The 72,089-nt window shown below is 34.7% G+C and overlaps 4 protein-coding genes and 1 non-coding gene across 13 annotated transcripts; 2 read left to right on the top strand and 3 right to left on the bottom strand.

Annotated features, from left to right (window-relative positions):
• Positions 1-19,855: 19,855 nt before the first annotated feature.
• LOC100817449 (serine/threonine-protein phosphatase PP2A-4 catalytic subunit) lies at positions 19,856-28,023 on the top strand. 2 transcript variants are annotated; one of them, XM_003533856.5, is made up of 11 exons: positions 19,856-20,107; positions 21,278-21,334; positions 21,700-21,783; positions 22,104-22,175; positions 22,929-23,000; positions 23,271-23,311; positions 24,764-24,830; positions 26,851-27,042; positions 27,162-27,251; positions 27,345-27,452; positions 27,558-28,023. In XM_003533856.5, exons 1-11 carry the CDS (start codon positions 20,012-20,014, stop codon positions 27,621-27,623), a joined length of 945 nt encoding a protein of 314 aa, XP_003533904.1. In that variant the 5' UTR covers positions 19,856-20,011; the 3' UTR covers positions 27,624-28,023. The 2 variants fall into 2 exon arrangements, with proteins under 2 accessions (XP_003533904.1, XP_006587189.1); XM_006587126.3 differs by lacking the exon at positions 19,856-20,107 and adding an exon at positions 21,879-22,025 and having other exon boundaries at positions 21,297-21,334.
• A 4,404-nt stretch (positions 28,024-32,427) lies between these two features.
• LOC100801815 (fatty acyl-CoA reductase 2, chloroplastic) lies at positions 32,428-42,345 on the bottom strand. Its single transcript, XM_003535054.5, has 10 exons — positions 41,946-42,345; positions 41,723-41,826; positions 41,208-41,407; positions 41,021-41,121; positions 40,706-40,916; positions 40,187-40,348; positions 39,395-39,461; positions 33,799-33,813; positions 33,253-33,650; positions 32,428-32,648 (listed from the first exon to the last, which is right to left on the bottom strand). The coding sequence occupies exons 1-10, from the start codon at positions 42,343-42,345 to the stop codon at positions 32,480-32,482; spliced, it is 1,827 nt and encodes a 608-aa protein (XP_003535102.2). The 3' UTR covers positions 32,428-32,479.
• LOC102669033 (beta-glucuronosyltransferase GlcAT14B) lies at positions 36,986-39,139 on the bottom strand. The gene is made up of 4 exons (XM_014762075.3): positions 38,599-39,139; positions 38,392-38,467; positions 38,168-38,283; positions 36,986-37,197 (listed from the first exon to the last, which is right to left on the bottom strand). Exons 1-4 carry the CDS (start codon positions 39,122-39,124, stop codon positions 37,052-37,054), a joined length of 864 nt encoding a protein of 287 aa, XP_014617561.1. The 5' UTR covers positions 39,125-39,139; the 3' UTR covers positions 36,986-37,051.
• Positions 42,346-48,790: 6,445 nt separating the features above from the next.
• TRNAG-UCC (transfer RNA glycine (anticodon UCC)) lies at positions 48,791-48,862 on the top strand. The gene has a single exon. It is a non-coding gene; the product is annotated as a tRNA-Gly (tRNA).
• A 2,261-nt stretch (positions 48,863-51,123) lies between these two features.
• LOC100801270 (histone-lysine N-methyltransferase ATXR4) lies at positions 51,124-67,810 on the bottom strand. 8 transcript variants are annotated; one of them, XM_014762074.3, is made up of 8 exons: positions 67,279-67,807; positions 66,309-66,364; positions 65,629-65,755; positions 65,070-65,139; positions 64,794-64,973; positions 52,836-52,946; positions 52,494-52,680; positions 51,201-51,416 (listed from the first exon to the last, which is right to left on the bottom strand). In XM_014762074.3, the coding sequence occupies exons 1-7, from the start codon at positions 67,594-67,596 to the stop codon at positions 52,631-52,633; spliced, it is 912 nt and encodes a 303-aa protein (XP_014617560.1). In that variant the 5' UTR covers positions 67,597-67,807; the 3' UTR covers positions 51,201-51,416; positions 52,494-52,630. The 8 variants fall into 8 exon arrangements, with proteins under 8 accessions (XP_006587184.1, XP_003535101.1, XP_006587186.1 ...); XM_006587121.4 differs by lacking the exons at positions 52,494-52,680; positions 52,836-52,946 and adding an exon at positions 62,917-62,961 and having other exon boundaries at positions 51,124-51,416; positions 67,279-67,804; XM_003535053.5 differs by lacking the exons at positions 52,494-52,680; positions 52,836-52,946 and adding an exon at positions 62,917-62,988 and having other exon boundaries at positions 51,124-51,416; positions 67,279-67,802.
• Between the last annotated feature and the right edge of the window lie 4,279 nt (positions 67,811-72,089).

Below are 72,089 nucleotides of genomic sequence, written 5' to 3'. Positions count from 1 at the left end.
TACTTGGGACTGCAAGGACAAAGAGGTAACATGTTTTGATGGTGGAAAATATGGGCACATTGGAAGGGATTGTCCTAGTCCCAAGAGGGAGTGAAGGATAGAGTTCCCAAGCCAACCGACCGAAAGCCACTGGAAGAGCTTTTTCTCTTAGTGGTGTTGAAGCCTCAAATTCCAATGATCTAATCCAAGGTACATGTCTCATAGGTGAAACTCCTTTAGTTGTACTTTTTGATTTTGATGCAACTCGTTCTTTTGTGTCACATACATGAGGTAAAAAGTTAAGCTTGCATGTGTCTTCCTTAAAGTTTGATTTGGTTGTTGACACGACAACTAGTGGTCTCGATACTACTTTTGATGTTTGTTTAAATTGTCCTGTGATGATTTATGATAGTCATTTTGTAGTTGACTCGATATGTTTTTCTCTTAGTCAACTAGATGTGATTCTTGGGATGTACTAGTTATCTCCTAACCATGTCTTGTTGAACTAATTTGAAAATTCTATTGTGTGTTGGAGAGTTGTGTGAGGGTAAGGATTTGAGATTCATCACTACCAACCAAATAAAGGCGTCTTTGAAAGAGAACACCCAAGTATACATGATGATAGCTAGCTTGAAACTTAAGAGTGAGGTATCAATGAGTGATGTGTCTATAGTGAGAGATGTTTCCAGTAGATGTTACTAGTCTACCACTCGAGCGTGAAATAAATTTTTCCATAGAATTGGTACCTGGAACGACCCATATCCATAGCACCTTATAGGATGCCTCCCTTAGAGTTAGTTGAGCTTAAGAAACAACTAAAGGACATGTTAGGGAAACAATTTGTGAGACCTAGTGTGTCACCTTAGGGAGCGTCAATTTTTCTAGTGAAAAAGAAAGATGAGAGCATGAGGTTGTGTGTAGATTATCATCAGTTGGATAAGGTGATGATTAAGAACAAGTTTCCTTTGCCTAGGATAAATGACCTCATGGACCAGTTAGTGGGGTGTGTGTGTTTAGTAAGATAGGCCTTTGGTTAGGTTACCATCATATTTGAGTAAAGTATGAGGATATTCCAAAGACTATTTTTAGGATCCGTTATGGTCAATATGAGTGCTTAGTTATACCTTTTGGTGTGACCAATTTGCCTAGTGTGTTCATTGACTACATGAACAAGATCTTCCATCCCTACCTAGATGGATTTGTATTTGTCTTCATAGATGACACCTTGGTGTACTCTAAGACTAGAGAGCAACATGTTGAGCATCTGAGGGTTGTGTTGCAAACCCTTAAGGACAAAAAAATCTATGGTAAGTTGTCCAAGTGTGCATTCTGGTTAGAGGAAGTTGGCTTTTTATGACGTGTTATATCCAAGGGAGGGAAAGCAATAGACCCATCTAAGGTAGAATTTGTGCTTAAGTGGGAAGTCCATAAGTCATTTTATTAGATTAGGGGCTTCCTAGGTTTAACATATTACTATAGGAGGTTCATAGAGGGTTTTTCTAAGTTAGTCATGCCTTTGACCAAGCTGACTCATAAGGGTCAAGCCTTTGGGTAGGATATTCAGTGTGAGAGTAGCTTCTAAGACCTTGAGAATAGGTTAACATTTGCATATGTACTAATGTTGCCTAACCTGAATGAGCCTTTTGTAGTGTTTTGTGAAATGTCTAAGATGGGTTTAGGTGGAGTGCTTATGCAGAAAAGTCAAGTAGTAGCATATGCTTCTAGATAGTTGAAGACTCATGAGAGGAATTACCTTATGAGGACACAACTAAGGGCAAGGACCATGAAGCACTTGAAGGGCCCATGACCAGAGACATACTTAAAAAGGCCCAGCATAGTGATGAGGACACAACTAAGGGCAAGGACCATGAAGCACTTGAAGGGACCATGACCAGAGGCAGACTTAAACAGGCCCAACACGTCATAGAGATAAGACTGGTCATTTGTATAGCTGCCATTGATGATGATTGAAGTCTCATGTTTCCATAATTTTTAATTTTATTTTATTATTATTCAATTATTGCAATTAAATAAATAAATTGGTGGTTGTGACTGAAACCTATGCCTTTTTAGTTGCACCAGTTTATTTCATTTTAGGGTTTGGTGAACTATATATATTTTCGTCAAAATGAATCAAGGCACTTTTGGCATTTTTTTCAAATACGTGAGAAAGCTTCTCTTAGGGTTCCTGTTGAACCAAATTCTGACTTATCAAGGTTGATTCCTTGTGGCGTCACTGTGACTTATCTTCCATCTCTAGAAGTGGTGTCCCTCTCCATCAACAATCTTGTATCAAACGTTCTGTCCCGTAAGATTCACGTCATTACCCCACTCATGATTTGGAGTTGGCAGTTGTGGTATTTGCCCTCAAACTTTGAAGGCATTACTTATATGGCTCTAGATTTGATGTTTTCAATGACCATAAGAGTCCTCAGTACTTGTTTGACCAGAAAGAGTTAAACATGAGACAAAGAAGATTGTTAGAGTTCCTTAAGGACTATGACTTTCGACTTAGCTACCACCCAGGTAAAGCCTATGTAGTGGTTTATGTCTTGAGTAGGAAATATTTGCATATGTCTCCATTGATGGTTAAAGAGTTGGATCTCTTAGAGCAGTTAGAGATATGAGCCTAGTTTGTGAGGCTACTTCTAGAAGTGAGAGGTTGGGTATGTTAAAAGTAACTAGTGGGTTGGTCGAGGAGATTAAAAATGGTCAAAAGATTGAACCTTTCCTATTAGCACAGTTAGAGTCCATGGCTTAAGGTAAACATAGTAGTTTAACTTTGGGAACTGATGGATTTTTTAGACTCCAAGATAGGATTTGCATGCCTAGCATTCCCCAGCATAGAAAGATGATCCTAAAGGAAGGCCATAAGAGTAGCTTGAGTACTCACCTTAATGCCACCAAGATGTATCAAGACCTTAAGGAGAAGTTTTGGTGGTCTGGTATGAAAAAGAGGTAGATAAGTTTGTGTATGCTTGCCTATTGTATTAAAAAGCTAAGATAAAACATCAAAAGCCTTCAGGTTTATTGCAACCTTTAAGTGTTCCTATGTGGAAGTGAGATAGTATATCCATGGATTTTGTGACAAGTTTGCCTGGACCCCCTAAAGGGTTAGATTCAATTTGGGTTATAGTGGACAAGTTAACTATATATGCTCACTTTATCCCAGTCAACATGGGGTACCTCTTAGAGAGGTTTACCAACCTATATGTTAGTGAGATTGTTAGGTTGCACGATGTGCCGTCTAGCATAGTTTCTGATAGAGACCCTAGGTTCACCTCTAGATTTTTAGGAAGTTTGCATAAAGCTTTGGGAACCAAGCTTAGGTTAAGTACAACCAATCATCCTCAAACTAATGGCCAAATTAAGAGAACTATTCAATCCTTAAAGGATCTTCTTAGAGCTTGTGGGTTAGAACCAATGGGTAGTTGGGATAGTTTCTTGCCTTTGAGAGAGTTTACCTATAATAATAGCTTTCATTGTAGCATTGGGATGACACCTTTTGAAGCCTTGTATTAGAGAAGATAAGGACACCCTAATGTTGGATAGAACATGGTGAGAGCCTTATCTTGGGACCTAAAGCAGTGCGATAAACTATTGAAAAGGTCAAGTTGATCCAAGAAATTATGAGAGCATCTTAGAGTAGGCAGAAAAGTTATCATGATAAGAGAAGAAAAGACCTTAAGTTTTAGGAAGGTGATCATGTATTCTAGAAAGTCACTCCTTGGACTCGGTTTGGTCAGGCATTGAAGTCCAAAAAGCTTACTCCTTGTTTCATTGGTCTTTACCAAATCCTTGATAGAATCGACGAAGTTGCCTATAGAATTGTCTTACATCCATCTCTTTCAAATCTCCATAGTGTCTTTCATGTTTCTTAACCCAAAAAATATGTTCATGATCCTTCGCATGTGATTGAGTCGGATAACATCCAAGTAAAAGAGAACTTAACCTTTAAGACTTTACCATTGAGGATTGAGGACCAAAGAGTTAAGCAACTAAAAGGAAAGGAAATTCCTTGGTCAAAGTCGTATGGGGAGGAGCTGCTAAGGATTGTGCTACATGAAAGTTGGAAAGTCATATAAAAGAGTCTTATCTAGACTTGTTCACTTTATCAACGCATTTATTCCCCTCTCTAAAGATATATGATACATGAAAGTTCATATGGGAAGTAAGATTTATGCACCGTTTCCACCTACTTCTAATAGTCCAAGGCACCACCTCTAAGTGAGTGAAAGCATGCAAAACATGTCTGGAATCACACTCAAGCCACATCTTGGACCAACTGACTGAGTGGGTGTGCTCAATGGCCATCATGGCTGCCATAAGCTCAGCATAAAATTTTGTGTGGATGCCTATGTAATGAGAAAAACCTCCCCGAAAGCAGCCAAAGTTATCTCTGAAAATGCCTTCACCCCTAACAGGACCAAGGGAGCCCCTAGCTAAATCGTTAGTGTTACACTTCATAAAATTGCAAATAGGCTACTTAGTGCACATACTCTTGGGAGGATTAATGGGCACAAGCTAGCGCTTAAATAAAATAAATTTTGACATAGAGCTAGAGGCACGAGACAAGGTTAGAAATCTGATTAAGGAGATCACAAAGAGCACCATAGACTGAGCCTGTTGCAAAGTGATAGAGGAATTATGAAATCTTAACCTGTTGCAATGCATCCAAATCACCCATATAATATGAGTTACAAATGAGAGCAAGACCTCCTTCAACTGGGGATTGTATGAGGAAACAACCATAGAGGTCAATAAGGATAAGAATATAGTGCAGTCAACTGCTCCTTGAATAATATCCTACAACCATAACCACAAAGAGAGAGCAAAAGGACAAGATAAAAAAGACGTCTCCTCCTGCAAACAACCATTGCTGCATATGGATACTACACACAACCATGGTCCTTCAATCTCTCATCAGTAGGCATCTTATCATGGACGAGCCTCCAAAGTAGGAAACTACATAAGGGAGGGATATAACGATTCCAAATGCTTCGTGCCCAAACACAACCTTGGCCCTCTACTGAAACAAAATTATAGGCAGCAATGGCAGTTAAGACACCATTTGTCGCTGACCTCCAAATAGTTGTATCTTGCTTTAAGCAATTTGGAATAGGCACTACCATTTTGCTGAGCACCTATGACATGCCTGAGACTAGAGAAAGGATCTCCCCAGGAACATTCCACACATTGTGAACCATATAGAAACTCACACGTGAAGTTAATAGCTTGTGCATATCAGCAGGAACATGCAAAATGTTTGCCAAAGATGACTTCATGCACAAAATATTTGTCCAGAAGCTGACAGTACAACCATTATTAATGATCCAAAAGGTATTGTCCCTTATCTCCTACCATAATCCTTTTAGAGAATTCCAAATAGAGGAGGAGACACGATTCACTATCGGATTGCCATCTTTGATTACTCTTTGTTAACCGATTGACAAGTGTAACAATTTTATCACAAGTAGTAAAGATTAAAATTGAAGTCCAAGTGTCGAATCCACAGGGATTTTGGTTGTACTTAAGTGATGCAAACCCAATTATTAAGCAATGAAAAGAAAGAGAAGAAGACAAAGACAACAAATTGTAAATGTGAAATTTGAAGTAAAAAGGGCAAAAGGAAAAAATAACAAGAAAATTAAACAATAGCTTAAATGCAGAAGATGAGTTCATAATATGATAATGTTGGAACCTAGCACGCCTAACTACCCTTGATGCAATATTAATGGTTTTCTCTATTAAATGTCTTCCCAATTTCCACCCACATCTACTAATATGCTCAACCCGGATCCCTCACGTTGAAGAGTCTAATTTATGTATTCTCTCTCCAAAATTCCTTTGCAAAGATGGAATAATAAAAAACATTAAGTATAAAGATGTATGCAGAGGCACAACAAAGTAACTTTATCCCTAGAAATGTAATGTTGAGATGTCCTTTCTCAGTTCTTTAGATATTACCATTTCCCAATGAATAACCCTTAAAAAAATGCATAGATGGCCAAACCACATAATAATAATGAAAAGCAGGAGAGAACAATAGAAATTGAAATTGCATTAATAGATAAGAAAAGAAGTTACATTACAGGGGGCTTTGGCTGCTAGGCTCCAACTGAGGGGGTTTAGCTTCTCATAGTCACGAGAGACTTTTACACTTTAGGGGGTTGATGTGGATGAAAGAAAAAGATGATGGATGACTAATAACAAGAAAAAAGGAAATGACTAAAAAAGAGAATTTCCCCTAAGGGATAGATCCAGGCTTTGGATAGTGCTGAGACTTTCTATGTATATTTTCTTTTGCTTCCTCCTCCTTATATAGGCACTAGGTAGCTTAATTTTCACATTGACTTCGGGCTTTCGCGCTAAGCGCGCCTTTGGGCTTCTTCGTGGGCCTTTTTTGTGCTAAGCGTGTGTTGCACATTGAGCGAGAGTGCATGCTGGGCTTGTCTTGCACGCTAAGCAGGTTTTCTAATTCTTCCAATTTTTCTTCAAGATTTTTTTCTTCCAGTTTTTACATTAATTTTTCCTCTGAAGCACTTGAAATCTTCTTCTTTTGAATTTTGCTAATAAAAAATAACAAACGTGTTAATTTCTTCATTATTTCACTAAAACAATAATAAAGTAAAGAAATTACACTCACTTATTAATCAAAATTGACTATCAAATTAGCTTATATTTTGTAGTTATCACTCTTGCTCGCAACAAGCATGCCCATTCCAAGTCTGAGTTAGTCAACTCCCACGCTAGCTTCAACAAAAAAGCCTTATTAAGAGCACGTAGAGATTTCAGGCCAAGACCTCCCTAAAAAATCGGTTTACTAACCTTAGCCCAAGACATTGTTACCAGTTTCCTCACATTTATATCACTAGACCACAAAAAATTTCTCCTCCATCCCTCCACCATCTTCAACAAAGAAACATGCCAAGAATAAACCTGAATGTTATACATAAACATCCTTGTAATTATTGAGTTAAGAAGCTACACCTTACCCATAATGGACAAAAGCTTTCCTTGTCAAGAAGCCAATCTAACCTTGATCTTATCTGTTAGAGGCATAAGGTACCTTGATGAAGGCTTGCCTAAAAAGATGGGCACTCCTAAATAGTTGAAGGGGAGGTTACTAGCACCAAAACCCAAACACTCCCTAATGTTGTTCATCCTGGTCACATAGAGAGGGATCCATGATAGAACTTGCATTTTTCCACACTATTCTTTTGATCCGAAGCATCACCATGGAACTGAAAAAGTTGTTTCAGAGCTCTAATACTTTTTAGTGTTCCTCTACAGAAAATCATAATATCATCTACATAAAAACATGAGAGGGAGTAGAAACCACCTTTGGCCTAGCCATAGGAAGAAGGTGATGATTATCTACTAAGTAAGAAATACCTCTACTGAGAGCATTTTTTGCCAAATAGAACAACAAAGGAGACAAAGGATCCCCCTAAAGAACTCCGGTCTTGCAACTCACATAGCCCACAGATTTACCATTTACATTAAAGGATAACCTTGCAGACTTTAAGATGATAGATCCAATGGTAGAAGACTGGATGGAACCCGAAAAGATGCAACACCTCTAAAAGAAAGTTCCAATCCAAGGTATCAAAGGCCTTCTTCAATCTTCAAGGCTAAATTCCCACCAAAGGTCCTCTTATTAAGCAAATTAATTGCCTTAGATGTGGTGCATATACATTTAGAAATGTTCCTGCCTTTCATAAAGCCTCTCTACTGTGAAGAAATAACTTGAGAGCAATATTTGTGAGTCTGTTTGCAAACACTTTGGTAATGATCTTAAATTGAAAGTTGGCAAGAGATATGGGCCTGAAATTCTCACTCAATTTTGTATGCACCAGGGACTTAGTATTAGAGTAACTAGGTTTGAATTCATACCTAGCAGAAACCAACCCTACAAGAAAAACTGCAAAAACTGAGCCATCAACATCAAAACCAATAATATCACAGAAAGCTTGATAAAAGCTTCCCCCAAAGCCATCGGGTCTTGGAGCACTGTCTCCATCCATCACAAAGACAACTACCTCCACTTCTTCTTTTGTGGGAATGTTGGTTAGCATAATAACAGGAATAACAGTCTTGGCCAGATCACTGGGGAGGCAAACATATCAGAAGCATAAAGAGTAGTGAAAAAATTAACATGGTACTGTATGTCATCCTGAGTGGATAAAAGGCGGTCCCCATCTTTAAGCAGAAAAATACCTTTTGTAGCTCTTTTAAAATTAGCCATTTTATGAAAAAATGTTTTATTGTTGCCTCCCTACTCAAACCATTTAATGTGAGCCTTTTACTTCCAAAAAGTCTCTTCAAAAGCCAATGCTTTCGGGAACTCAGCTTGAGCTTTTGCTTCTAAATCCACATCATTTGTGCTCATTTGTTGGATTCTTTTCACCTCTTCCTTAGCTTTTCTATCATTTTCATCACATTCCCAAAGGTCTCTTTATTCCAAACCTTCAACACCGCCTTGAGTGATTTTAATTTTTGCTTAAGAACTATGGGGCAACCCAACATAGGCTGTTTCCAATGATTCCTCACCACCGTTACTCAATCAGGGTGATCAAGCCACATCTTCATGAATATAAAGGATGAAGAGAAATTACTAACCTGATGCTACATAGAAACAAGAATGGGATAGTGATCTGACTAACTCGAACAAGTGTGGAGCAAGAGACCGAAGAATAGAAACCTAGCAACTCTAAATTACAAATTGCTCTATCTAGGAGCTGCAAAATTTTGTGTCTTCCTTGCCTTCCATTGGTCCATGTGAGTTCATTCCCAATGGTAGGCAAATGAACAAAATCACCATCATTTGTCCATGTCATAAAGTCATTACAAGAAGCAAGTAAAGGAGGGTTGCCTCCTATCTTTTCATGGGAGCCCAACACTGCATTAAAATCTCCAAGAATGAGCCACGGGTGGGGATTTTCACCTTTCACAATTCCTCCCACAAGGACCTACGTTTGAAGTGGGAGGTAGCACCATATAGTGCAGCAACGCAAATAGTCTGACCTTGCTCCTCAAAAGAAAAAAGCCATCAACTGTTCAGAAACTCTCAAAACAGTAGGTGAAATATGAGTAGCACACAAACACCAGAGGCTCCGTCTTAATTATTTACTGTAATCAATTTGAAACCCATGCGATCCCGGGACGGCGTCAACCAAAATCCAAGGCACAGAAAGTAAAATAAAATCAGGAGTATTCATCTTACAAATATTACTCAAAACCAGCCTAGTCTCCTGATTAGCTAGGCCACGAGCATTCCAGAATAAGACCTTCATTAAGCAACTTGGTGAGGACCATAGTTGTCAAGACCGGCGTAGCGGAGCGGAGCGGCCGACCCCAAAATTGGGATAGCGGATAGCGGGATGACCGCTATTGTAATGTCTTTTTATATATGTTAAATAATTAATAATATGTATGTATATAAGTTCAAAAACAGAAAAATAACTTAATACATAGTTACTTAAACAAAAGTTAGTAGAAAGTCAAGCAAATAAAGGAAGCCTTAGTCCTTCTAACATAAAGCCTAAAGTAATTATAATAATAGACAAGTAGACATTAAAATTCAAATAGACAAATGCAAGTTTCTTAATACTAAATTACTAATCAGAATCTTCATCCTCTTCAAGATCCAAATCATTGTGTTGTTGAAATCCATCACTCTCACTAGCATTAGAATTGTACTCTTCTTCCCCCTCATCTTCATCCTCTTCTTCCACTTCCACCACCTTTTTTCCTTTTTCATTTGTAGGTGCAAGTACAGCTGCTGCCTTGTTTATATGTGTTTGACTCCTTATATTTTGTAAAGGTTCACCAGCCCCAGTTGCCTCAGCAACATCTAACCAATTCAAATCATCATCATCAAAAACCAAATCATTACCAGCTTCTTCTCCTTCCAATTCTCCCAATAACCACTCATTGCTATCATCAATATCATTTAAAGCAATATGATCAATCACATCATGACACTCAAAGCGATCTAGAAAAGCTTGATTATACTTAACATAAACCAAATCTTGAAGCTTTTGGTGCTCAAGCCTACTTCTCTTCTTTGAGTGAATCTATAATAATTTAAAAAACATGAATGTTAGTTACTTAGTTTCAATTTCAGCTTCTAAAGTTTCATAATTAAAAAAAAAACATGAATGTTAGTTACTTACATGCTCAAAGGTACTCCAATTACGCTCACATCCTGATGAGCTACAAGTCAAACTTAGAACTTTAATGGCAATGGTTTGCAAGTGTGGTGTTTTTCCTCCATACAATTTCCACCACTCAGTTGTAAAATGCAATTCATATGCATTAGCATTTACACATATTATTAATTAATCATTCAAATTTATAAGTGAATTTTTCCACTTACCAGGAGATATTTCAGTCCTTGCTTTCATTGCTGCAGTCATACCAAACCTCTCCCCATCCCTTTTATACACTAGCAATTGTTTGTGAACTTCAACTACAAAATCATCATCTTCACTAAGCTTATCAATACATTTGTAGAGGCCATCCACCACTTCATTATCACTGTCAATGTTTGGATTGGTGTAAAAGAACTTTGGATTTAGATAATAACCCGCTGCATGCAAAGGGTGATGAAGTTGGCAATCCCATCTTTTATCAATGATTGCAAGGATATCCTTATACTTCCCTTCATTGTTATTGAAAGCTCTTTGAATTGCTTCTTTGGCCCTATCCATTGCTTCATAAATGAAACCCATTGCAAGTTTTTTTTCATTATCCACCAACCTCAACACACTTACAAGAGGCCCCATAGCCTTTAAAGCATAAACAACATCATTCCAAAATGATGGCATAAGAACAACATCTGTTGCTTGCTTCCCCTTGGGCTCTTTAGCTGCCTTAGACTTCAACCATTCATCTGAAGTAAACATCCTTCTAAGATTGGCCTTTTGCTTATGCAATCTTTGCAAAGTTAAGAAAGTGGTAGCAAATCTTGTAACTCCATGTCTCACTAATTCAGTTTTTTGTGTGAATTTCCTCATGGTGTTCAAAGCCAATGTATGGTTGTAAATGTAGCCTACAAGCTTGATGCCTCTCTGTATAACCCTTTTTACTTTTGGGATCTTTCCAATATCTTCTAGCATCAAGTCAAGACAATGTGCAGCACATGGAGTCCAAAATATTTTTGGTCTCGTGACTTGTAAAATTTTACCTAAAAAGACCAAAATCAATAAACTTGTATGAGTAGTGTAACAATTAAAAGTTATAACTACAAAAAAAAAAACTTCATTAAGTATGATTGAATTCTCACCCGCCAACATATAATTACTTCCATCGTCCGTCACCACTTGAATAACATTCTTTTCTCCAATCTCCTCAACAAAGCTATCCAAAAGCTCAAAGATCTTCTGACCAGTCTTCATGTATTCAGAAGCATCCACACTCCTCACAAATTGTGTTCCCAACGAACAATTTACCAAAAAGTTAATCAAAGTTCTATTCTTCCTATCCGTCCAACCATCTGACATAATTGAACACCCATATTTGATTCGCTCCTCCTCATGACCCCTCAATAAGCCCTTCGTGTATTCCAACTCTTTTTTAAGGAGTGGAACTCTCAATTCTGATAGCTTGGAGGCTTTAAATGAGGATCATAGGTTCCAATCGCCTCAATCATCAACTTGAAACTTTTTTATTTAGCAACATTGAATGGTATTCCATTCCTAAAAAAGAAACGAGCAATGTACTGAACTGCCCTGTCTCTTGCAGCCTTGTTATAAGTTTCATTTACACTTGATTGTCTCATGATTTTCCCTAATTTGATACTTTCTTTAGGTGCTTTGGAGAACAAAAAATCAATAGGGCCTTTTTTAGTTGTGATCCTCTTATTGGAAGTAGTTGAGGAGGCTTCATTTGATGTTGTTGGACGCTTTTTTCCACTTTTAAGTCTTGCAATCTCTAGGATCCCATCTTCCTCTTCCTCGTCTTCTTCTTGCATTGTCTCCATGTATGCTGCAGTTTCAGCTATTTTCTTCTCATAAGCAGCAATCATTTCTAATTTAACATCCTCCGATACTTTTTTACAAGAACCCACATCTCCTTTTATTTGAAGTTGATGTCTTTTTGCTCTAGAAATTCCTCCCGTAGTCGTTTTGTGACAAAAATCACAGGTTACACTCTTCCTGTTATCTTTATCCTTTAAACTGTTCCATTTCCAAAAGGCATCTACCCTATCACCGGTAGGCTTGAACAACGAAGACCCCTCTGAATTCAACATTCTAGTAGACTAAAGTCTAATGCACAGTAAGGAGACTAAAGCACTGCAACCAAATAAAAAATTACATAAAATTCTGCACTCTATTATGTAAATAAATAGTGTCACTCCCTAATGCTAGAGTTCTTACTTGAACAACAAAAAATTGTGAACTAATTGACACAAATCATTCACAGTTACAGCCAAAGCCAAAAATTAGTAAGTAACAAGGTAAAAATTAATTATCAAAAAATTAATTAGTAAGTAACAAGGTAAAAATTAATCATCAAAAAATTAATTAGTAAGTAACAAGGTAAAAATTAATTGACACAAACTATTCACAGCTACAGTCAACTCTTTTTAAATTCTTTGGCTTTCATTTTCTGCACACATGCATCAACAGGTGGATAACAACTATGGCTGAGACTGTTCCTCAATTTTTTATTGTTGATTCAACACTTCTAGTTGCTAGACAATTCTAGAATCTAGCATATGTGGCAGTCACATGACAGGTGGTGGATAATAAGTTAATAACTACTTCATGTTTCACAAAAAAATGAATTCAATTCATATAAAATAAAAATCACAGCGCAGACCCGCAGACACCCAAGAGGCCAAGACCCAACAGCAAGGTAAGACCAAAAAAATCCTCTTCGTTGTCTTCCTCACCTCAAGCAAGGGGGTGGCGGCGCGGCGCAGTCGCAGGTTGCAGCTTCGCCGAGTGCAGAGTCGTCGCCGGACGGGGTCGTCGGAGTCGCCGGACGAAGTCGTCGGAGTCGCAGGTCGAGGTTGCAGCGCAGCTTCAATGGAGAAAGGGTTTCTCGAGCCGTTTGGATAACAAATCGGGGAGGGAGCTTCAATGGCCAGGTAATACAAAAAAAAAAGCCAAAAATACCCTCACTTTCTCGCATTAAGTGAGGGCATTTTCGGCTGTCAGTGTAGCGCGCGAAATTTTGCGTCGAGATCCCGCCCCACGCCGCCGCTTTAGTGGCCGCGACGGCCGCTACTCTGAACCGCCCCGCTTCTCCTGCCTTCGTCGCGGTAGGGTGCCGCGCCGCCGCGATAGCGGCCGTGACGGCCGCTATTAACAACATAGGTGAGGACCACCACGAAGGTTGTATGGTCTTTCAACACTGATGATATTCTTCTACTTCTGTCCCAGTCTTTTCTTCTGCGACTTAAAGAGTACCACCTCAAACTCCGTTTCTTCTCATTGCTAGCGAGATTTTGTTCTTCCTCAAGCAGGTCACTCCACTACCTTGAAAAGACGTTAAGGTCTTGCTGCACTACTTCTTGATTGTTATCAACAAGCTGCTGTGTCTCTAGCACAAAATCAATTTGAGTATCATCATCTGAGAAGTCCTCTACCATACCATCTCGCTGGTGTAGCAACAGGCACATCATTCTCGCTAGCAACCAGACAAGTCACGCATTCTCGTGGTCTCGGCCCTTCTCAATCTGGACTGCGTGATTCTCAATCTGAATTCAAGAAAACGAAAACTCATAGAAGCCCTTACCATCTCGCTGGTGCCGGCTGCCATAGCGCCGCCAATTTACGTCGCAACTCCACCCAAGAGGGAGGAGAATTGCCTTTGGATATTGTTCCTGCAGCCAGCAAGCCCGAGCAAGTATTCTTCCTCTGGTATCTTCACCGCTACGACATCGCCCGTCATGCACGGAGTGGGCAATTGGCTCAGTACGTGATACGTCAAGGAAGCTCCACGGAATAATAGGAGCTGCCATCATCACCAAACCCTAGCACCCTAATTTATGACCACATGGTTTCTGATCACAATTAATCGTTGTTGTGTTTCTTTTGATCTTGAATTGTGATTTGATTACATAAGCGTATGGTTGTGATTACGTGTTTCCTCTTTTTTTCATTTTAGGGTTTTTGATAAAAGAATTTGAGATTACTAAATTAAGATTGAATTATGTTTAATCCTTGATGCATACTTAATGTAATTCCAAAGGCTTAATTATTTCATTTATGTATATAAATTGTTGTTGTTAGATCGTTGCTTGGAGCTCTCCGTAAAAGCCTATGACACACTAATTCTATGCACAAAAGAAATAGGCCGAAAGTGAGAAGTTCCGAACTAGGCCTTGCTTTTGTTTATTTCGCTATATAGCTAGGAATTATAAAAGAATATATGCGTAATGTATTTGACCAAGAAGTGTTTCGATTATAGAAACGCATTGAATCTATACGAGATGCATGATACAGAATTCATAATGTGCTTTTGTTACTTTATGTATATATCTCATATTTATATATTTAGGTGATATATGAATCTATATATGATATTTCATATATTAATGTTTTTGTACAAAAGCTTTCAGGTAATATTTTGTCAAACCAATATGTTGTGTGTTAATTAGCATTTGATTTTTTTTATCTAGTTTATAAGTTATGATTCTACCTAGTATAAATTATGTTTAAGTACTTGGCTCATGTGTATGCACATATAGTAGTATATTATTATTTTACATTATGATTTGAAATTGGTTAATAGAAAGTGTTTTCTGCATGTTATTATTTTACTATTCATATTTTCAATTAATTATTACGATATTAATTTAGTGTTGCTATGGCTTGATATCGGAAATTATTATTGGGTTGGAGAGGTTTGATTTTATGTATGTGTTTGTTGTGCCGTAAATATCGCTATGAATGTTATGATATACTTGGTATGAGTGATGTATATATGTAGATAAAATATGGGATCAGTATGTTATGATAAGTATGAAAATTATTAAGGGTGTTTCGTTTGATTGTTTTCTGTTTTCATTTTCACTGAAAATAGAAAACGGTGATGAAAATGTGTTTGGTTGGATTTCTGAAAACATTTTCAGTGAAAATGAAAATAGGAAACAATCAGAAAATGAAAATAATAAAATTTCGTTTTCAGTGTTTTGAGTTGAGAACAGAAACCTCATTTCGGATAAAATGAAATTGCGGTGGCAATGAATGTAATTTTAAGCAAATCTAAAAATACAAAAAGACAAGAAGTCAATCTATCATAAATTTTCAGTATTTTTATTTCATGAAAACAAAAAACAAGAAGTCAAACCAAACATGTTTTCAGAATTCTAATATTTTGAAAATGAAAACAATTTTCAGAAAATGAAAACAGGAAATGAAAACAGAAAATGAAAATGCAAACTAAACACACCCTAAATGTCTTCTATGCATCATGTATCATATCATGTTATGTTTTTTCAAGAGGTGTTGTTGAGCTAACGGGGAAGAACATGAATAGTTGAAGTATGACTTTGTCTTTGGGATGTTATCGAGTTTGGAATCTTCGTGTTGCTCATGTTGATCCTATGAGTTGGAGTATCCTTGCAAGATTAGATAACTCTCATACACCACCGACAGTCTCATCCCATTGAGAGTGTGTTATCAGTATGTTATCGGGTTTTTTCATGGTGTAAAAATCTGACAATTGCATGTCCTCGCAGGTTTCTTTCACAATTGTTTTATTGTTATCTCATACATATAGAGTCTTAAGTGAAATTTGCATCATAATACATGTGTCTCTTTCATAATAGATATGATTGTATGAGTATGATACATTGTTTTAATTGTTTAAAATCCTTACTCTATTATGTGTGGTGAGATGTATCTCGCTCCTCTATCTTTCTATGTTGGTTGTGTTAGGGATTCCTATTTGCAAGTGAGACTCATTATCATGTTGAGGATGATTCTTGAAGATAAACTTAAACTTTAATTTAAAATCTATTTATTTTATGTTTTCTTATGGTTTGTAATACTCTTATAGGTTGTGACATCGGAACTAGACTCATGTTTATTTTCTCTATAGATTTATGTTTTTAAATTGTAATAATTTTAGCTATGAATTTTAAATGGCCTTTGAAGAGCCAATATGTTTTAAATTATTATTATCTATCTATCTATGTGTTGACTACGAAAAATTTAAAACTATGTGATATCTTTTATTTTATAAGAAAGTTCTTTTTTAAATCTTAAATATTATATTCCACTTACTCTATTTTTATAAATCGATTTGTGTGAGGTAAAGGGTGCCACATAATGCATAGGTGCAATTGCTAGTTTTTGGAAAGTGGAAAAAAAGACAACTTATAATTATTAAACTCTTCACATTAAATATAACATTTTTAGAAAAAAAATAAGGTTAAATTACTTATTTGGTTCCTATAATTTGATGATTCATACCTTTTTAGTCCCTATAGTTTGAAAGTAATTTTTTAGTCCTTATAGTTTACATATTAATTTACTTTTAATCTTTGTATTTTAATTCTCTTTTAGTCTCTATAATTTAAAAGTAATCTTTTTAGTTTATATAATTTGTATTTTAATTACCTTTTAGTCCTTATTACAAAAAAATATATAAAAATAATTAGTTATAAATTATCAACTATTTTTTTATATAAAACTATATAAAAATAATTAGTTATGAATTACTTGTTAATATTTTTGTAGTTAATTGTAATTGATAATATTATTCATATTTTGATGGTAAGAACTAAAAAAAAATTAAAATACAAATTATAAGGATTAAACAAATTACTTTCAAGTTATATTGACTAAAATTAAAATGTAAACGAGAATTAAAATAAACTATAGAGATTAAAAAGATTACTTTATATTAAAAAGATATAAAAATTGAAACGATAGGATGAAATTTGTAATTAAACAAAAATAATTAAAGAATGAGTGAAACAATAAAAGATGAAAGAAGGAAAGAAAAAAAAGAGTGTTTTACTAAGCGCATAATATTATAAAAACCATCCAACTGTCATTTCGAACAATTTTTTAAGTTTTTTTTTTAAATTTTATTTTACTTGATTTTTTACTCTATCTTTCTCTTTGTTTTTACACATTTTTCTTAAAAATCGTGTAGTGCATAGGACCATAGGTGCAGCAGCGAGTATTTGGAAAGTGGACAAATGACAAAGTAGAATTATTAAACTCTTTATATTAAATATATTTTTCAAAAAAAAAATTAATGAATGAGACTCCTTGTGCAAAATTGCGAATTCGAGAAAACAGAAAGGGAAACAAATAAAAAATCAAAACAAAAAAGAAAGAAACAAATGTTTTATAGAGCACATAAGATTATAAAAATTGTCCAACTGTTATCGATCACATGCAAAATTGCAAATTTGAAAAGGAAAAAGAAAAAAACAAACAAAGAAAAAACAAAAAGCTTTTTACTAACCGAATAGTATTTTAAAAACTGTTCATCTGCCATAATGTAATTTTCAAGTTTTTTTCCTCATTTTATTTGTTTTTTACTCTATCTTTCTCTTCTTCTTTTTGGTGTGAAAATCGTGTAATGCACATGTCCAACAATTAGTTTTTCGAAAGTGGACAAAAGACAACGTTGAATTATTAAACTCTTAACGATAAATATATATATTTAAAATAATTAATGAATGAGACTCATTGTACAAAATTGCAAATTCGAGAAAGCAGAAAGAAAAAAAAAACCAAAAAAGAAAGAAACAAAAAGTGTGCTTTATTGAACCAGAGAAGTATAAAAAATGTCCAACTGTCATCAATTGTTGGCAGAATAATTTTTCAAGTTTTTTTTTTTAATTTTACTTGTTTTTTACTCTATCTTTCTCTTTGTTTTTACTTTTATTTTTGTTACAAAACATGCAGTGCACAACATCGGCTAGTTTTTGGAAAGTCGACAAAAGACAACTTAGAATTGTTAAACATTTTATATTAAATATATATTTTTTTCAAAAAATTAATTAACAAATGAAGCTCCTTGTGCAAAATTGCAAATTCAAGAAAGCAGTAAGGAGAAAGAAAAAACAGAGAGAAAGAAATTGCAAATTCAAGAAAGTCAGGAAGGAGAAAGAAAAAACAAAGAGAGAAAGAAAGAAAAAGAGTGATTAGCGAGTGCATAGAATTATTAAAACTGTCTAACCATCACATGTTGGTTGAATAATTTTTCATTTTTTTTACTTGATTTTACTCTATTTTTCTCTTTGTTTTTTATTTTTTATTTTGTTAAAAATCATGTAATACACTTATCTAACCACTAGTTTTTAGAAAGTGAGCAAAATATAACAGAATTATTAAATTTTTTTCATTAATTTTTTTTTTCAAAAAATAATTAATGAATGATACTCCTTATGCAAAATTGCAAATTTATGAAAGCAGAAAGGAGAAAAAAAATTAAAAAATCAAAGAAAGAAAGAAACAAAAAAGTGTTTTACCGAGTTCACAGAATTATAAAAATTGTCCAACTATCATCACACGTTGGTTGAATAATTTTGCAAGTTTTTTTTTTATTTTACTTGTTTTTTACTCTTTCTCTTTGTTTTTACTTTTTTTTTTTTTAAATCGTGTAATGCATAGGTCCAGCTGGTACTTTTTGGAAAGTGGACAAAAGACAACTTAGAATTATTAAATTTTTTGTATTAAATATATGTTTTTTCAAAAAAATAATCAATGAATGAGATTCTTTGTGTAAAATTTCAAATTCGAGAAAATAAGAAGGAAAAGAAAATAAAAAACAAAGAGAGAAAAAAGAAACAAAAAGAGTGTGTTACATCGCGTACAATGCTATAAAAACTGTTCCATTGTCATCATGTGCTAGTTGAACATTTTTTCATTTTTTTTTCTTATTTTACTTATTTTTTACTCTACCTTTATCTTTTTTGTTTGTTAAAAATCGTGTAATACAAATATCCTGTTGCTAGTTTTTGGAAAGCGGATAAAAGATAATGTAAAATGATTAAACTCTTTACATTAACTATATTTTTCTTTTCAAAAAAATAATTAATGAATGAGACTCATTGTGCAAAATTCCAAATTTAAGAAAGCAGAAAGGAAAAAAAATAAAAATAAAAATAAAAATAAAAAACAAAAAAAAAGAAAGAAAAAAACTCTAAGAGTGTTTTACTAAGTACATAATATTATAAAAACTATCCAAATGTTATCAGGTGTTGGTACGTTGAACAATTTTGAAGTTTTTTTACTTATTTGTTACTTTATGTTTCTCTTCCTTTATATTTTCATTTTATTAAAAACCATGTAATGCACAAGTGCAAGTGTGCAACCCATTGTTTTTTAAATATGGACAAAAGAAAACATAGAATCATGCCTAAAAAGTTAAATTTGTTTATCAAAATATAATGTGCTGATAAATTGATGTTAAAAAATGAAAAATATAAATTTAATTTATAAATGTATAATAGTGCAATAATTAGTCATATCATTAAATTTATGAAATTATTCAATTTTAGTGGTTTTAATATTTAAGGAATAATTTAACTGAAATTATATTATTTGAGAACTAATTTAATATTAAGTTATAAAATTTAAAAATTAATTTATTATTATTAAAATATTAAAAAGATTAATTCATCACAATTTTTATCCATTCAAAGATTAAAGTTGAATTTTTTATTTTTTAAAGATGAATTTTGAAGTGACTTACACTTTCATTGAATTTAGCTATTTATCCATAATTATTAAATTCCTTACATTAAATATATATTTTTTAGAAAAAAAATAGTGAATGGGTGAAGCTCCTCTTGCAAAATTGTAAATTGAAAAAATCTGAAAGGAAAATAATAATTAAAAAACCAAAAAAGAAACAAACAAAAAGAGCATTTTACTAAAGGCATCGTCCAAATCAACCGCCATTACATAAAACAATCAATTTTTTTTTTCACTAACTCCGCTCTCTGCTCTTCTTCTTCCCCCACACCGGAGGAGAGAAAACCAAAATCACTCTTCACTGTTAGGGTTAGGGTTTCGATTTTCCCCTTATCCAATCTCGCAGCAGCGAGATGGGCGCCAATTCGTTGCCATCGGCGGAATCAAACTTCGATCTCGACGAGCAGATCTCGCAGCTCATGCAATGCAAGCCACTTTCCGAGCACCAGGTTTCCATTCCCCTCGTTCTTCACGATCTGCTCCGTTTTGATTTGGACTTTACCTTGACTTGAATTTGTTCATTGCTTAATTTTTTCATTTTTTTTGTCTCACTCTCTTTTCCGTTTTTGAATCGATGAGAATAGGAGTGTTGGAAATCGCTCGTACTTGATGTGGAGAAATTATGACGATGATTTTTTTTTTTTTTTATATAGAAATGGAAATTGGTCGGAAAAAGAAACAATATAGATTTTATTTTCGACAATTTTAAAAGCCGTTTCCTGTAATCCTGATTGCATTTGTATGTAGTTGAATAGCCGTTTAGAGTAATATGGATTAATCAATTTCATGCTTTTTGAAGGAAATCTTATTTATGGATGGTTGATTATGGTATGTGGATCTTACGAATTGCTTCCTTAGGCTCGATATTTAGAAAATCTAGTCTAGGATTTTGTATATTTGAAACACTGGGAGGGCTTGCTTGCCTAGAAGTTACTTTTCATGTGATTTTTTCCGCATTAAAAGCTTGAGACATGCATAAAAACCCGTGAAAATCAGAAGCTATATGGAATAGCTTCTACTTTGGATGTGGGTATTGTTTAAAGTGATGCTAAACCAAACAGCCTATTGAAGGCATCCGACACTAAGAATCAGAATTTTCACGGACTGCTGCTAATAAAGTTTCACACGGCTTTGTTGGCATCTTAGTGGAGCAGTGTTTACGAACATCTGTGGGTTTTCTCTCTAACTTGTACATAGAACCACAATGCAGAAGGAGTTCTATTGTTCTAAATACGTTGTGTTGGTGCTACTTCTGTGGTCTCATCCACTTTTCGTAATAAATTCATGCTGTCACTCTTGTATCAGCAGTATAGTTTATTTGTCTGTCCTTGCAAAAGATCTTGTCTGTCAAAGTTTGTATGCTTGAAAATTGACTTAGATGGGAAAATGAATAGATTCCATTGCTTCCTTTGTGACCTATTTGCTCTTTGATAGTCATTTTGCCTTAAAAATTTCATATATGTTCATTTTTCTCTCTCTATTTTTGGATTGTTTTAACAAAGCACGATGACTTTTTTTTTGGAAGTTGTCTCCAATATCATTTCCTCCTGACTATTATGATCTCTGGGAAAATAAATATTAAAGTAAACTAACACTCTTGTTTTCTATTCTGCCTGTAGGTTAGAGTTTTATGTGAGAAGGCTAAGGAGATTTTGATGGAAGAAAGTAATGTCCAGGTGCAACCCTCTCTTCTTTTTTATTTCTTGTGTTATGTTTCAATATTTCTCTAGACATTGATTTCACTTTTCATTGCTATTTCATCTTCTGCTTGCTTTGTGTGAAAAGTAATCCTTTGTAGTAGAAATAAGTTGTTGCTTATTGAACATCATATTTTTAGGTTTTCCCCCTTATTATTAGGGTTCATTTGTCTGATATTATTACTTCTATTCCATGTTTTGTAGCAGGAAGAAGTAATTCTTTCTATATTCTTTTTTGTAAATTCTTCTGCAATACATCTCACTATTTCAATGCAACTTTTAATTGCCCGTTTTTTTTTTCTCTTGGAGAGAAAGCATTAATTTTTATCTCTCCTGTATCACAGCCTGTGAAAAGCCCTGTGACAATTTGTGGTGATATTCATGGGCAGTTTCATGACCTTGCTGAACTATTTCGAATTGGAGGGAAGGTATCAGTTCTGACTATCACTTTCCTTTTGTATTCAACTCCCTGTTTCAGCTGGGGAATGTCTTAACTAACTAACTGAGACCTGCCATAGAAAAGGCTTTTGAAGATTGAAGTGCTTCAGAGGTATCGCAGAGTAGATTGTATAACCAGGGAACTACTACTTGAATTCACTACAACCCTAATATTACCACGTTAAAGTTTACTAACATGTCACTGGTGCAAAATGAACCTTTTTGTGATAAGGTTTCTGTTTTTGTTTTTTATATTATACTTTGCTGATTATTTAGCTATGGAATCTAAGAATATTTGTTTTGTTTGCAGTGTCCAGATACTAATTACTTGTTTATGGGTGATTATGTGGACCGGGGTTATTATTCAGTTGAAACTGTAACAGTAAGTACATTAAAGATAAACTTGTGGAATTTTCTGCACCTATTAATAGTTGTTGCTATGTGGTTTAGTAGCTTGTTCCCCTCTCCGGGAGCTTGTATTTTATGTTATTCATGCTTTTTGGCATGTGAATCTATGAACGTATGGATATGCATTCAAGTTGCTTCTTGCTATTAGGGTGGAACAGAATACTGGGCTGCCCCCAATTGGCAAGTAGCTCCTTTCAAGTTTCAAATTTATAATATAACAAGGAAATATAATAATTAGAATTTGCACTGTGCAGCATTATTAGCGGCTTTTTCAACATAGTCAGATTTAGAAGGCTCCCCTGTTGATAAAAATTATAAATAAGTCTGCATTGTATTATTATTATAATTCAAATTTTGAAGATAAGTTTGTCTGCGTCAATTGCTCAACTTGTGAATATCAAGCAGAGGCATATGGTTGAATTTTAATGTTTGATAGCTGTTTCTGAATTGGCATTTTTATTTCTGAGATCATTAAAGGTTATCTAAGCATACTAGATCTCAATCATCAGTTATAGTAAATTCTTTTCCATTAGTGTCATAATGTTTATGTACATGACTACATCTAAAAGATTGCAATTTTTTTTGCTGGATATTAGTTGTGCTGTTATTGTCTCTTAGATTACTGAATGAAGTTAGATGTATATTTATTTATTTGAACATATCTTTATATATTGGCTGGATATTGTTGTATTGTATGTTAGAGGTACTAATTAGTTATTCTCTCCAGCTTCTTGTGTCACTGAAAGTGCGATATCCTCAGCGAATTACTATTCTTAGAGGAAACCATGAAAGCCGTCAGGTATGCTTAATCTTCTTTCATTCAAAATTATGTATTATGTTCCTGAGGTTCTTTTATCAGACTTTTTTATGGAGTTATTAACTTGTATTCTTTAATGCCGCCAAAATTAACTTGTCTTGGAGGCTTTCTAGTTGTATAATGTGCTGTTTGTTACTGTTCAGTGTTCAGGCTTTGATTTTAAGACTCATGTGTTAGTTGTTGAACTAATTGTTCCTTTCTTTATTCTTTATATATATATATATATATATATATATATATATATTTGCACAGATCACTCAAGTATACGGATTTTACGATGAATGCCTCAGAAAGTGAGTTTTCAAAACCTTCATTTAGAGGTCAATGGGGAGGGAAGGGGATACTTCCTTTTAAGGGCAATCTATGTACTTATGATTGTATTTGTTCAAGTTAGAGTTTATTGTTGTTGATTGTGAATGTACACTATGTTGGTTTCATAAGCTTGTGTTAAGAACTTAAGATATGTACTGGATACTGTATAAGCTGTTTGGGAAATCCTTTTTCTTTGTTTCCTGCAATTGTCGTTGTACTTGTAACATTAGATTTTGATTTTCTAGTATCTTTACATGCACTGAACTGGAGTGATCATCCAAACTTTTACAGTGATTTGACACTGTCTGCAACCATTTGATTCCAGATTCTCTATTTTGAGATGTTCAGTTTTTTTTTTATTGATATGTGGCAAGTGGCAACATCTGAGTAGTGTTGTGGAAGTTGTATGGGTACACACTCTATTTTTGGTGTACAATGTCCTTTTCTTGTTAACATGGGTAAAGAACAAATAGTTCTATTCAACATATTGGTCTAAATTGAAATTAAGAAAAATATAATAAGCAATGATAATTTGTTGGATCCGATTTTGCAGACTAGATGACTTAGACAAACTTTTAACATCAGTATGGCTGTCTAGTTGGCATTTGGTAAATGACAAGAAAATGCTGCTTTTTGAGGGAGGGTTGAGGATGCATCTGATGTGATCTATGCCAATCTTTCTTTCATGACCCTTGCTTTCATTATGTGTTTCTGTTATTAGTATTATCAAATAGATAAATGGCTACAACCATTCAGAAACTTTTTGTTTTGAAGATATATGATTTGTAAAGTTACTTCCTTTGTATCTAAAGCAGATTTCATGATTCTGGTTGCCTTATTTTGGTTACATCCAGTTGTCTATTTTTTTTTAAACAGTAATATTCCATATGTTCAATGAAGGCTTTAATATTTAGATTTGAGATTGAAATTGAGATTGGACTTTTGTTTGGATGAGGGGAAAGAAAAATTTGAAATTTGAATTGGAGAGAAAATGAGGAGAAAATTTTGACATTTTTGTTTGTTAAAGTCATCTTTCTCTTTATTTTCTCTTAACCAAATAAAAGTTTGTAAAAAATTTCTTTCTTCCCTATTTTCTTTTCCTCCATCCAAACATAGGGTAAAGGTTACACAAGCATCTGTGAATGTGAATTGTAACAAGCTAATAAGATGTGGTATGATAAATATTGATAGAAATATAGGACTAGTAGTCTTAATGTTGGCAGGCTTGAGCTACATTATGACTAATACACCTAATAAGTTCGAACAAATATTATATGCAATTGGATTTAGATTGAGATGCAGCTTGACTAGATCTGGATTTAATTCTTTTTAGGTTCAATTTTATGAGACTATGGAATATGGATCAGTATATCATAAATGGTTTTTTTTAAGAGTATTATAAAGGTTCAATCTTGTGCTTGTTTCTTTTGCAGATATGGTAATGCTAGTGTTTGGAAGATCTTTACAGACCTTTTCGATTTCTTTCCATTGACTGCATTGGTTAGTACACTTTTTCCCCCTAATTTGTGAACTGTGATTTTAACTGGTGTAAAAGGCAATAAATATTGAGAATAAACTGCATATCAGTTATTATGTAAATTTGTTAGTAAATTACTTTTTTTCCCTAGATTAAGCAGATTTATCAGCATTTTCCTCTTTTTTTGTCAGAGGGTTGGAGGAACCCTTTACCCTAGAGCAGTACCTAATGAATTTTAAATTAACTTAAATTTACATGTTCTATTGGTAGTAAAATGTTGGAGGGGTGACTGGGACAATGGACTTAGACATGATATGGTAATTTTTAACAAACTCACATTGTTTGTTTAAGCATAGATAGGGTTGCATACTGGTATTATGTTTCCAAATTTTTTTTTTTGATCAGCAAAGATAATATAATTTTATATATGAAACTGAGTACCAGAGGTACCGATACAGATAGACCAGTAAGATGGTTCCCAAGAGCAGACTAAGGCAGTCTCGAAGGGAACCATACTGGAGAAGAAGAATACATATATGAAGACCCTAAAACTCTATCCTTATCTACCAGCAAAAGCCTCTGTAATGTTAGATGACCACTGATTATAATTGGTTACAAAATCCTTCTCATATCTTCTTAGCCATGTCCAAAGCAGAAATGTAGCATCCTCCATCAGTTTGTTTCCATTGAAGATCCCATTTGAGAATATAATGTTATTTCTCATCTGTCACACAGACCATGTAAGCGCCACCCACCAGACCCTCCACTTGCTAACGCAAATTCCTTTGACCCCGTCACTCATATGTTGGGCAAAATGTTGCATTTGAAGCAGTGGAAAAACAGTGGAGATGTTCACCCAGGACATGGTTTCCCACCAAAGAGGTATGATTTTGCTGCACTGGAAAAATAGATGTGGTGTATCCTCCACTGTGCTTCTGCAGAATGGGCAAGTTTGGTCCTGTATTTCCACCTGCCGCCTATTTAGGTTTGCCTTAGCTGGCAATCTGTCTCGAAGTAACCTCCAAACAAAAACTGCAGCTTTGGATGGAATCCTCAGTTTCCATAATTGAACAAAATCTGCAACATCTTCCCCCTGCACTGCATCCCCCCTCAGCAAGTCATAATCAGATTTTGCTGAGTATTTACCAGATGGTTCTAGTTTCCAGACCCAATCATCCCTACAGTTCAGCTGGACCCTCACTCCTGCCACCTCATTTATGAAGCTGTCAGCCATAGATACCTCACTATCGAATAAATGTCTCCTCCATTGGAAGTCCCATTCCCAACCTGTGCCTTTGTGATCTCCCATTTGCTGAATAAGGTGATTTTGTTGACAAGAAATAAGATATAATCTTGGGTATTTGGCTGCCAGTGCTGTCCCACCACACGTCCACTTGTCCTCCCAAAATTTAATTCGATCACCGCATCCCAACTTCCACACCATGCTATTGTGAAAAGCAGACTCTTGTTGCAGATGGTGGATTGCCAATTTCAGATCCCTCCACCAAAAAGAATCATTAGAACCTCGAGATGCTTCATCTAAACTCCTCCAACCTCCATACTTTGAATCCAACACTTTAGCCCATAGCTCATTATGGTTTTGGAATAAACTCCATTTCCATTTGCCCAGCAATGCCAGATTGAAACTGTTGATATCCTTGATTCCCAGCCCCCCTCTATCTTTTGGGAGACACATTGTCTCCCATTTGACCCATGCAATCTTAGATTGATCATGGCCGCCACCCCAAAGGAATCTTCTCTGGATACCCTTGTAGTTCTTTGAAATTTCTTCCATTTTAAAGGTGATCTATGTAGTCTTTTAATTAAAAAAATGATGGTCTGTAACTACACTGAATTTCTGTGTTAGTGAATTTAAAATGCTCACATTTGTTCTGTTAGTTTGTAGTTTGCAACTAGATCAATTGCCATTCATTTTCATTATAATTATTGTCTTCTTGCCATAATGAAAAAGCATTGGCAGTTAAGGATCATAGTTTTGGGTTTTTGATCATTCACCTTCTAATTTAATATGGTCCCTTCCAGGTTGAGTCTGAAATATTTTGTTTGCATGGTGGGCTTTCACCTTCAATTGAGACTCTTGATAACATAAGGAACTTCGATCGTGTTCAAGAGGTTCCTCATGAAGGGCCCATGTGCGATCTGTTGTGGTCTGATCCAGATGATAGGTGCGGCTGGGGAATTTCTCCTCGTGGTGCTGGATATACATTTGGCCAGGTAACTAAAGATATAATTTCTCAATTCTATATGTTGGTGAACATATTATTTTTGAAGCATTCAGAGAGATTGACTACTGTATTTTATATTCTTATTCAAATTCACATTCTTTCTTTCAGGATATATCCGAACAATTTAATCACTCAAACAAGCTCAAGTTAATTGCTAGAGCTCATCAGCTGGTTATGGATGGATTTAACTGGGCTCATGTAATTGACCTTCTCATGGAATAATCTTTTTTGTATTGTTTGCTTTGGAATTATGGGAGTGAAGTTTAGATGTCCATTGTTTTGTTGAAACAGGAACAAAAGGTGGTTACCATTTTTAGTGCACCTAACTACTGTTATCGATGTGGGAACATGGCTTCCATTTTGGAGGTTGATGATTCCAAGGGCCATACGTTTATACAGGTCTCTCTTCCTATCTTGTTTTAATGTAATTTGCTCCTATACTGCTTGGTAAAATATTTTTATGTGCACTGGATCGCTGGACATAAATTTGGAATGTTCTTGCAGTTTGATCCTGCTCCCAGGAGAGGAGAACCTGATGTCACCCGTAGAACGCCTGATTACTTCCTATGATGTTGCTGCCGCATATCATACTCCTGGCACAGTTACATCTCATTCTGCACAAATTTCTAGTACTTTGTGCATCCTCATCCTCGTTGATGAGATTGCTGTAAGCACTTAAAATCTTTGGGTATGCACTCCAAACTTTTTTGGTCATTGCCCAAATACCGCATTAATGTAAATTAGGTAGGTAACATTCCAGTTTTTTGTGACGCTCAAGAACTTGCTGGAGGTCCAATTGGAGAAGTCTCCTAGATGATGGCCAGGTCCGAATATGTATTGTTCCAGCGCAATGTGGATATTTTTTTGTTTGTGTTTCCCCATCTCTAGAAGTAATGACTGGGATTTTATATTTCTGTTGATGATTTGCTTTGCTATGTTCTATCAATTTTCAGTAAAAGTTGCATGATAATAGTGATTCAGTTTTGTTCTTTACTAATTATGTTCAATTTCATTCTTAGAGCTTATTGGTGGTCATCACTTGGCTTCAGATTGCCAGTGAAAAGAGTATATATAAACTCGTCAAACTTTTTGTTTAGTAGTCAAATTAATTAGTTGTGAACGAAAGGAAATAGGATTTTTTTTCTCCCTTACCTGTTGGCTTCAATACAGTTGTATATTTCTATAAAAAAAAATAATTTAGTAACTGAATATCACTATCTGCTAAGTTCAATCTTTGGTTGACATCAACCAAGCTGCTTTAGTTGTCCAGGTCAGTCCTGATCTCCGGTGTGGATTTCATTTCTAACCCTTGTTAAACAAATGTGGGATTTTCAAAATAAATAAATAATTGTTAATATTTACCAATTTATTTTACTGAAGAAAACAATTCTTTTTTAACTTATTTGACTTTTATACCTAAAGAAGTTAGAAATTTCCTCTTGGAAGGACAAATAATGTAAATAGCAAGAAACACGCACGAGGCCTATTACAGAAAAATTAGATTTGAATTAGAAGGTAAATAATTAGCTCATCACATTTTTGTTTTCTTTGGCACAGATTCAGAGAATTTTTCTTCTGTGTTCACAGTTTATGGAACTAAATGAGAAAGCAATTATCGTCTAAACACGTTTTTTGCCACGGAATTATTTTAACTAAGAAATTACTATTAAACGTAGGAATTTCTGTTTTTCAACTTGTCTCCCAGAGTTATAGTTGAGTAAAATTTATCCTACAATGTGATTTGACCAGCGATACAACCTCTTCATATTTATACCCAACCTTTGAAAATAGTCGTTATACAACGGATGTCTTAGCATCACAAAATCATGAATGAAACAAAGGATTGCACAAGATCGACAACAGAGCAAGGCCATTATACTGAAGAAATCTTAATACAGTATCAACATCAAAAGCTTCGCGCCGCAACACTATTTGTGCAAATAAACTTGTGTATGTACTCTACCTGTGTTTGATTTGGCGTTCAACGAATGCGTAATTTGTGTAAAACACACACTTACCCATGGTTGGTTTTATTGGGATGCCCAAGTTTTTGGATACCCAGGTAGAGTACATTTTGCAAGAGCCTTGCTGCAGAATTTCACGATAAGAACTGTAGGTGTCCCCAACAGCATTCTTCCCATAAATACAAGTAGTAGTAAGTTCAGAAGAGAACACAAGAGAACACAAGAGGAACATTGTCATGATGATATTGATGGTATGTGTTCACCTTGGAGAACATCAGGGAGAGAGGACAGGATCTCTAGCTCAAACCACCATCAATGTATATTGTCCAAGTCGACTGTCTTGGTAATACTGACTTTGAGAGGAGGAACAACTCGCCCTTAAGCATTTACGTCACAAGGCTCAATGCTTGGAGTGATATATATCATCCGAGACGACTATCTTGATAATATCAACTTTGGCGTGACGAACAACTCGTCCTTAAGCATTTACGTTATGAGATTCAATGCATGGAGGGTTATACGTTGTCCGAGACAACTATCCTAGTAATACTAATTTCCTTAGGAAAATTGACTCTCATTCCTGGAAGATACAAGACACCCAAGTCCCATAACCGAGATTTCTTTGAGGAGGCCAACTTTCATCCCTAGAAGTTACAACGACACCTGACTCCCATGACCGGGAAAATGGAGTGGTAGGAAGTACAGTATGTAGCGACAAGATCAAAGAGACGTTGCGGCCTAACATGCTAGATGCACACAATCCTGCACCCTGTATCATGTACAAGGAGACAAAATTTAATTCGCACAACGGCGTGGAAAAAAAGAACCAATGATACCCATGCACGTGGACACCATTATCGAAAAGCACCGTACATAAATAGAGGTGAGTCACATGACTCACTTCGTTCATGGTTAGGTAGAGATAGGGGGAGACCATGTATGTTGTATCCCAACGACATGCATGATGACCATTTAAATTAAGATGTTTAGTACAGGGAACAAAAATAACACTTAGAAATACAAGTGATTGGAGGCTTATTTGTCCTTAACTCGGTGTACTCTGCATGGGAATAAATAAATGAGGCTAACGATTTTAAGCGCCTTAAATAATAAATTTCATAAATGTGCATAAAAATGGTGAAAAGCAATTCAAACCGGTCAAAATACTTGAAAGTTGCATAAACTCATTATTTTTAAAACTTACTCCCTGTAGTTTCAAATATAAGAAAAAAAATATAAAGCACTAACAAAGTTAGTTAACCATGTTTAATTGTATTAATTTTTATTAAAAATTAAATTTTTTTCAACTTAACCTTCATTGAAACTTGAAATCAAGAATAAGAATGAGTCATTGAAACTAGCACATCAATTAAATGAAGTGTATTTTAGAAATAATAATACTAAATAAGATAAAATTAATTTAAATTTTCTTATATTTGAGATGAAGAAAAATATTTTTTTTCTTTATATTTGAGGCCAAGGTAAATTTTAATAGTCAAAATAGTCCTTAATGTTTTGGATTTACATGAATGTGCACGTCACCAACTTTATTAATGTTTGTCGATCGACGCTAACAATTTCAAGAATGTATTTATCAATTTTTTTTTTAATTTCAAGGATCAATATGCCAACATTCTACAATTTCAGGAACTAAAATGGTGATCCACTTATAAATTTTGCTGTGATAATTTGGGTGGGTGGGTGGGTATTCGACTATTCTTAATCACAACAAAACTCGCCACTAATGGGTGATACATATGCATCTCGGACCATATTTTTTTAATATTTATTTTTCATTGTTATTTGCCTTTGGAGACAATCCTATTTAATTTATGGTTGGGTACTAAATGTAGATACTTCTCCCAACCCAAATTAGAACATTAATTCATAAAGATATGAGGAATTAATCCTTCTACTCAACCTAACCCTCCTTATTTGGATTATATTATGTTAAACTCATTAATTTGATCACATCACAAAACCAATTCTTTTCTCTTTTATTAATGTCATTTATATTTATAAAATTTATTTAATGCATATTTATTAGTTTTTTAAATCAATTATAACTCCTATAATAAGAAATATCCACCACAATGATCTAAAACAATCTTTGAAAAATATTCTAGGGTCATAGTGGTTGAAAGTTTGGATAATATACATAAGGTTATAATTAAGTTATAATCTTAATATGATTATTGTAAAAAAAATCTTTGGAATATATAATAAATAATTAAAATCAATTATATATTTTAGTCTTAGGAATATTATTTCTGGGAATAAAATATGAAAATGTTATTCCTGGATATTTAATAAAAAAATATGTTTAGTTAACTACAAAATTAGTTGAGAATATTTTTGGAAATAATTAAGACATATGTTTGGTTAAATTAGTTTTCCCTTATAATATATATTAAAATTACTAAAATATTCTTATTATATTAAAGATGTTATTTTTTCCATGATATAAACATTAATATTTTTTATTATAAGACCAACAAACAACAAATAAAATATACTTAAAATCTTATATATCTCATATTCTCATGACAAAATTTCTCTCATTATTCCTTTACTATTATTATTATTAGAATATGACCCAAAATATAGATATACATATTCGCACTACATTAGACATGAACACAACAATTGGAGGGAAACAAAAAATCATCGTGGTTAAAATTTGCGGTAAATAAAGATTGACACATTGAATAAAAATTGAGAATGACAAAAATTAAAGAACATAGATGAAAGAATTATTAAGAGGAGAGTGCGATGGTAGGTAAGAAGAAAATATATATCTATTTTTACTCACATTTTTTGTCCCATGAAAATAAATATTCCCTATTTCCTTGGCCAGGATTAAAAAAATCTACCCATGAAATAAAAACCCATTTGTTAACCGTTAGTTACTAGGATTAGGATTTATATAAAATAAATCTTTACATAAAAAAATTATATATTAAATAACTTATTGCCGATAAAAAATATTAAATAACTTATTTGAAGTTTGAGACAACTACATTTTGTTTTTGCTTAATCAAAATTGTTCATGCATGTCTTTTTCAAATTAAATTTAAACATACAAATTTTAGTTCTACACTTTTCCATGACCGTACTGTCATTAATAAATAATAATTTTTTCATTTTTCTCACCAATTCTTCAAAGAAAAAGGTTTGAATAAGAGAATGGGTAAGTAGACCTCTTTGCTGTGTTTGACAAAGAAAATTCCAACCAAAGAACATGTAAATAAGCGAAACCGGGTGGTAACCAATTACAGAAATTTGATTATTCTTATTCTTACTATTAAAATACATTATTTATGAATAATGAAGCATACCCTTGTTGTAGTTGTTACCACACCATATAGGGTTCTATGAAAGAAAGAAAATCACACATTTTAATACAGTTGTTTGTTTGTTGCAGCATAAAACTAGTGAATTACATAGCACAATATATGTATGTCACTGACTCCCCATTCCTCTCCCCTTCATGACATGTCTCCTTAGTCCAGGTATATGGACATTGGTGATGTAGTCATTCCAATCGATGCTCTTTACATCAAAGTCAAACTCCCTCTTTTCTTCTTCAGACATGCTTTCCATCAATCTTTGTGTGTTACTGTTATCAAACCTGCATCACAGTATTTTTTTTTTAAATCAGTAATTTATTCCTCATAATATGTACAATTGTTTTTTTGTCGATTAAATAGTGTAACACTAATCACGTAAAAAAATTCACACTATCGTTTAATTATAAATTATCATATGGAGTAAATTATTGACTTTTGTAGTAAGTACTTTAAAAGTCATTCCTACCATAATTTCTAATTGACTATGAAAAATTATAAAATAAGTTTATTAACTTTTATATTATCTTTCCATTACATATTATCATATGTTAAATATATTGACTTTTATAGTAATTATTTTAAAAGTTATGTTTATCATGATTTTTGAATGTCGATGAAAAATTATAAATTTTATATTATCATTCAATTATAAATTATTATATATAATAAATATATTGACTTTTATAATCACTACTTTAAAAGTTATGTTTATCATGATTTTTGATTTACTATGAAAAATTATATAATAAGTTTATTAACTTATACACTATCATTCATATTTATCCACAGTAAAAAAATTTACAGAGTGCATGCAAATTAAATTTGAACCACTAGTGTTGCCCCTAGTTGAAGAGTGTGAAATCAACAAATGAGTATATATCTAACCTTCCACCATAAAATGTGTATGGTTCATAAATGTTGGCCAAGTACTTTGCTTGCTCCACTGATTTTCTGCACATGTTTTCAAGTTTCTGAGACATCTTCGCCTTTGAGGAGGCCATAGCTGTGATGCCTCTTTTCTGAATAGCATCTCTCCACAGGTGACCAGAGAATTCTTCTGTGGAGCTAAAAAACTTCATCAGTGGAACTTGAATTGGCCTACCCATTGAGTCAATGCATGGTGAGGAACTGTAGTGTTCATATAGAAGCCTTGCCAGGTCTTGGAAGACTAGAGGGTTCACTACAGATGAAGCAATTTGGTACACATTGATATCTGGCTTTTGGTTCATTCCATGCCTTGCCATTGCAGCTAAGGTTGCATTAACAACCATGTCAGCTGGGACCTATATGATGAGAGCAAATGAACAATTGTTTAGTGTGAGAAATGAGAATTACTAACCAATCTATGGAGTTTAAGAATTTTTTATTTATTTTTTACTTTTTAGATAATGGATTGTGTGAAACACAATGAAATTCTTTGATGTCACTTACCACATCCAGTACTCCCACTACTAGAAAAATTGGATTTTAAGTCGGTTCTTATGGCCATGTCACGACGGTTTTCAACCGTCGTTAATGCCAACGTCGTAAAATGTATAAGCTATTTTACGACGGTTATGGGAACCGTCTTAGTATGTGCTAAATATTACAACGTTTCTTCCATAACCGTCTTAAAGTCTACAGATAAATTTGCGATATGAAGACGGTTACCATGACCGTCTTAATAGGTGCCAATTTAAGACGATTTTTATGACCGTCTTAGATAGCATGTCAAGATTGCATACTAAGACGTTTTATGGGAAACGTCTTTGTATGTTATGCAAATTTACGACGGTTATGGGAAGCGTCTTTGTAGGTCTATATTATGTTGTCATTTTATGACGTTTTCGAAAATCGTCTTTGTATGTCTAAGTTTTTTTTTTATTTTCTTCGTTTTATTGATGCATTTTTTTTACATTGATCTCTGGTACCTATAAATTAAATCAGACCATGCAAATTAAATAATAACATCAAATGAAATCTGAACAATAGCATCAAATGACATGCATCCTACATATATAAGTCCATGCAAATTGAATATCCTTTTTTGAATTAATGATCCTCTAATGTATCCAACATACAAAGTTGTAGCCATAATTGTTCTAATTCTTTGATGAAACCACGAAAAATGCACTTGTACATAATACAAATCAAATTTAGCAACTGCTTTTCCTAAAAGATAAAAAGTAAGTTGCCCAAAACACCTCAATAGGCATAACAGAAATCCCACTGATAGGCATCACAAAGCCAGACAACTTAAGCCTTTACCTAGTATTCTTTATCATGCTCCTCTAGACTCTTTGTGAGCTCATCAACTTTCTTTTTCAGATCTGTTGCCCCCTCTTCAGCCTTTTTAACAGCAGAGGACTTCTCTTTTACAGAATGCTTCAATTCTTCAATATTTTTAACAAGCTAAAAACACAAAGGTTCAAAACCCAAATATCAGCTTCACAAACTAGAAATATTTCAAAATATTAGAAGCATAAGGATTTGGTACATAATCTTAAAATTGAGCAAACAACAAATCTAGAACATCATTGACATACATTTGCTTTGTTGGCTTCTTCACTCCTCAAAGTGTCTTCTTTATTATTTAGTACAGACATTTCCCTCACAAGATTCTGGGAAAGTGCATCTACCTTCTCTGACAGAGATTTCATTCCTCCATAATATTGATCTTCTATACTATAACTCTCATTCCTCCATATTAGTATGAACTAAAATGTAGTTCATACTATTATTTAAAGTTTTTTTATAATAATTTTCTAGAAGCACTTAGAATTAAAATTTACTAAAATCAAATAAAATTTATATTTCCTTCAAAAGGCCATAAAAAAAATTACCGTATATGTTACCAATAGTACAAAAAATAATAGTTAAAAAAGAAGCACATTTTGAAGCATACGCAGAAATCATAGGCAAAAGATGGCAAACAAATAAGTAGTTTAGTGCTTTTTTATTTCTCATCCTTGTAAATTGTTTTTTTATTAATTAGGCATAACATTTTTTTTTACTGTCCAAAGTAATATATGAAACTCATACTTATCTGTAAATCAAATCTCTTGTTGCTGCCCGTATCTGTGACATGACTGACTTCTATGCAGATCAGGACATCCTTCCAATCCTGAATAGAGTATAAAATCTTTGCTATACAAAAATATTTGTCTTGTAATAAAAAAACGTATACATTCAAACTTTTTTACTATTACATTCGATTGGTTATATTCGAGTTAAACTTTTTTACTATTACACCAAAATATTTTTGTTTTTGGTGAATATTCAACTATGTGAATTTTTCCTCTATTATTTTAATTATGCATTAGTTTATTTGGTAACTTAACAAATAATATTTAATAAAAATACTATGTGCATGATAGTATAATAATAGAATGTTATGTCAATATGATAATATTAATGTCAGAATGTCTTAGAGTGACATGTTAATATTTCTATTAAATATTATATGTTAAGTAAACAGATAAATTAAAATGCCACAACTAAAATAATGGACTCAAATTCAAAAAAAAAGAAAAAAAATTGAAGGATGACAGCAAAGGCCTTACTTGGGTTAGTGCTAATGATGACAGCAGTTCCACCCAAATTGCAGCTATTTGGAACAAAATTCTTTTGATAATACTTCAAAAAACTTCTATGAATTTACACTGAAATACTAACCTCATACTCCAAAAAACTTTCTTTTAAGTGATCAGCATCAACAAAAGTGTATGTGAAATCTACTGTCTCCAATAGATCAGGCATATTAGTAATAACAAATAATGTTCGAAAGCCACTTGTAAAAAAAAGAATTTACACTGAATCTTAGCCTGTAGTGTTGCGCCACATTAGCAGGCAAATTTACACAGTGATCACCTCACATCATGGCTGCCTTGGAATTTTGGTCATGGTCCCCAGCTCTTACTTCTTGTTTGAGGTTATTGTCTCCCATCTTATTCTTATTTATAAAACGAAAGTCTTGTTAACAACTACCACATTGATTAAGGTATTAAAAAAAAGAAATTTTTTATATGTAAATTATTTTTTGAAAGAATTAATACGTAAATCATAATACGAGAAATAAAAATTTTATATGAAATGTAATTTTGCATCTTTTAATAAAAAAAATTACTTTTAATTTTTAATAATTTAATTAGTGTCATTAGGACATTTATTAATATTTTTCTATAAAGAATAATTAAAGTGTTAATTTTAGTTAACAATATGATAAATTTAAATTTATTTCAAATATACTTACAGAACTAAATAACTTAAGTATTTTTTTAGAGAATTTTATATTTAATAACATTCTTTGCAACTTACGAGATATTCTTTCAACTAATAAGTGTGCTTTATATTGATAACAATCCAATGAATATATCTACTTTAATGATCCACTGTACCTCAACCAAACAGTGACCACCTTCAATCCCAAATCTGAAGAATAATTAATAATAACAATTAAAATTATAATCGTTGAAGTTGTGAATTTACACTTACCTCACACAGGCATATTAGTCATGATTATCTGCTATTAGAATAAGGAACCTAACTTGACTAAGCACTTCAATGGTAAAATAGAATGGAAAATGAAAAGTTGCAACTGCAAGGAAGAATGCTTAACAGCTTAAGTATCAAAAAAATTTTAAAGAGGTTTTGACTAAGGTATAACGATTGGAGATGCATCACCACTTAAGCAAAGCAAATTTAATTAAAAGCAACTTCTAATATATTGTTGGATATAAAAAAGAAAAGACTTCACCTTTGGATAGTACATGAGTACGGTTCGAGGTAGGTTGTCCCATCCCCATATGCAGTAATCAATGAAAGATTTTGACAGTGTCATCCAAGCCGAACCTAACAAGAGAAAATTTTTAGATAATCATTGATGATAATATTCACTTTTCATAGGCACACATAACCCAAACTTCAAGATATTTTCATTCTATGAACTGTATTATTTACTAATTACAATTTATTTTTAATAAATAAAAATCAGTTAAGCAATCACAATCCACATTTTGAAAACAAGTGCAGTTATTTCCAAATAAGAAGACCAATTAAACACATCTCGATAACAAAAGTCAAGCAGCACACAGTCCACTTGTCAAGTTCAAGAAAGAAGGCTGAGTCATGATGCATAATAGAATTACCATACAAGATCAGTTAAAATACAATCCACACATCAAGTTCATTATGGGAAGACGAGACACAACACATAGCAACATTATCACACAAAAGCAGTTCAAAGATAATCAACAAAAGAATCTCAAAGCACCACAATTAATTTTAAGTTGCTGCACTATAGCAAGAATATGTGTCTGCACTATACTCATCCAACTGGCAGAAAAAATCATCTTGCTATTAACAGAAAACTTAATGTATCCTTCCAAAAAGCTGTTTCCTTTTATTAAAGTTGAAGCAAAATCCTGTAAAGTGAGCTTGTCCCCAAAATATGGTGTATACACCATTAAATTTTAGTAAGTAAAGATCACAATGCATTAAGAATAAAAAAAACATTACAATTGAAACTAACAATTAGAGAAATCACGAAACGCCCAGAATCAGTCATGGTGCATACAATCTCTTCAAAACCTTAATTGTCTTACAATCTCTTCACATAAAGCTTCCTTTTAATAAAGAAAGCCCTGCGCAAGCCAGGATTCATACCTTGCCAAAATTAACAAAAACCTCTATACAAAAATAGAATACCTTCCCACTGAACCACATAAAACCAAAAGTAAAAACGGGAAACAAACTTTATTTCCTTCCCCTAAAAAGAAAGGAAGCCAAAAGCAATATTAACAGACAAGAAAAGGATCTTCACCTGTGAAAAGCTTGAAAGCCGTTGGCCTACTCCTCCTCTGCGTAATCCAAAACACATCTTGCTTCTTATTCATATACAAACCCGGATCAACGATGATCGGCCTCGCACGCTGATGACTAATCATCACAAAAACCCAATCACATAAATCACCAAAACAAAACCCACACACAAAATCAAAATCAAAATCAAAACAACACCATCATCAAAAAAAAAAAAAGACTCACTCTTTCCATCCAATGTCACTCGTATGATCAATGAAATTCAGATCCCGCGGCAGGTACGAAAACGTATGCAGCAGATCTAACCATCAAAAAACAAGAGAGAAAAAAGACATAAGCAAACAAAATTATAGAGACAACTGTTAACCAGTTACATACTCAGGACTCGAATTCGAGAATGAGACAACTGATTAAGCTGAAACAACCTCGTACCATCTTGTGTGACAAGTGGGTAATCGGAGGCGCTAAGATTGATGAACCAGTCCCAATCCCCAAGCTCCCTCAACAGAATCGCGACGGCGTGAAGCGTGTTTGCGACCATGGTGGGTCCCCTGTACGTGACGAGATTCGCCTTCTTTATAACCCTCACATTCCCGAACCGCTTGAACAGCGCGTGGCCCTCCACGAACCTCACCAGATCGGAGCGTTCCTCCGGCGAGGATTCGAGGTCCAGGTGGACCACGTAGCGGTTATTGGGGTGGTAGAGGGCCAAGAGGACGCGGGTGACGGCGGCGTCGTCACCCTTTGAGCCGGAGACGAGGTAGGCGAGGCTCGGCGGAGGGGGGAGGGAGGAGACGACGGGGAGGGGGCGGAGCTTGGATTCGACGAAGACGGAGTAGGAGGCGGCGGTGATGGAGCGGTAGAAGGGGAGGATGGGGGTTCCCTCCGGGGAGGTGAGGGTGGCGAGGAAGAGGAGGAAGAGGGAGCAGATCTTCGTGAGCCCCAAAAGCAATGTCATTCTCACAATTTTTTTTATTGATCTAGGGTTGTCCAAGCTTTCACCCAATTAAAACGTGCCGCGTCAACAATAAAAAGTGGAAACACAATGTTTTCAAAGGCGGTTTTGAAAAAACGATGTAGTAAAACATATTTAAAGTCGTTTGTGAGGAAACCGCTTTTAAAAAGTTACAATTATTTACAAAATTGCCACCGCTTTCCTTATTACATCGGTCTTTATATAACCGACGTAAAACCACTGTCGTAAAATGCTTTTTTTCTAGTAGTGTCCATTTGGATCTACCAAGAAACCTGTTAGCTGCCCTTTCCCATACCAGAGAACTATTGGATCCATCATCCTGGAAGTTAAAAGAAAAACTTATTACAACGAAGACGCCGAAAACATCAAAGTCTTATCCCGTAGGTGAGGTTGGTTACATAAATTACACATGTCATTCGGCACAGATAAAAGAAAAACTTAGTTAGTTATATGAGTGACCGATCTAGAACCCTAAGACTATGTTTGGTTAGGGAGAAAGGAAAAAAATTTGGTGGATATCATGTGAAACCCACACCTTCTACACTCTAGTTTAATAAAAAAAATTCTCTTCAATTTCTATTTTCTTTATTTTTATTCTCTAAATCAAACACAACATAAGTTAGGAGGGACAATTATTTTAAGAAATAAAAAATAATTATTATTATGAAAAGAGTGAAATAATAAAGACAGATGATCAAATATACAAAAATTAAAGGGGACAAAATATACATATTTATTTTATTTATATGTAATTTATTTTATACGAGGGCTGCATTCGCCACTGGTTGTAACGTGGATCCGCCACTGGTTATATCAACAAAATTTAGAGTGCAATTTTGAAATACGTTGAAGTATTTGGTAAGCATTTAAAAAAAATATGAAAATCAGATTCTAGATTATTTTGAGAAGTTATATAAAATAATAACTTTTGGAAAAAGTCTAAAAAAAAAATTAATTTTTTGTGCTATCTTGAAATCACTTTTTATTAAGCTTAAACAAATGGTCTTAAGTTCCTTTTCTTTTGAAAAAATGGTAGTGACTTACCTATTTCCTTCCATCCACCCAGGAAATGGTTCACTGAAAGTGCTCTCAATAACACTTGGTCGCATTACAACAACTGGAATATCCCCTCTCAATTTGTCAATCATCATTTCTCCCATAGCCTTTGTGAACACATATGTATCCTGCCACCCATATCTTCTTGCCCTGTTTAAGAAATTACTCAACAATCAAATTAGATTACGAATTTCTAAATAGGAGGTTCAACCTTTCTGTTTCTATGATCATTTTACATAAAGATGAAAATTGGAAAGATAAATAATGAGTCATTTAAAACATAAAAAGTTTTAAAAAAACAGTATGTGGCTACAATTGCGGTTGCAATGTCAAGATTTTAGTCCTTCAGAAAAAATGTCAAGATTTTAGGAAACTTCACAATTCACAATTATAATTGTGGTTGCATCAGCCGCATTTATTTGTACTTTTCCAAAATATCAAGGACCGTGACGAAACCACAACCATGCTACAACTACAATTTAAAACCTTTATAAGGAAACTCAATACCTCTCTAGACCAATCTCCTTCATTTTCTGAGTTAGTAAGTTATCTTCAATGTCCCCTTTGTAATTTGAAACCAGATTTATTTCTCCTTCAATGTCCAATGTGGGAAGGTATTTTGGTGAAACTTCAGATATATATTTTTCTCTTGCTATGCACTCTCCAATGCTAAATGGTCTCTCCATGATCCTACCTTGCTTTTGTCCATTGACATATGCTGCACATTACAAGCAAGGACTTTGTCATTTTGTTATGCGATGTAAATCATGCTTAGCACATGGATTTAAGTTTTTAAAAATAGAACCATTCTTGTGTTTTTACCTGTTGAAACATGCAGAAAGAGCTTGAGCTTCTTGCACTTTTTGGCAATGTTCATAAGGCGGCATGGCCCTATGGTGTTTATGTTGATAGCAGTATCATATCTGATCACATTAGTCAAATGATTACACAAAAAAAATGGGAATGTATCATTGATGGAGAAGCTTTTTGGAGAGTTATAGAGGCTAACCTTTCATCAAATGTTGTATTAGCTGCAGAATTTACAAAGACATCTACCTCCTCTGCTATAACATTAGATATATCTTCATCTAGTCCAAGATTGTGTTCACAAATATTGCCTACAACAGGAACTAGCTTGCTCAACATAAAGGCTTGGTATGATTTTCCATGGATTTCTTGAAGGCATCTGAAAAGTTGTGTGTTTATGATCTAAACCACACAAACAAAAATTTAACATGAGATTAAGAAATGAAGCCATGAGCAAATGCAAGGTGAAAAAAATAAGATGAGAAAACATTTTCTATTTGTTCCTATTTTAAAATTACAAAAACATCTTATTTCACCTTTTTTTTCTTCTATATTTTCAAAGATTCATATAGAAACAGTGAAAACAAAAGAAATCATGTATTTACTATTTCAAGTACTAATCTTGAAACAAAGTGAAATTAAGATGTCATTTTTGTAATTATATGTGAAAATAGAAATTTTTTCTCAAACCTAAAATTTCGTATACAAAAGCCATACTTCATTTTGCAATCTCTCCATTGCAGCTTGGTTATTCTTTGCCTTGATCAAAAGGTACATTTTCCCCACATCTGGTTCTGTCCTTAGAATCTTCTCAATAAAAACTGAATTAACAGCAAACAAATGACTACTCACCAATATATCATAGTCAAAACCAATTAAACCATTGAGGAAACTTAAGACGCTAATCTCCACAAAAGAGTATATATATTAGACAAAATACCTTTGGCTAGAAACCCAGTTGCCCCAGTAATGAAAAACTTTTTCCCTCCAAGAAACTTGACAATGCCTATTCCATCTTCCAACCCTATCAATGTTGTTGTTCCACCATAAGGCACCAAATCCTTCACCACAATCTCTGCCTGGCTTTTCCCATTTTGTGACAAGACCAAGCTTCCTGCATCCATTAGAGTTACTGCAGCTTCATGATCTGTGCCAACCAATGATGATCTTTCTGTCAACACAGAAGACAAGCTTCCTGAGGATGAGGACTTGATCACATTCTTCCCACCCCCTTGGCAATACACAACATTTCCCTTCCTCCTTGAATGGCACAACTCATTGTTTTGTGACACTCCAAATATGAGTTTAGTGAGTAAACTTGAGGAATAAGAATAAGCCATGGACAAGACCCCAATGATGATGACTTTGCAGGGAAAAAAATGAGGAACAAAGTTCAGACAAAACGGTAGTGCTAGCTAAATGTGATTGACTTGAAACCTTGGCTAAAAATTTCTTGATGAACAAGAAATAATAATAAAAAAAACAAGTAAACAAACTCCACTCTATAAGATAAGAGAAGGGGTTTGGTTGGTTTGGTGCACAAAGAGAATGAATGAATGAAGGGGAAAAGAAAAGTAGGGTGGATTTAAGGATGAAGGAGATGAGACTTAGGTACTTATAATAATAATTTTTTTTTGTGGAAATGTGAGAGTATATCTCATGAGAAAACTCTCTTTTTTCCGCATTTGTCACACCTCACATGAAGGCACGTACGCATGCACCTAAAGCTTAGATGGCGGGAGCTCTCTTTCTTTCACTTGTTTTGATTATCATTCTCTCTTCTTGGTAAGTGGTGGTTTCCTATGTTCTATTCATTATTAGAAAATATAGGGGAAGAAAGGGTGTGAGTGAGACACTCACGGCTAGTTTTGGTTCTCCCTTGAGCTGTATCTTTGGTTTAGCCACCATGAATACATGTATCTATGGTGGTTATGTTAGAATTTATGTCTCACGTGATAGACATGTGATTTATGTAGAGACTAATAAATAAATAATTAATAATTAAGGACTAAATTGCAATTGGGTCAAATAGGAAAAATTTCTAGAGATAAATGCTACTTGATGGAAGTAGGGATTATAAAAGGGGGTTAAACGTGAATCAAGGTTTACTTCGTGATAGAAAAGTGTTCTCTCTAATCTTTAGTCATCACAATCACAAATGTAAAGAGGCAGAAAGAATAGTCAAGGGAGTGCAATCTTGTTTATCTCCTCTTCCAAGAAATCAAAGTACATCAGAGAGAAGTCTCATTATGGAGAAATATACGCATTATTGATTTATTTATTATTTGTGAGAATCATAAGTTTCAAGATCATGTTGGTTTCCTATAATTGATAATCTAGGAAACCCTTAAAATTTTTACATGTTAAATCAAAGATATATATACAGGTTAGCTAGACTTAATTGTATTTTTTTTGTCCCCTTATTATTATTATTTTGCAAATTTAGTTCCTTGACTTTATTTTTCTTGTGCAAAATTTGATGTCATTGTTTTATTTGTGCAATTTTGATTAATTTTTTAAGTTAAAATTCAATATGTAGTAGGAATGTTGACGTGAGAGTACAATAGAAATGTCATGCTTGTATTTTTTGTTAAATATGGAAGGTTAAGTTTACACATAAATCAAAATTACACAATTGAAATAAATAAGGAGTTAAATTTAAAAAAAATGGGGAGAGACTAATTCATAAAAGAATAATAATAAGGAAATTAAAAGCATACCTAATGTATTAAATTATTGATGATTATTCTTTAGCATTATTAAGAGTGATGTCAAGAAGGGGTCAAATTTTTTAAGGGATCATTTGATTTGCTAAAATTTACGGTACTGGACAAAATAAATATTAATCAGAGGAGGACAGGACAAAAACTAAACTTCTTGTTACTCAGAAAATCATGGGACAACTTTTTGTCTCAAAGTGTTTAAAAGACATGCATATCCCAACCTCTCTTATTTTTTGTCCATTATCAGTTAGCGTATCATGTCATATATTTCAAATTTGCATTATCTACTAGCTACAACATGTAATAATTTTCTATTAAAAGCTTTGATTAACTCCTTAATAGTGGTATGAACGTTTTGGACTTAGAAGGTCAAGTGTTCCATCAGTTTTGGAGTTGAATGACCAAATATTGAATGACATTAATGAGTGATAATGACTATTAAATGCATTCTTGATGATAAAATGTTTATATATAGCACATGTGTTGTTGGTTAATTTGAAAATCGAGATGATACTGGATAAATCTGAAGTCGTGTATAACACTTTCAGATTGAATCAAATTTCGGGGTTCAACCAAAATTGTTCAATCGGATAAAATCAAAAGATTATAATTCAAGAGTTTTGTTTTGGTCTTGTATGTTTTGTCACCCGTTATGCTTTCTGAACCAGAATGATTATTTATGATCAAAGAACAGGTGGTTTTTGGCGGTTGATGGAAGTTTTTTCTCTTTTAAAAATTGCCGTTGATGGAAGTTTTAGTAACTTTCATGTAACTTCCAACCGTTGATGGAAGTTTTAGTAACTTCCATGTAACTTCCAAAATTTGCCTAAACCGAACATCTCGTTATTACATTAAAACAAGTGTGCACTCTTATTTTAACATAATAAAGAGATCAATTACACTAAAATGTCCAACAAACCTCCCCCATTTTAGTGTAATTACCGATCAAATCACCAAAGTCATAACATACAACAAACTACTGCATAGATGAAATATCGTGACGATTGAATTTCATCTTAGCAAATTACACGTTTCAAATATTCGAATATCAGGGTGTCACTAAGGATTGAACCCTTTCTATTCATAATGAATACATGAAGATAATCTGCACAATAGTTTATAACATTACTCTTGCTCGACACTAGTTTATTAGCCTGTGTCCCTATCCTTCATAAGCATATCAAAGCCAAGTCCCAGCTTCTTGAAGCGGCTAAACTTCATGCTTATATAGGTAGTCCTTTTCTTTCTTGCACCTGCAAATGTAATTTTTCAAAAGAACCATTGAGAAGTTATACTTCAACCTCCCTAACTTACAGAACCGAACACATTCCTTTTGGGATACTTTCGATGATGTGTTCCAATCTCTACATGCTAAGCTTTCCACATTGAATTCAGCACCTAATGTCATATTAGATGGGAATTGGGTATCTTAACATAAGAGATTTCATATGGACTTTAATCCTAATCCCACAGCCGACCTTTTCACGAGATCTCTACTTAACCCTTTGGTTAAATGATCGGCCAAATTATGTTGAGTTCTCACAAACTCCATTGATATCACACCATGCATGATTAACTCCCGAATCATGTCGTGTCTAACACCCAAGTGTCTAGACTTCCCATTATACACTTGACTATATGCCTTAGCCAAAGTTCATATGGGGTAACCTTATTCCTTTTGTTAGGAATTCGGTTCAACAAGTAACAAGCTGTCAACATAGCCTCACCCCAAAATCCTTCACTTAAACCCGAATAGGATAACATGGAATTCACCATTTCTTTCAAGGTTCTATTCTTCCTTTCGGCTACACCATTCTGTTGTGGTGTATAAAGAGCTGTAGTTTGATGTATTATTCCAGTAGATTGAAAATAAACCGGATCATAATACTCACCTCCCCTATCCGTACGAAGAGTTTTGATTAGCCCATTTTGATGAAGTTCTACCTCTTTCTTATAAATTTTAAATTTATCAAGAGCTTCATCTTTTGTATTTAATAAATATACATAACAATACCTTGATGCATCATCAATAAAAGTAACAAGATATTTTTTATGACCTAATGATGGAGTAGCATGCAAATCACACAAATCACTATGAATAAGGTCTAAGACTTTAGTCTCACTTTTAACATCCTTAAAAGGTTTCCTAGTGATCTTGGTCAACATGCAAGTTTTGCATTTTTCAATGTTCATATCAAAAGGAGGAATCATACTTGTTTTTGACATATCTTTTAATCTTTTGTAATGAACATGTCCTAATCTAGCATGCCAAATTTCTGATTTTGTCATATTAGTTATAGAACTACACGAGGCCATACAAACAGATTCATGAACAAAAGGAACATCAATATTTAATTTAAACATTCCATTACAACGATAACCAAATCCAACAAATGAACCATGTCTTGACAAGATGTACTTGTCACTTTCAAGTACTTGCTTGAAACCACAATTATTTAAAATCATACCAGACAATAAGTTCTTACGAATACCAGGTACAAATAAGACATTATCCAAATACAAACTTTTTCCGGAAGTAAAAACTAAATTCACACAACCTAATCCTAGGATTGCTTCAGTTGCAACATTGCCCATCTTCACAATAGAGCCATCATCGATTGGTCGAAATTCCTTGAACCAACGACAATCTTTGCACACATGGCTTGTTGCTCCCGAATCAAACCACCAAGCAACGTCATCATCCTGCACATAGAATGCATCAGATATTAGTGATACATAATTTGAATTCGTATTCGAATTAAAATTATTCACTACAATCTGACCTTGTTGCTTTTCAGGATCATTAGACCCACTTGGACCAGCCTTGTTCTTTCCTTTGAACACCCGGCAATCCCTCTTTAAATGACCAGGTTTCCCACACTTCCAACATGACAATTTTGTCTGTTTGTTTGGACCTTTGTTCTTATTTCCTTGAAATTTTCGTTTGTTACCTTTAGCATTGTAATTTTGCTTAATTGTTCCACTTTCCTCTACCATATTAACGGAAGAGGAACCTGCTACGTTTTTATCATTGACTTTGTCAATTTCTTGATCCCTCGGCGACTCCTCAATCATGAAATGACTACCGAGTTGAACCAGAGTCAACTCTTCCTTCTTATGTTTCAAAGTATGCTTGAAGTCTTTCCAAGAAGAAGGCAGTTTATCAATTATAGATGAAACTGCAATGGATTCATCCATTTTCAAATCATGTTGAGTAAACTGACCCAAAATCCGCAGCAGTTCATTATATTGTTCCATAACAGGTCTCGAATCAATCATTTTGTAATTAAAGAAATTACTAACTAAGAATTTGTTACTTGAGGCATCTTCTGCCATATACTTGGATTCAAGAGAGTCCCATAATTCCTTAGCAGACTCAACATTTTGATAAATATCAAAGAGAGAGTCAGACATACCGTTCAGAATGTGTCCATGACAAATGTAATCGTCGTTCTCCCATTTCGAACGCTTCCTTGTTTGATCTAGAGTTTCGTCTTCCATAAACACCGGCATCGGTGTACTCAGCACATACACCACCTTCAATGTTGTCAAGAGAAGGTGCATCTTCTTCTGCCATCTTCTGAAATCCTGCCCTTCAAACTTGTCCAACTTCGCAAACTTGCTTATCATCTTCGAACTATCGTTCATCATCTCGAAAGATTTGATTCAATCTTTTGTTGGTTAATTTGAAAAACGAGATGATACTGGATAAATCTGAAGTCGTGTATAACACTTTCAGATTGAATCAAATTTCGGGGTTCAACCAAAATTGTTCAATCGGATAAAATCAGAAGATTATAATTCAAGAGTTTTGTTTTGGTCTTGTATGTTTTGTCACCCGTTATGCTTTCTGAACCAGAATGATTATTTATGATCAAAGAACAGGTGGTTTTTGGCGGTTGATGGAAGTTTTTTCTCTTTTAAAAACTGCCGTTGATGGAAGTTTTAGTAACTTCCATGTAACTTCCAAAATTTGCCTAAACCGAACATCTCGTTATTACATTAAAATAAGCGTGCACTCTTATTTTAACAAAATAAAGAGATCAATTACACTAAAATGTCCAACATGTGTTTGGTCTCTAAGCTCACATCTTTCATTTTCGTCTGATATACCATCTAAAAAGAAAGAGTGGGAGCTTGGAAGAATCAAAATAAAATAATTCTTTCATGGCAATATGGCTGGAGGTATATTCTGATTATGTTTTCCGCATTTGTTAAAGACATGTGTTTCGTTTTGTTGTTTGTAACACCACATGTTTGATATTTTAGTTTTACTCAACAACCTTATCATGCCTCATGTATTTTGAATTCACATTATCTACTAATTTAAATAACCTTATCATGTCATATATTTAACATTTACATTACCAACTAGTTAACTTGCTTGTATGTATTCTATATTTTGAATCCTCATAAAATATAATAATGATGTATATTATATTAAGATAATAGATATTAAAAAAGATATTTTAATAAATTTTGTATTATTATTTATATTTTCTATTGTTAATCAAATAATACACATGTTCAAAAATTATCCTTTAATTCAAGTATTTATCCTGTAATATATTGTGTAACATATGCAACCTAAGTGACATATGAGCACAAAACATTGAAGCTTCAAATGCACTATATTCTATAGATAATCATAAATATCAAATGTTAGAAATTATATACGTTCAGTTCAAGGGGGGGGGGGAGGGGGGGGGGGGAGGAGAAGTGTAAAAGGAATGCATGGTAATGAATAATAACTCCAGCTGTTTAATGAATAATGTATAGGCTGAAGTCAAATAATTACATAAGAATTAAGAAAATTTAGGTAACGTTGATTAGGGCAAAATGCAATAGTTTATTATGACCAGTTCTCTTTGATTTCATCCTTATATTTAATTACCAAATGTTACCTTAGCTTAACATCACAATATTTTAAAAATCACATATTTGTATGGCAATATGTGCTTGTTTATATTTTATTAGAACAAAAATCAATTATACAACCGAGCCATGGAATTAACATTCAACTATAAAAAAGTATTGAATGTATTTCTCTTAACATCTAATAGCGTTTGTAGTCCAACGGTTAGGATAATTGCCTTCCAAGCAATAGACCCGGGTTCGACTCCCGGCAAACGCATTATTTATGTGATTTTTTTTTTTTTTTTATTAATTTTGGCAGATACGTGCATGGGACTCGTAATTTGGTACTGTGTATTTATTTTACATAATAACGGGAAGAATAAATTTCACTATTAATTTTATATTAGTTGGCATCATAAATAAATAGCATATAACAAGTTTCTTTAAGGGCATATAACAAGTTAATATTAATAAGATTTACTTGTAATTTTTATTTTCGATAAATGAATATTTTACAATTATTTGTGCTTTATGATTGGATGATATATTTGTTTTATATTATTATTACATCACCATTAAACTTAACTTATTAATCATAATCAATTTATGAGAGAATTAAAGAAATATCTTTATTTTTAGGAATCAAATATAAGTATAAGAAAATTTATAACAATTCATACACCATGTTCAATTATTTGAACTAAACTTTCTTCATAATAAAAAAAAATCTTTATATCAATGATAAAATACTAAAATTATTATTGAATTTCTTCAACTTACCTTTTTATATTGTTTACAACATTTTTTATTTACTTAGTTTCTACTCCACTCTTTCCCCTAGAACCCTTTTTTTTATTAGGGAAAAACCTAACAAACAAGAATCTCATATGAAAACACACACAAAGATACATACCATATAAAAATAGTGAAATACACATAATTTAACATGATTTGATATCTCTTATTTACATCCTTGAAAATGGCCGGATAAATATATTCATCATCTTAAATACATATTACAATTTTCTTTTCTGAACAAACTTTAAAAAAACTCTAATAATATGTCATCCTACAAAACTCAAATCTCTCACTCAAGATTTACAAGAAATGAAAAATATTCTCTCACTCACAATAAATTTTCTCATATCTCTTTGCCCCCACATCTCTTCTATTCGGGATGTCCCCTTTCACATGACTATTCCTTCAATTTGGGATGATATATCTTTTTTGCACATGACTCCTCTTTCAATTTGGGGCTGTATATATTTTTTTCTCATGATCCCTTTTATAATGGTTATGAATGATGTTTAAAGACTTTTTTGGACAAACAACAATTAATTACTTCTTACAATACAAAAGAGTATCATCACACACAAACCAATAATATGATTACCTTTTTCTCATCAATTTTTTGGTAAAGCGTGTTTTTTTTTGTAAAGAGCTTTTTTCTCATCAATTTATTATATATCAAAATCATTCGCATGATTTAATGTTTGGAAATTTGCAATTGACATTTCCAAGATTTTCTAATTGCTATTTCATAAAGAAAATGAGTTTGTCCAAATTTCTATTAGTTTTAATCCAAGCCTCCATTATTATACAAATTACTTGTATTGATACAATTTTTTTATCCTTGAAAATTGAAGACAATATCAGAAAAATTTCAATAACTCATGCACTTTAGTCAAGTAAGTTAAACACCATGGACTGTATTAATAGAATCCTAAGAATATGATTATAGAACCCTCACAAGTAAATTTGATCTCTTCAATTCGCAAATTTTGTAGCCCCTCCTTGTCTTTATTTACAAGATGTCAACCAATTTATACTTATTAAGAAAATTGGTTAATTTTTTTTTGTCCTAAATTAGAGATCACGAGTGTCTTCCAACCTATCGCTCGTGATGCATGGCTACCACTAATAGATCGTTCTTACTCATGTGAACGCAACAAAACCTTACACTACTCCGTCAATCCTTTGGATTAAAATTGATTAAGTTTAGGTACTAGCATTAAATTTGTGTGATTATAATATTATGGTTAAATTAGTTTTTTGATCCTCTAATTTCTTATTTTGGTTCAATTTAGTCCTTTAATTTTTTTGGATTCAATTTTCTCTAATTTTTAAAAAGCGATTCAATTTGATCTTCTAATTCTTTAAAAAGGTTCAAATTGGTCCTTGTTGTTCAAATAGTCTAACACCGTTAAGTTAGTTGACACGTGCTACTTGATGTGTTTGTGCCTTAAGAGGTCGTTACAATTAGTCTAATAACACTGAACGACACCATTGAAAATTAGGAGAAATTGAATGTTAATAACACCATATAGGGTTAGGGGATTTTCGATTGACAATTAGTGCAGTGCTAACTTTAGAAGGTTGAAGGTTAAATTTTGAGGACATTAGAGTGAAAGGATGATGCTCAAATTTTGACCATTTCATCGCAAAAAGGCAACCTATCCCTTGGCAATTGTTGTTGTTTGTTTATATAATACTTAATATTTTTGTCTCTTCTCCATTATAGTTAGGGCAAACTCAAAATTTCCTCCCAGCATTCTTTAGTAGTAAAATCGTACGAAGAACAACTACATCGTCGCAGTCACACAATGGGGCAAATCTTCCCCAAAAAATGTACCTGACATAACTCGGGAAATTTTGCAATGTCACGACTACTACATATTGCAAAATCCACGAGAAAACATAAGAGAAGAATAACTAATCGCCATGCAAGCACCTACTACAATTGCATTGAAAACCAAAACCTCGAGACAGTAGCTCTTGCCGAGCATTCCGGTCCAGGCTAGCATCAATATAGCAGATTCTAAGTTCTTCACCTGCAGTTTACCAAAAGAGATTTGTAGTGCGTCAATGCTAGTTCAGCAAAAGCATTTCAGATCAATGGTGAGTACTATTTACCAAGACCACTGTTTGACATTATTTGTCTCCAGTAAAATGTTGGAAACTGAATGTGGAATTTTATTCTAATAATAAAACATGCTGATAAATTCAAAACACTTAATTTTATTTGGAAGAATGATTATGAACGATGAATAGAAAAAAATGATGCATCACCAAGAACGTCAAAAACAAGAGTACACAACTAATTTTTCTAAGAATGATCACATATATAACAGAATAAACTGATCACATTGGCATCTAATCAATCAAAACTTTCATAAGTCCTTTAAGCTCATTACAACTATCCTTTTATTCCATTTGTTTCATTAATGTGACATTGATTTTCTTCTTTAAACTTCGACTAACTTTGTATCACACTCATGTAAGACACTATAGAGGAATTTGATAGTAACCTATTCATTCTAAAGCCTGGGCGAAGCCAAATCTAAAAACATTTAACCAGTAACAGGGAGGAAATTATATAATAGTATATGTCAAGAACTATGTTCTATGATCACTTCTCAAATCTCAGACATGGATTGTCAACAATCCTAGATCGTGGTGTGGAGAGGCCAGCCCCAAAAATGTTATAATGGGTAGCAGGACAACCACTATACAGAAAATCATAGACACGAGATTAATAATTTTTACTATACACATAAATGCTCAAAAATAAAAATAAAAATTACCCAAAATTAAAGACATTCATAATTAATAATCAGAAGGTCTATCAATCATCCTCAATCCAAGGTATTATTAACAAAGTCAATAATAACAAAAGTAATAGAGTTTGATAAACTTTGATTTCTCATTGATCAGAAAAATGAAAAAAGCAAGTAATAAAGAATAGAGTCATCTCTATATATAGAGACTTAAAGTCTAACCATAAACTAGCCCTATCTGTTACAAACTAACACTAGTTAGAGCTATAACTAACTATCAGTTAACTGACAGCTCACAGATAATAGAAAACAGAATACACAAAGTAAAAACACTTAGTGGAGTAAGTATACTCTAATACTCCCTCGCAAGCTCAGATGCAACCTCCATGAAATGGTTCCCTTGAGATACTTCAGTATCCTTTTAACTGCCACCCAGTGGGCTTCAAGAGGAGGACTCATAAATTGGCAGACTTGGTTGACAGAAAAGCTTATCTCAGGTCTGGTAATAGTAGCATATTGCAGAGCACCCACAACTGATCTGTACATGGAAGGGTCAGTAAGAATTTCAGTACCATGCTTTGTTAGCTTGCAGCAAGTTACCATAGGGGAGGAGATAGGCTTTGCCTCAGACAAATTAGTTTTGGATAGCAGATCCTGAATATACTTTGGCTTGTGTGAGGATAAGAGACCCACCAGGTTGATGTTTGACCTTTCCAAGGAAATAGTCAGGGCCACCAAGATCTTTGAGGGAGAAAGCATTATTAAGCTTGGTAATAAGCTGTTGCAGCAAAGTAGGATTATTACCTGCAATGATTATGTCATCAATATAGATCAACATATAAAAAGTTGATGAGGCCTTGGAATAGACAAAAAGGGATGGATCACACTTGCTGGATTGGAAACCAAGTTGCAGAAGCTGGTCTTTTAATCTGTCAAACCAAGCTCTAGGAGCTTGTTTAAGAGCATAGATGGCCTTGTGAAGTTTACAGACCAGAGATTTGGTGGTAGAGTCAAAACCTGGAGGCTGCTGCATATAGACTTCCTCTTGTAGAATACCATTAAGAAAGGCATTATTCACATCCAGCTGCTGAATGGGCCAGTGATAGGTCAGGTGACAGCCAGAGTAAGAAGTAGTCTCATAGTAATAGGCTTAATTACTAGTGAAAAGGTTTCTATATAATCAGTGCCATACTGCTGATGAAAACCCTTGGCCACCAACTTGGCTTTGTACTTGTTGACAGTGCCATCAGAGTTTTCTTTTCAGATTTGTGTCTGAGAAGAAAAATCCAAGTGTATCTAGTAAAAGCATCTACAAAAGTAACATAGTAGCTATAACCAGTGGAGGAAACAAAAGGAGCAGGACTACATAGATCACTGAAAAATAATTCAAGTGGTTGAGAATAAGTAGTGGAAGATAAAGGAGAATGCAGTCTATGTGTTTACCAAAACAAGAACAACAAAAGTCAAGCTCATTTTTATTCATGTGTGGAATATTACAGAGTTGCATTACGAGTTTTTGAGTAGCAGCACTTGGATGCCCTAATCTAGAGTGCCAAGTGCTTGCTGTAATGGAATTAAGAGAAGCATATTCAACAAGAGAATCAGCCTGTAAAAAGGAGGAATGTAAAACAGAATTCAAAGACATATTCCCAAATGAGCTTGAGTAGGAGCACTTGAAGACAGCATGTGAGGTAATGTATACAATCCATTAGACCCTAGATGTCCTTTGAAAAGAATCTCATTGGAGACCTGAGATTTCACCAAGCAAGTCTTAGGATGAAATTCAAAATATACTGAATTATCCTTTACAAACTGACTGACAGAGTAGATTTTCGAAAAGAGTTTATGAAGCATGAGATTCGTACTTTTATTAAAAGAAGAGAAAGATGTCCTCTGCCACCACGATTGCCACGACCACCATTATAATTCTGAAATTTAGATTAATCATTTTGGGAGGTGTTTTCATATTGATTCTGATGCTGAAACTGATTCTGATTGTCATTGCCAGACTGTTGCTGGGAGTTATTTTATTGTACAAAGTTAGCTTGAGGTAGATTGATCACAGAAGATACAGTGGATGTGGAAGCAACATTAACCGAATCCATAGCTTTCTTCCTGAATTTGTCAATCCGAGCCTCGTGACTGGTAGAACTGGACCAGAAACAGAGGAAAAGATTGTATTATTATGGTGGTGCTTCCAACACCCAAGTCAGAATACCAAATGAGTTCGAGGTCCCACCACCCTCCACTTCTAAATTTTCTCTCTCTAACCCCTAACTAATTTCTCTCAATTCTACTAATAGTTTCTTAACTAACTAACAGCTAGTTATCCTAGCTGTCCTCACTAACTGACAGCTCTTTAGCTCTTCCAAGGATATCTCCTAACATACACCTTTCCCCATCTATCAAGACCTCCCCCCCCCCCCCCCCCCCTTCAAGATGGACCTTGTCCTCAAGGTCAAGTTGAGGAAAAACAGTCTGCATTTCATCAGCATGTTCCCAGCTATCTTCATGCTGGGGTAAGTCTTCCCATTTGATGAGAACTTTTTTTCTGCCATCTTCTGAAATTCTACTCTGCATTACTTTCTCTGGTTGGACCTGCAGTTCCCAATTCTCATTCAGGGCTGTTGGTAATTGTTGAGGGGAACAAGTGGGCTTAACCACTTTCTTGAGTAGAGATATATGGAACACCAGATGTATCTTGCTACCCTCTAGGAGTTCCCGACCTCTCCAATTCGGTGTATCACCTTGTTGGGTCCATAAAATAGTGAACTCAGTTTCTCATTTGGCTTTCTTGCTAGAGACTTCATTCTATAAGGTTGCAGTTTCAAAAAGACCTAATCTCCTTCCTGAAGGACTAGCTCCCTTCTATGATTATTGACATATCTTTTCATCTATCCTGAGCCTTGAGCAGGTTGTTCCTCAGTTCCTGCAATAATTCATCTTTCTCCTTACTCAACTGATTTACCTCTTCCAATCTAGAAGGAATGTCAGCTCCTTTAACTAAAAGTGGGGGTTCATGTCCATACAAAGCTTTAAAAGGAGACATTTTGGTAGAGATATTGAAGTTGGTATTAAACCAGAATTCAGCCCAGGCCAAGTAGTTAGGCCACTATTTTAGTTTAGTTCTAGTTAAACACCTCAAATAAGGTTCTAAGCATCAGTTCACTACTTCAGTCTGCCCATCTATTTGAGGACAATAGGCAGTGCTCATCTTCAATTGGGTTCCTGGTCTCTTGAACAATTCCTTCCAAAAGAGACTCATGAAAAGTCTGTCTCTGTCAGATACTATTGATGCAGGAAAACCATGCAGTCTCACCACTTCTTTAATGAATAACTCAGCTACTTCCTTAGTTGTATAAGGGTGACTTAATGCCAAAAAATGAGCTTACTTAGTCAGCCTATCCACTACCACTAATATAGTGTCCTTCCCTTGAGCTTTTGGTAAGCCTCCAATGAAATCCATGGAGATATCAGTCTGTTGGAATTACACACATTGCATGGGTACTTGTTCCAAGTGTTGGAATTACACACATTGTATGGGTAGTTGTTTCACACATTTTATTGGTACTTGTTCCAAGAAAGAATAGTTATTAATGTACCTAGTTAATCACATATTCATGTATCTAGGAATTCATATGCATGTACATAGGTACTAGAACTTCATTAATATTCTTGTAAATTTCACATTGTATTTACTCCCTAAGTCTATATAAATATAGATCAGCTGAGTGGGTTAAGTACTCAAGCATTTCACAACCTCTAGTCTCTTCAATATGGTATCTAGAGCCACCTTGTTTGTTCTTTAAAAGTTTTTGCATCTGGTCAGCAGAACCTAAAGTCCCGTCTTTGTCCCTTTGTCCAAACAGCAACCTCAATATCCAAAAGTCCCTTTCACTGACCTGCCCACTATCCAAGGCCGCCTTGGTCACCCTCACCAAAAATCGTCGGCCTCTCCTCTTCCTTCCTAGGTGATCAGTTCTTTGATTAGACAACTCTTTGACAAGTGCTGAAATGGCTTCAGACTCTCAGAAAACTGATGATTCTACCTCCTCTATCTCTGGAACACCAACAATCAGTTCAGAAAAATTGAATGAAAAAAATTATTTAGCATGGTCAGCCTCTGTTAAACTTTGGTTTCTTGGCCAAGGTTATCATGAACATCTAGAGCAATCCTCAGAAAAGATTTCAGAAGACAAACGCGAGCAGTGGAAGAAACTTGATTATCAGCTTTGTGCTCTCTTGTGGCAGTTTGTTGAGCCAACTATATTGACAAATTTCAGAGCCTTCAAAACTTGTTATTCTTTCTGGAAAAAGGCACAAAGTGTTTTTGCTAATGACATTCAATAATTGCATGATGCTGCTCAGAAATTGGCCACTCTTAAACAAACTGATCATGACATGGTTGTCTATGTTTCAAAAGCCCAATCTGCAGTAGAGGAGTTAAAATTATCATTGGAAGCCGATAAACCTATTGGTTGTCGATGGGTATATGCTATAAAAGTTGGGGCCAATGGACAGATTGATCGCCTCAAAGCTCGATTGGTAGCCAAAGGTTATACCTAGATTTATGGCCTAGATTATGGAGATACTTTCTCCCCTGTGGCTAAAATTACTTCTGTTCGACTCTTTCTTGTCATAGCTGTCATCCGTCATTGGCCACTGTATCAGTTGGATATTAATAATGCATTCCTACACGGGGAATTAGAAGAGGAGATTTATATGAAGCAACCACCGGGATTTGTTGCTCAGGGGGAGTCTAGCTTGGTTTGCAAACTTCGGAGTTCTCTTTATGGACTCAAACAATCCCCACAAGCTAGGTTTGAAAAATTCAGCTCAGTTGTTCAGGCTTTTGGGATGAAACGAAGTGAAGCAGACCATTCAGTTTTTATTGTCATACCTCATCGAGTAGATGTGTTTACTTGGTGGTCTATGTAGATGATATAGTCATCACAGAAAATGACCAAGAAAAAATTGTTCAACAGAAGGAACATTTATTTAGACATTTTCAGACTAAGGATTTGGGAAAACTTAAATATTTTCTTGGAATTGAAGTTGCTTAGTCAAAAGATGGGATTATCATCTCACAAAGGAAGTATGCGTTAGACATACTTAAAGAAACTGGTATGTCAAATTGTAGACCAATTGATAGTCCCATGGATCCAAGTAAAAAATTGCTACCCAATCAGGGGGAGCCTTATTTTGATCCTAAAAGATATCGGAGATTGGTTGGGAAGCTTAACTACCTCACTATTACAAGGCCAGATATTTCCTTTACAGTTGGAGTGGTGAGTCAATTCATGTAGTCTCCTCATAATGATCATTGGGAAGCAATAATTCGAATTTTGAGATGCATTAAAAGGACCCCAGGACAAGGACTACTCTATGAAGACAAAGGAAACACTCAAATAGTTGAATTTTGCGATGCAGATTGGGCAGGATCACGCATTGATAGGCGTTCCACTTTAGGATATTGTGTGTCTATTGGAGGAAATCTTGTCTCATGGAAGAGTAAGAAGCAAAATGTTGTTGCAAGGTCTAGTGCAGAGGCTGAATATAGAGCTATGGCTGTAGCCACATGTGAGCTCATTTGGATTAAACAACTTCTTTAAGAATTGAAGTTTGGAAATACTCAACAAATGAAGCTATGTTGAGATAATCAGGCTGCCCTACATATAGCTTCTAATCCAGTATTCCATGAGAGAACTAAACATATTGAGATTGATTGTCATTTTGTCCAGGAGAAAGTCCTTTCTAAGGAAGTTATTGCTGAATTCGTTAGTTCTAATGATCAACTAGCAGACATCTTTACAAAATCTCTAAGGAGACCAAGAATTCAAAATATTTGTTCCAAGCTTGGAGCATTTGACTTATATACTCCAGCTTGAGGGGGAGTGTTGGAATTACACACATTGTATGGGTACTTGTTCCAAGTGTTGGAATTACACACATTGTATGGGTAGTTGTTTCACACATTTTATGGGTACTTGTTCCAACAAAGAATAGTTATTAATGTACCTAGTTAATCACATATTCATGTATCTAGGAATTCACATGCATGCACATAGGTACTAGAACTTCATCAATATTCTTGTAAATTTCACATTGTATTTACTCCCTAAGTCTATATAAATATAGATCAGCTAAGTGGGTTAAGCACTCAAGCATTTCACAACCTCTAGTCTCTTCAATACATTCCACACCTTAGTTGGAATAAGCAGTGGTTGTAGCAGCCCTGCAGGGGCTAATGTACTGGCCTTATTTCTCTGACAGATTTCACATCTAGCAACATAATCCCTTATAGTTTTCTTCATTCCTTGCCAAAACACCACATTAGTCACTCTCTTGAGGGTTCTAAAAAACCCCAAGTGTCCTCCCAAAGGGGAGTCATGCAATTCTTTCAAAAGTAGAGGAATTCTAGTGGAGTTTTTTTATAGAACTAATCTATCCTTGAAGTATAGTTTACCTCCATGAATGGCATATTTCGGCTTCTCTGCTATTTTAGTCAGAATTCCTTGATAAATTTCATATAATTGAGGGAGGGTCAACTTTTATTTCTTCCTCCCAATCAGCCCATTCCTCCTTTTGCATCATTGAAATTGCTGAAAATGAAAACTGCCTGGATAGTGCATCAGCCACTATATTCTCCTTTCCTGGCCTATACTGAATATCAAAATCATAACCAATCAGTTTAGTAGCCCACTTGAACTGCTCCTCACTCATAAGCCTCTGCTCATTTAAGAACTTCAAACTCCTTTGATCAATTCTAGTTATAAATTTCTTACCCAATAGATAGTGCCTCCATTTCTTCACTGCTAACACCACAACCATCAATTCCCTCTCATACACTGACTTGAGTTGATCTATGAAGCACGGACACCCCATCCCCTTGCCGTGTTTGGGTGTCCGACACGTGTCCGTGTCCGTGTCCGACACGACACCGACACTGACAAGTAAATCAGCATCCCATTAACTTTTTCAAGAGGTGAGGTGTCCACGTATCTGTGTCCAGTGTCCGTGTCAGTGTCGGTGCTTCATAGGAGTTGAGCCTTGTCTGAGAGAGCCTTGCTCCAAAAAGCTAAGGGTTCCTCTTCTTACAATAATACTGCTCCCAGTCCAGTTCCTGATACATCAGTTTCTAGGACAAAGTTCTTAGAGAAGTTTGGTACTGCCAAGATAAGGAGCTTCTTCATTGCTGCCTTAAGCTCTTCAAAAACCTAAGTGGTTTCTTCCTTCCATTGGAATGCATCCTTCTTTAGCAGAGCGTTCAAGGGCTGTGCAATTTTCCCATAATCCTTCACAAACCTCCTGTAATAGCTCGTCAACCCTAAGAATCCCCTTAAACCTTTAGCATTAGTCATTGCTACCAGTTTACTTGGGTCAGCTTCTACCCCTCTTCTTGATATGATATGCCCCAAATATTCCAGAGAATTCTGGCCCCAAAGTTAGATTTTTTCCTGTTCACCTTCAATTCATGTTGCTGCAGCACTTGTAATACTGCCCTCAAATGCATGTTGTGATCCTCCAAACTGTGACTATATATCAGGATATCATCAAAGAAGACCAATGCAAATTGTCGCAGAAAAGGTCGAAGCACCTCATTCATGAGTGCCTGGAAGGTGGATGGCGCATTGGTTAACCCAAATGGCATAACCAAGAATTCGTAGTGATCATCATGTGTCCTGAAAGCTGTTTTCTGGACATCCTCTTCTTTCATTCGGATCTGGTGATAACCAGAGCGCAAATCCAGCTTTGAAAACCATTCAGCTCCTCCAATTTCATCTAATAATTCCTCTATAATGGGTATAGGGAATTTATCAGGCACAATAATCTTGTTGAGTGCTCTATAGCCCATACAGAATCTCCAGCTCTCATCTTTTTTCTTGACTAAAATGACATGACTAGCATAAGGACTAGTGCTTGTTCTGATAATTCCAGCAGTCAACATATCTCTTACTAGCTTCTCAATTTCATCCTTCTGCTAATGCGGATATTTGTAGGGTCTTAAATTCGGTATCTTAGTCCCTTGCTGGATAGTTATGACATGATCTCTTTCCCTATGCGGCAGTAGCCCCTAAGGTTCCTGAAAAACCTATTCAAACTGTGTCAGCACCTGCACCACTTGATCAGGAATTGCTTCTTCACTATTCTTTCCCTCTGCCACTTTTAATTCCACCATGAATCCCTGGTCAGATTCCAGCATGGTACCCCTGATCATCTTCATGCTGATGGCAGCTTTTATCAATTCTGGTTCAGCCTTCAATATGACCTTTCTATTCTGCACCTTAACGACTAATGTTAATTTCTCAAAGTTCGCCTCAACCTCAGCCAAACCAGCCAACCATTCCACTTCTAACACTAAATCAGCACCCCCGAACACAAACAAATAAAAGTTTTGTGTGAACTAATCTTGTGTCCATCTTCTACTTCTACAGAATAGGGGTTTGTAGGGGCTACCTCTAACTCTAGTTCCTTTACTAACTTCACTGATATGAAGTTATGAGTAGCTCTGCAGCCAATCAGCACAATCACCCTTTTGTTTCTAATTTTTCCCCACAATTTAAGAGATTTATTGGTGGTAAACCCTTCAATACTATGCAGGGACAGTTGGTGAAATCCATCTACCTCTTCTTCCTTATCCTCCCACTGATTTTTCTTAGGGCCTCCTTCCTCCGCTTCTTCCATAATCATCAATCTGAACTGTTTATTCTTACACACGAGCAGGATTATACTTCTCTTTACAAGTAAAACATTCTCATTTCCTCATCTTCTCATTTACTTTCGCAGGTGACAAATTATGGAAGGTTCTTCTACCTCACCATCCACTGGATCCTGTTTTAGCAACATTAGTAGGATCAACTACCTAACTATTTACTGGTTGCCAATCCCTTACAAATTTCTGACCCGAATAACTGGGTTTCTGCAGATTATACCCCTTGCTATTACTCAAGGGTAACTTCCCTAAAACTCTGTTCTTTTCCTCCACTCTTCAAGCCTTACCTCACTGCTAATCTCTTCCTTTAACCCCTTAAGAAACACTTCCACCAGAAGTGGCTCCTTCAACCCCTTCACAATTCCAATGTACATCTCAAATTGGCCTATGAATCCTTGCGCTGTCTCTTCTTGTTCCAGTGCTAAAAATGCCTGAAAAGGATTTCCCAAGCTAGAAGCTTGAAACCTTTGGATGACAGCAATCTTGAATCCAGCCCAAGAATAGTTTAGATTCCAAGATTCCCACCATTCGAACCACCCAGAGCTTCCCCAATGTGTGAAACAGATGACTCAGTTTTCTGGTAAGCCTTCAATAATAATGTCAACATGCTCTCGAATAGTAATAGGATCACCAATAGCACTAAAAGAATCAACAAGGTTCTGAATCTCAATCAAAATACTACAACCTTCAAGAGTGAGTTGGCGCAGCTCCGTACGAAGTTGCCTTGCCTTCGCGTTTGTGTGAGCATGAAAGTAGTTGTGGATCTTGTCCCGGAGAAGCCACGAACTAGTGCAGCCGATGAACTTTCAAAGCATGGGAGCAGAAATGGAGGATTGAAGCCACGGGAGCAACAACTGGTCTTGTTGCTCCTAGGCGCGATACGCAAGAGTGACACAACCAGAGTCACAATCTTCAAGAGTTGCAAATCGTTCCAGAATTTGTAGGTTCGCAATGAAATGATGAAGACAGTATCCACGAATCACAGGCTCAACCTATGATTTCCAAAAGAGGTCATTCCCGGAGTTGAGCTTTTCTGTGATGGAATGATTGAAGTTCGTTTGCACCAAACTTTGAAACGGCAAAGCCAGACTGCCATTTGGCTGAGGATTGGCACCTCCATCATCGATGGAAGCAGGTGTAGCCATTACTGCATAGGTCAGCGAGAATCACCGAAGATCACAGATCAGCGAGGATCAGCTAAGATCGGCGGAAGCTGGTGGTGGAGGGATAAATTGATCTAGGATTGAAGAAAAGGAGAAGGAATCAATCGAAGATCAGGAAAAAACAAAAAAATCTATGGTGTGGATGCAACCTAGCGCTCTGTGATACCATAATAGAGTTTGATAAACTCTGATTTCTCATCGATCAGAAAAATGAAAAGGCAAGTAACAAAGAATAGAGTCATCTCTATATATAGAGAGACTTAGTCTAATCGTAAACTAGCCCTATCTGTTACAAACTAACTCTAGTTAGAGCTATAACTAACTATCAATTAACAGACAGATAATAGAAAACAAAATACACAAAGTAAAAACACTTAGTGGAGTAAGTATACTCTAATAAAAAGTAACGCAAATGTGGTTGAGTACACACACGCAGAGCACAGTCAAACAGAGACCTAAGGAATTGGCAAAGAAAAAAAAACAGAACAGAGAATACAAAGAGCAATGTGTGGTGCCATGATGCATGAATAGAGGGGCAGCCGAAAATGAAGCCGGAGAGTTGTGGGTTAGTTAGAAACAATGCCAGAAAGATGTAGTGCAGTCGTGCAGGTCAGACTCCATGGTTTTTTTTATTAAATGTTTTAACTCTAATCAGAAACACTAAACATTTCTGATGTGAAATGGGAAGAAATCACAAAAATACCCATAAAAACAGATTCAGCAATGCACAAAATGGTAGCATAAAAGGATTTTCCCACTGTCTAGAAGGTTAATACTGTCAGGAAAATGAGCATATTTTCTTCATCATCAAATGAACTCAATACTCACTAGAAGTTTCAACCTACATAATTAGAAGGGAAGAGGCATTCAATTAAATAAAATACAACTTAGCACAAACCTTCAACAATGTCACGGAGTGCCTTCAATTTTGCATCTGCATTATCTATCCATATAATGTGTGCATTAGGGTCTGCATACCAATTGAGTTAGATTAATCCTTTTTCAAGGTAAAAACTAAAAAAGACAGTTTATGGAGGTCAACCCTCTGTACCTGTGTGTGCACATGCACGTGCACACGCTGTAACCCTTCAGTTACAAACTCTAAACAATTGGTCCGATCTGCCAGATTTATGTTCGTGATGGAAAACCAAGTGGGAGTGTCAGAGAAATTGGCCAGTGATCAAGGGGGAGAAACTGACGGAGCTTCGACATGACATTGCCCACATCAAGGACAATATGCCAGACATAAAACGGATCAAAGAATTGATCTTGGAGTGCATGTCGAGCAAGAAAAAGGAATCCCGTATCGAAAAAAGGGAGAGTTCCACGGTGTTCTTGAAAGAGAGGAGCAACATTTCAGAACTGAAACATATGTTGTGCAAGATATTGACTGAAGAGGTTGATCCTCATTCGACTCAGCAAGACAAAAGTAGCATGGAGGGAAGTGGGTCAGAATGCAGTGAAACAGAGGCTAGTTCTTGGACCAAAAAGCTGGAACTACCCACCTTTGGTGGAAGCATAGAAGGGGAAATTGATTCAAAGGGTAGCAATTTTGAGTGTGACGATGACCCATTGCAGTTCTTGAAATCATAAAACAGAAGTAAAGAAGATTCAGTAATCAAGAACCATACACTATGTGGAGGAGAGGAAACCAAAAATGATGAAGCAATATTAGCAAGAGAAACAAAGATTGAAAAAGTTATGATGGAGGAAGAAGTTGATCCTTCGATGAAGAGGGAGAAACACAAGGAAAACAGTGTGAAGAATGTGGGCTGCACAGACCATTTTCTTGATAACCCAATACCAAAACTGATCAAGAAGGAAGCTGAAGCTGGGGATGCAACCAAGCCTCATTCTTTTCAAGATTCAGATTTCCATAAAAAGATTGTTATGATTAAACAGAAATCATTGTTGGGCCTAAATTCAATCATGAAGGTGGATGGAACATTAATGATGTTGGAACCTTGCTATGTCAACTTGCTGGGTGAGCCTTTAGCATTAAATTTTGTTATGTCTATGGCTGAAATCTTAGCAGTGGAGCTAAGGCAGAAGGAATGTACTGAGGCAGTCATGGTGATTAAAGTTATATGAAGTCCACCCTTGTCCCTCCCACTACCGAAGCCGCTGGACCTCAGTTTGCATGCAAAGGCAATGGGTCGTTCCCAGTTAAGCTACAAGGGATGCAGTTGTCTTCCAACAATCAGAGAAAACTTGAGGAAGTTTCTGTGTGCAATTCCAGTTTTCAAATTCCAACCTTGAGGACAAGGTTGATTTTTAGGAGGGGTGTATTGTTAGGGTGCAAGGAGAAGGGAAAGTTAGTTAAGGTAGTTAGACTATTAATGAGTTAGTTACTACAGTTAGGATATTGATTAGTTAGTTAGAGGGGTTTATTAGATATAAATAGGGGAAGAAGGATAGGAGAGAGGGGGATCTAATCATCTTGTAGATTGAGCCTTAGCTCTTTGTGAAAGGAGAAATCCTTTGTGAAGGGGAAACCCTTGGAGGAGAGTTATCTCTCCTATTTTCTGTTCCTCTCATCCTATTCAATAAAAAAAACTCTTTCTTTTCTTTGTCATTTCAATTCTTGGTTCCCTAACATGTTATGCAAATTGTTAAAATTGCACTTTTCTTGTTTTCAGTCATCTGAGTTAGATGAATAATTTAAAGAATCTGATCCATATGGATATATTAATCAAGCAACCAGAAGATGAAAAAAGAGAAAATCTGTATATGAATAATAGAAATCAAGGAAAAATACGAGAAAATTGTGCTCACCACAATCATGATTGTAGAAGGATGGAAGTAGATAAACAGCATTTCCAACAGCAGCTTCAGCTTCCACAGATGCAACAGCTGATGCAAGAAGATCTTCATATAGTCCTCCAGCCAACTCAATGCGAAATGCATTAATTCGAATCCGTGCCAAAATGTTAATGTACCATTGCTTAGTTAAAACTAGAAATGTTAAGAAAAACAGTCTCTCAACTTTTATTCCGATGCATGTGCTGTGTATCTACTTCATATAAAATGTTCCTGACACAAGAAGGATACAGGCAATATGTTCATCTGCAATAAGTGCCTTTGTGAAGGCATTCCTTAGCAAGAGAAACTCCTCTTCCATCTGAAAAATGATGCAATGCATAAACAGATCACAGCAGCAAAAAACTGATGCCAAAGCTGTCCAATTATAATACTTATCAGATTCCAATTCCAATTCCAATTTATAAAAAATAATTGTTTCCTCCTGCTCTAATAAATAATTTATATAAAATGTGACCACTTACAGCAGAAAGCTTGAGCTGGCAAAAGTGAGAAAAGGAAGACAATAAATGCAACCTATTTGGACATAATATAAGTCTATACTCTATACACACTTTCCACCTCTGCATTGTCTGCCTTCCCATTTTCACTTTTACTAAGCACATCCTAAATTAAAGAATAATCATGAAAAGCTACAGGCAAAAAGGATTCTTCATTCAAATGTTCACAAGAAAACCATTTGACTTTCATTCTTGATATGGTTTTCATTAATTTTAGAAGAAATCTGCTAACTAAAATAATCATTATCTGAATTTTATTAGTCATTTTCCTAAACTTTTAAATGTCTCACCTTTAAAACCATTTCAGGCGTCAAATTGGCAGGCTGAAGTATGTCAAGAGTGTCACTTCTGGCATCTCCTGATATGACCATGCAAACCAATCGCTTTACCAGAAAGGGATATTTCAAACCACGGGTCCTTTGTAAAGAGATAAGGAAAGTATCACTTTTAGGTACAATAAAATACTATATGATAAGCTAAGGTGTTAAGTGTTAAACACAAAAAAATGTTTCAATAGGGCTATGCATAACATTCAGATCAACAGAAGTGAAGTTGTGCCAAGTGACAAATTAAATAATTTTATATTTTCAAACAACCAACACAGGTGACAGCATTCAATAAGGATAACAAGGGATGAAGAGCATATAGCTCCTTTTATCTTTTTCCTCCTTTCTACCGAACTTTCTGTATTAAACTTACTTTAGTAAACAGAAAAGTGAACTTAGGAGAATTTCCATCGAACATTCAAGATTTTTTTGGGGAGGGGGAGGGGGGTTGATGAATTGTAGTGCATAGAACCTATTAGGCTTTTTACTAAACCAAAGACAAAAATTAGTTCCATTAACACCGATGAAATGAAATGATGCATAAATCTTTATTCACATGAGATGTTTAAAAGATTGTTGAAACCCATCACAATAGAAGATGCCAATCGGCTAATCTTCTGATGCTAGAGAACAAACTCTCATACCAGCAATAGTCATTAAAAGCCACCCAATTCGCTTTCATCTCAACATCGTAATATCCCTAAATACATAAAAAAAATCTCAAAATAAGTACAGATCCACATAGAAGCAAAAGGACACGTTTGTTCACTGCAAAACTCCCACATTACATTTTACAACATGAGTTATTGAAGTTGACCACACAAAGCGTGAGAGAACCATAAGTTAAAAACATACTTATGACTTACAAGCACAAGTCAGATATTAAATGTGACATATCACAGATAATAAGGATAAGGTTAAACTATTCACTTAGTCCCTATAATTGTCCCCGTTTTAAGTTTTAGTCCATATACAAGAAAACGGTGGGTTTTAGTCTTTACACATGCATAAAAGTTAAAGTAGTGTAAAGCTACTGAAAAATCTTTTTGGCAATGTTAATTTGCTTCAAAATAACTGTGCAAAGACTCAAACTTACAGTTTTTAATTTGTTTTCCACATATAGCCTCCTTCTGAGAGAATCCTATTTGGAGTACGGTCGGTTACTAAATGTAGTCACATCTTCCTGGGAGAATTTGAATTTGACTGTTATAGGAAAACTAGCTCTTCCTAGAGCCAACCCCATTGGTAAACTTACATAATGACTAAAACTAAAAGAGTACTAGTGGCACATTCTCTAACACATTATAACATTGGTTAAAAACTTAAAATTTATTAAAAATTACAAAATTGTAATAGAGACTCGTCATGTAATAAATACGTGGAACCAACGAAAATATGTGATTTTCAATCAATGTCAGATAATAATGATAAAGAGTGTCTTCTAATGTGTTGCTAGCATTTAAAAAATGAGGACAACTATAAAGGACCAAATAAATAGTTTAACTAACGTAGGGATAATTGCACACCTTTCTTATTTGAAAAATTAAATTGCACTTAGCTCCTTTGCTTTTTTATGTGTGTTCATGAATTATGAAAACGCTAGAGATAAGGAACCTTGGAGCGTTGGTGGCAGCGTTGGCTGCAAAAGGGGATACCCTGAGATTGGGAGTGGGGGAGCGCGGCGAGGCAGGAGTAGCAGGCGGCGCGGGCGGAGGAGGAGGAGGGGTGGCAGACAGTGGGGGTGGCCGTGTGTATGAGGTCGCCGGAGGCGATGGGGCGAGTGGCGAAGACCGCGCGGCCCACGGACTCGGTGAGCGCGACTCGGATGGGAGGCGGCGGCGATGAGGTGGTGGTGGAGAATGAGGAATAGAAGGAGAAGAGGGGAAACTGTTTTTTGAAGAAGCGGCGTGAGAGTAAAGGTGTCACAGCCATTTCTTGTTCTTCGAATGAGTCGTCTCCAATAGATACGCAAAGTGTGATCACCGTTCAATGCTGCTTGATGCCTCTGCTGTGGCTGTGCAAAGTGCAATTTTTCAATTTGGAACCAAAAACTTGTGGCACGGTGACTATTCTGTTTGTTCACCTTGCTTCTTTATTTTTACTTTTATAATTTTAAACTTTTTCAAGCTTTTACTTTTAATTTCTAATAAAAAAAATTCAATCTTGTAAGTTTTTATCTATCATTGTTTAGTCGCTTTCATCAAATGTCATCCTTAATTGTAACTTAGCACCCCCATAACTCTAATGAAAGTGCTTGGTTGACTCTTTTAAAAGATATTAACCGATTTTTGGTAGTTAAAAATGATCAATAATAGATGGACCACCAACCTTGATAGATGGTCCATTATGGACCATGAATTTTGACTCTTGGATTAATCTCATGTTAATAGGTATATCTTACATGATCACACTAGATTATTTTTCCAATAAGTAACTATATCTTTGACATCGTTAAAGACCACTTTCAAAAATGGAGCACCTTCCACCCTATCACCGAATAAACCCTCCCTCATTGGAAAAATTTTGATTCTTTGTCGACACTTTCAATCTACTCCAGACACAATTCCAAGTGGCTTGACTAATCTCGCCACCATGTAAAAGACCAGACGACTTTTTTTAGCCCAAGTTGTGTTGCATTATTTTTTAGCAAAGCAAAGGCGTTGAAGTGGAGGTTAGTGACTTTAGTGGAGGATGAGGTGGGGCATAATGTTGGAGAGTTCTATTGTTTGACTTGTTGAAGGCTAGTTTTCCAATGCGGGGGTTCACTGGCCATGATATACCAAATGAGTGAAGATTTGGAGGAGAAAAGGTTGTTAGGGGAATGGTTGTCTGCGATAGGGTTCAAAGGAGTTTGGATCTAAAGGAAAAGTTGTTGTTGGGTTTGTTCAACATTGGTTGATCTCAATGCAATGGTCGACAGTGATTGCATCAAAACAATTTTTGGTTTTGCGAGGAAAGAAAAGGATTTAAAAAAATGTGAGTGATGTAAAGTACGAGTTATGTCTACAGGTCTCTCGATAGAGTGAAATGCTCTGTATGTGTGGCCATATGAAAATTAACCAATATGAGATATTGGGCCCATTTTGTGTTTATATGTCCAATCTGGTATCGAGGAATCAATGATTGAACTTAACAAGGATGACACACCTTATAACACCTTGATCGAATCACACCAAAATGAGAAGGATCCAGGGCTGGGTAGGTATGGACTTGTATATTTGAGAATGAATTAAAGGAATTAATTAATACTACTTATACTAATAAAGTGTATCTACTTTTTGATATATCATAACTTAAGAACTTCACAGTTAAGCGTACTTGGCTTAGAGCAATTATGGGATAGGTGACCTTCTGGGAAGTTCCTCGAAAAGCATATGAGTGGGGACAAAGCATGTTGAAAAGTCTTATGGAGTTTGAGGGAATAGTTATTGATCCTGAAAATAGTTGAAGTAGATTATTAAGGTCTCAGAAAAGGTTACCTATAGAGGGTTTTAACCAATGAATAGTTGAGTGAAGTGTCGTAATGTGAGAGCTGCCAAGAAGTCAACAATAAAGGATGTTACACACCTTATGCCTTGTGCCCGGTCAATACATTTGGACGAAGAGGGCAAAGGTTACACAATGGATGTGGTTGCAAAAAGCTTAAAATTGAATCATTGATTTTTCCAAAGGTTGGGTAGCAGCGATGCATTGCTAGATGTCAATCATTGTCTATAATAATTAATGTTATAAAGATATTTAATATTATTGTCAATCTAGTGAGAACTTATAGTGTCACATACATAGAGTAAATATTGAAACAGTTAATTAACTTGAGTAAAATATTAATTAATTAAGGCATAATTATATAATTGGTCCCTTAGTTATATTTTAAGGTTCAACTTGGTCCCTCAATTGTTTAAAACGCTTCAATGTTATCATTTCAGTCAAATTTGTCACGTTGACTATCACCCTCTTCCTACCCTTTCTCTAATTGTTCCTCTAACCTTTCCTCTCTTAGATCTGTCCCCAACCTCTAATCCTTCATCTTCCTTAATCGTTCCTATGACTGCTCCATAAGCCACCACTAATGTAGGACAGCACGACAACAGGTCTAACCACCATCCTTGCCTTGAGGTCGGTGAGGACAAATATGTCGAAGCCAGTGACGATGCCAATTCTGAACCACGTGAGGTCCCACCAGTTTAACATCTTATTCATCTCATGGCTCTCTGAGCCCTCATCTCCACCACTGGCATGTGGTCCTCCAATCGTGTCACCACATGATCCTTCAACCTCCACGGTGTCTCCATCACCGCTCGAGCGTAGTTTCCCCAACTCTTGAATGACTCCTCCGAGAAGAAGTCATTTCATCAAAACATGCATCCTCTCTATTGCACTTTGTCATCAATCGTGTGGTCTCCTCCCATCCGATTAGGGTTCCAATTGTGTTGATTTGAGATTGATATTGTTCTAATTGGAATTGATTTAGGGATAATCTAATGGTTATTTTTTAAAACTTTTTTTATTTTATCATATATTATTTTTAAAATTAAAAATAAATATAGTAGTGGCTTTTATCTGTTACTTTTTACAAATTTAAATTGTCATAATGTACAACTTAACGGTATGAGTTATCCTTGGATGTAAAGAGTAAAATTGAAATGTTTTAAATAATTGAGGGGCCAAATTAAACCTTAAAATATATTTGAGGCACTAATTATATAATTAATCCATAAATTAATTATGATTTCATTAATTAATAAAAGATTTAATTAGATAATATCTAATCAACACTTTAATTGTGATTTGACTAATTGATAATATACAAATGGTTAGATATGATTTAATCATTATTTTAATTGATCAAATATGATTTGATATGATAAGATAAGATTCAATTAAACTAGAAGATAATTGATTATGATATAGTTGGTTGATAGAATATTATGATACATGCTAACTCCGAGTACATAAATCATTGGTTTTCTCTCAAATGAATGCATGATAGGATGGATAGGCGGTGTGTTTCATTATACATGGTTCATTTTCCCTCGTGTTTCGATTTCAAGTAACTCTTTTTTTATATTAAGAATGATGATGTGATACCTAACAATGACATGTTTGCATAAAAAAAAATTAAGCACTATTGGAAAGTACTTTTTGGAAGAATAATTGTAATTCTGGAAAATACTTTTTGATAGTTTCTTTTCGTTGCAATTTAAAAAAAATTATTGTATGTAGACATGGAAAACCATCATAGTAAGATGTCAAAGGTAATGAATATAGCAATTGATGGGGCAAATAATATGATTGTTGATTATATTTGTGCAACAACACTACAAAGGTAATTCAAGGATTGATTAAATTTGTTAAGTTATCACCGTGTGACCATGAAAATATTTATTTTCTTCTAGGTTTTTCCTTCCCAAGATGTTTAATTAGGTTTGGCATGTTGCAAAAGAGAATAATATTGTTTTTATTATTTTGAGGTCAAACACAAATACAAGACCTATTAAAGAAAGATAATTTTCAATCGGAAAGAAATAAAAAATACGAAAGACCATACATTATCCAACATAGTGACTATTACAATAAATGTGAGCGTTTTTTTAAGATAAAATAAATAGAGTGGGAATAGTTTTTCGAGCATGCTTTTGTCTTGTAACAACTAGTTGAAACCATTTAAACTAGAGACAAAGTTTATGTACATGGTACAAATGCAATACACAATCATGCATTCTACCCCAAGTACCAATAGGCCGACCAGTGTGTTTGTGTAAAAGTAATATGACTAGCTATAATTATAATAAAAAATATTGTGATTTGAATTTAAAGAAAATAGATCATAGCATATAATTTTTTTAGATAATGAAATTTTAAATAGTTATTTTAAAAAACATTAATTATATATATATATATATATATATAATAATTAAATATTAACTATCATGCATATTTTGTCAAAATATTGAATTACAATTATATTTAAATTTTAAAATTATTTGATTTAAAAAATGTATTTAATTATATAGGTAAAATCATCTTTTCATGATATGTCTCATTTATTTTCCTCCATTTTATCATGTAACCTAACAAATGAAAATATATCACCCAATATCATTTGTTTTAAATTCCATCAATTCAAACAAATGTGAAATTTTACCCATTAATCACTTCAACTAATGTCCTCTTCTATTTTTTTTTCCTCTTTAATTATACTTGTAGACAAAAATATTGTAATATGTCTTAAGAGTTTAATAACAATGTATCAATAGTTGGAAACTAACATGTTTATAAAGGTTTATTTAAATATATAAATATAATTTGAATATATATAAAAAAAAATATGTGGAACACTAATGTATTTATTTAATAACCCTAATTCAGTAGACAACACCTTAATTGCAGAAAAATGCCACAACCATATTACATAGTGTACATAT

This window comes from Glycine max, chromosome 9 (assembly GCF_000004515.6).
Source record: "Glycine max cultivar Williams 82 chromosome 9, Glycine_max_v4.0, whole genome shotgun sequence".
Lineage (NCBI taxonomy): Eukaryota > Viridiplantae > Streptophyta > Magnoliopsida > Fabales > Fabaceae > Glycine > Glycine max.
The sequence above is the reverse complement of the archived record's forward strand: the minus strand, read 5'-3'. Positions and strand labels throughout refer to the sequence as shown.

Excerpts from the sequence above, each read along its gene's own strand:
- LOC100817449 (XM_003533856.5), top strand. The coding sequence starts at position 20,012 with ATGGGCGCCAATTCGTTGCCATCGGCGGAATCAAACTTCGATCTCGAC. Across the intron at positions 20,108-21,277 it reads AGCCACTTTCCGAGCACCAG|GTTAGAGTTTTATGTGAGAA; the intron begins GTTTCCATTCCC and ends TTCTGCCTGTAG. Across the intron at positions 22,176-22,928 it reads ATTCAGTTGAAACTGTAACA|CTTCTTGTGTCACTGAAAGT; the intron begins GTAAGTACATTA and ends TATTCTCTCCAG.
- LOC100801270 (XM_006587119.4), bottom strand. The coding sequence starts at position 67,596 with ATGGCTGTGACACCTTTACTCTCACGCCGCTTCTTCAAAAAACAGTTT. Across the intron at positions 64,974-65,069 it reads TGCAGATGAACATATTGCCT|TTTTAACTAAGCAATGGTAC; the intron begins GTATCCTTCTTG and ends TAACATTTCTAG. Across the intron at positions 53,452-62,916 it reads ACTCCGTGACATTGTTGAAG|ATGCTTTTACTAGATACACT; the intron begins GTTTGTGCTAAG and ends TTACTTTTGTAG.
- LOC100801815 (XM_003535054.5), bottom strand. The coding sequence starts at position 42,345 with ATGGCTTATTCTTATTCCTCAAGTTTACTCACTAAACTCATATTTGGA. Across the intron at positions 41,408-41,722 it reads TGGAGAGATTGCAAAATGAA|ATCATAAACACACAACTTTT; the intron begins GTATGGCTTTTG and ends TGTGTGGTTTAG. Across the intron at positions 32,649-33,252 it reads TACACATTTTATGGTGGAAG|GTTTGATAACAGTAACACAC; the intron begins GTTAGATATATA and ends ACTGTGATGCAG.
- LOC102669033 (XM_014762075.3), bottom strand. The coding sequence starts at position 39,124 with ATGACATTGCTTTTGGGGCTCACGAAGATCTGCTCCCTCTTCCTCCTC. Across the intron at positions 38,468-38,598 it reads CCCACTTGTCACACAAGATG|ATCTGCTGCATACGTTTTCG; the intron begins GTACGAGGTTGT and ends TTTGATGGTTAG. Across the intron at positions 38,284-38,391 it reads AGTGACATTGGATGGAAAGA|TCATCAGCGTGCGAGGCCGA; the intron begins GTGAGTCTTTTT and ends TGTGATGATTAG.